Raw genomic sequence first — 60,423 nt, forward strand, 5'->3', positions numbered from 1 at the left:
ACTAGATTGCAGGTTCATTTGGACCAAGTCTCAAGCTGATTTGAACCAGATTGCTGGTTCATTTGGACCAAGTGTCAGTCTGAGTTGAACCAGATTGCTAGTTCATTTGGAGCAAGGGTCAGTCTGATTTTGAACCTGAATGCAGGTTCATTTGGACCAAGTGTCAGTCTGATTTAAACCTGACTGCAGGTTCTTTTGGACCAAGTGTCAGATTGATTTGAACCAGATTGCAGTATCATTAGGATCAAATGTCAGACTGATTTGAAACACAATGGTAGTTCATTTGGACCAAGTGTCAGTATGATTTGAACCTGATTGCAGGTTCATTTAGACCAAGTGTCAGGCTGACTTAAACCTGATTCCAGGTTCATTTGGACCAAGTGTCAGATTGATTTGAACCAGATTGCAGGTTCATTTGGATCAAGTGTCAGGCTGATTTGAACCAGATTGCAGGTTCATTTGGACGTAGAGTCAGTCTGATTTGAACCAGATTGTTAGTTCATTTGGACCAAGGGTCGGACTGATTTGAACCAGATTGCAGGTTCATTTGGACCAAATCTCAGGCTGATATGAACCTGATTGCAGGTTCATTTGGACCAAGTGTCAGACTGATTTTAACCAGATTGCATGTTCATTTGAAGCAAGGGTCAGTCTGATTTGAACCAGATTGCTGCTTCATTTGGACCAAGCGTCAGGCTGATTTGAACCAGAATGCTAGTTCATTTGGACCAAGTGTCAGGCTGATTTGAACTAGATTGGAGGTTCATTTGGACCAAGTCTCAGGCTGATTTGAACCAGATTGAAGGTTCATTTGGACCAAGTGTCAGTCTGAGTTGAACCAGATTGGTAATTCATTTGGACCAAGTGTCAGTCTGATTTAAACCTGATTGCAGATTAATTTGGACCAAGTGTTAGACTGATTTGAAACAGATTGCAGGTTCATTTGGACCAAATGTCAGGCTGATTTGGATCTAATTGTAGGTTCATTTGGACCAAGTGTCAGACTGATTTAAACCTGATTGCATTTTCATTTTGACCAAGTGTCAGACTGATTTGAACCAGATTGTAGGTTCATTTGGACCAAGTGTTAGTCTGATTTGAACCTGATTGTAGGTTCATTTGGACCAAGTGTCAGGCTGATCAGAACCAGATTATAGATTCATTTGGACCAAGTGTCACATCCTGATTTAAACCTGATTGCAGGTTCATTTGGACCAAGAATCAGTCTGATTTGAACCAGATTGGATTTTCATTTGGATCAAGTGTCAGTCTGATTTGAACCTGATTGCAGATTCATTTGGACCAAGTGTCATTCTGATTTGAACCTGATTGCACGTCCATTTGGACCAAGTGTCAGGCTGATTTGAACCAGATTGCAGGTTCATTTGGACCAAGTGTCAGTCTGATTTGAACCAGATTGCTAGTTCATTTGGACCACGTGTCAGTCTGTGTTAAACCTGATTGCAGGTTCATTTGGACCAAGTGTCAGACTGATTTGAACCAGATTGCAGGTCCATTTGGACCAAGTGTCAGTCTTATTTGAACCTGATTGCAGGTTCATTAGGACCAAGTGTCAGGCTAATTTGAACCAGAGTGCTAGTTCATTTGGACCAAGTGTCAGTCTGATTTGAACCAGATTGCAGGTTCATTAGACCAAATGTCTGACTGATTTGAACCAGATTGCAGAGTCATTTGGATCAAGTGTCAGGCTGATTAAAACCATTTTGCAGGTTTATTTGGACCAAGTGTCAGTCTGATTTAAGCCTGATTGCAGGTTCATTTGGACCAAGACTCAGACTGATTTGAACCAGATTGCAGGTTCATTTGGATCAAGTGTCAGACTGATTTGAACCTGTTTGCAGGTTCATTTGGACCAAGTGTCATTCGGATTTGAACCTGATTGCTGGTTGTTTTGGACCAAGTGTCTATCTGATTTAATCCTGATTGCAGGTTGATTTGGACCAAGTGCCAGTCTGATTTGAACCAGATTGCAGGTTCATTTGGACCAAGTGTCAGACTGATTTGAGTCTGATTGCAGGTTCATTTGGACCTAGTGTCATTCGGATTTGAACCTGATTGCAGGTTGATTTGGACCAAGTGTCTGTCTGATTTAAACCTGATTGCAGGTTGATTTGGACCAAGTTCCAGTATGATTTGAACCAGATTGCAGGTTCATTTGGACCAATTGTCAGGCTGTTTTGAACCAGATTGCAGGTTCATTTTTGCCAAGTGACAGTCTGATTTAAACCTGATTGCAGATTAATTTGGACCAAGTGTCAGGCTGATTTGAACAATGTGTATTTTAAGACACCAATGCATCTTGATTACCGTATGTTTTAATAGTCATCACTGCAGTCACAAACATACTAAGAACATGCAAAAGGTTGATATTAGGACTGAAATTTAGATGTTCGTGAGATTCTAACCAAAATGGGAACAACTTCATATATGCTATCAATGTTACGTTTCCTAATCCTCCCTCAAAGATATTTTCAATGTATATTTCAAAGTAAACATAGTGGCTAGTATTCTAAATGCCCTGGTCTCAGGTTAGAAATTATTAATCAGTGAATGATTTGACTAAGTTCTGTCCGTTTTTTATCACACAACAAAAATGTTTTTGTTATTCAGATTGAATGGGGGGAAGAAAGAAAAAATGGGGATTTATGCATAACCTTTGAGTGTTAGCAATTTGCATAAAATTAATGATTATGTTGACGGTTTATGTGCATAATAAATATATTTTTTGTCAGGGAAATATTATATATATGTACCATGGATTTGTTATAGAATAACAAGAGCACCAACTCTCCTCTGTTAGATTGAAGCATTTTTGAGTTATCTCTAGTTGACTTTTTCAAGATGGATCATCTTGACGATATATGTGTATAATTACCATATTTGTAGACTGGGAAATTCTATGTCTATGTACCATGGAGATGTGTTGAACACCACGCTATAAACTTATCGTAGATAGTATGTTTTATTGAGGGGGGTGGGGAAGTAAACAGTTTATATTTGTAAGCAGTGTCATGAGAAACGTCATTCATTATAAGAAGTAGCAAATCTTTGCAGATGGATGGACGGATGGTTGAAAGAAAGGCTAAATGTGGTATCTCACTTTGACTACATTCGGACTTTCGCCGTTTCTCTTTCACTGTACATGTATATACATATATTTTTATTTACTTGCATGCATATGTCATATTAATTCAGCCTAACAATGACACATAATGACAGTGTCATATGATTCTAACACTACATAGCCAGTTGTAGATAAAAGACATTAAGAAGATCAGTAATATGCTTACAACACTACATATCCAATTGTAGAGAAAGGATTAACATGATCCGTCGTATGCTTCTAACAATACATATCCAATTGTAGATAAAAGACATAACAGGAGCAGGTATATGCCTCTAACACTACATAGTCAGTTGTAGATAAAGAACATTAACATGATCCGTTGTATTCTTCTAACACTACATATCCAATTATAGACAAACGACATTAACATGATCTCTTATATGCTTCAAACAACACATAGCATGTTGTGGATAAGCGACATTAATTGTGTCACAGAATTAGAAAAGAAAAATAACTTGGTTTCGCCTGTTATAACTATTTTACTATTTTTCGTTGTACAAGCGTACAACGTTATCTAGTGTGAATAAGTTTTATTCAGGTAAGCGACTGTACTAACATGTACCTCGCCGGATATTACTTGCGATGAGGCACATTAAAAGCATGATATGCATGGGTATTTTACCCTGATTATTACTCGCTCTCCAATGGATTTAAGAAAGACCAATTTATAACCGACACACTGGTCGTTTTGGATCTCGTAAAGGAGTGTACGCTCTCCCTTGTTCTCCAGCCATAGGGGTAAGCATTACATTCATATTTCATTTCATATGAGAAGCTTATTCGGTTTGTAATGTCTCGTCGTGTGATAATGCATTTATTACAACACAGATTTGAACTTTGAATTACAAGTCACTATTAGAGGTTACTGTATTACCAGATATCTAGAGATTTTACAGAAACCATTATTATGACCAGTTTGGTTTTATTGTAGCTGACTGTGACTGTGAGAACAGCTGACTAGAGCTGTTTAGAGCTGTCTGGAGTTTCCAGAATATTTAAGGCTGCGTGCTGTCGATACGTATGTGTGTATCTACGTATGTCTGTACACATGCTGTAGCCACGGACGTAGACGTAACTAATTAGAGGGTGCTGTATGCTCTCTGTACGTGTGTATACGTATGACTGTACATGTGGTGGATCCGGGAAGGGGCGAGCAGTCAATTGAAGTTTGGGCCAACCCATGGACGCGGAGAAACTGTGCGGTTCATTAGAGTAGGAATCGTACGACTGTACAAGGGTCTAGAAGGATATGTTTGGTCCAATTGTTGTGTCAGTTGGGTGCATTGTTATGTTCATAAGATTATTCTGAATCTTAGTTGTGTTCATAAGATTATTTTGAATCTTAGTTGTGTTCCAAGAGATTATGTGAATCTCTCTTACAGTTTATAACATTATTTGAAACACATTTGAATACCTTAAGATTATGTGAATCTCTCTTATAGTTTATAACATTTTTGAAACACATATGAATATCATAAGATTATTTTGAATCTTAATCGGAGTCCTTACTTGAGATTATGTGAATTTCTCTTGTAGTGTATAATATTATTTGACACGTATCTGCAGTCCATGAGGTTTCTTGGATCTGTATTTCATATTGAATTCATACTTTTGGTTTATTTTCAATGTGTGAATGTTTGTGTAGAGTGATTGGGTCAACCGTATGTTGAGAGCGTAAGAGAATCATTGTATTTATACACCATATATTTTTCGTTATTAATTCATGTAATAAATTTCCATCTTTCACACATTGTGTTTGTCTTATTCATTTAGTCCAAAACCCACTCCGTTTCCATTCTGCGACAAATTTAATCAATTATATACATTGGTGTAGGATAAAAAATCCTGAATTGGTGTTCCACACTGGAAAACATGATCATAGAAATAGAGTTGGTTTTAATGTCATCTGTATGCATACTGCGGGGAGATGTATTATATAGATTGGGAAGGACTCATGACGAGCTTATTTACGCATGTATTAATGTATGCAATAATGTATGCATTATGTTGTAATATGCCATTATTATTTCTATTACATTTTCCCTTTCATTGATTGAATGTCATGCATGATCTGAATTCAACTGTGTTAAGTGTCTCTCTTTTGTCTTTTTGTTTTCGCATTAGGATATTGAAGAGAAGATTCAAATGTGTGTTAAGAGTGTCTCTCTTTTATTTTTTTATTGTTTTCGCATTATGATAATGAAGAGAAGATTGAACTGTGTGTTAAGAGTTTCTCTCTTTTATATCTTTTTGTTTTCGCATTAAGACATTGAAGAGAAGATTCAACTGTGTGTTAAGAGTATCTTTAGTTTATGTTGTTTTGTTTTCGTATAAGGATAGAGAAGGGAATATTCAACTGTGTGTTGAGAGTATATCTCTGTTATGTTTCTTGTTTTAGCATCATGATATAAAAGAGAAAATCCAACTGTGTGTTCAGACTGTCTCTTTTTATGTTTTTTTGTTTTCGTATTATGAAAGAGAAAAGAATATTCACTGTGATGTTTTCGCATCACGATAGACAAGAGACGCTTCAGCTGTGTTAAAGGTGTTACTTTTATGTTTTTGTTTTCGCATAAGGATAGAGAAGAGAAGATTCAATTGTCTTGTTTCGCATCATGATAGAGAAGATAAGATTCAACCGTGTTAAGAGTGTCTCTCTTTTGATTTTGTGTGTTAAGAATGTCTCTCTTTTATGTTTTATTTTGTTTTCGCATTATGATAGAGAAGAGAAGATTCAACTGTGTGGTACGTGTGTATCTCTTTTGTGTTTTTTTCTCGCATTAATATAGAAAATAAAATGTTCAACTGATTTAAGAGTGTCTCTCTTTCATGTTTCTTGTTTTCTCATTAATATAGAAAATAGAATGTTCAACTGATTTAAGAGTGTCTCTCTTTTATGTTTCTTGTTTTCGCATCATGATATAGAAGAGAAGATTCAACTGTGTGTTAAGAATGTCTCTCTTTTACGTTGTTTGTTTTCGCATCATGATATAGAAGAGAAGATTCAACTGTGTGTTAAGAGTGTCTCTCTTTTGTTTGTTTTCGCATCATAATAGAGAAAAGAAGATTCAACTGTGTGTTAAGCGTGTATCTCTTTTATGTTTTTTGTTTTCGCATTAGGATAGAGAATGGACGATTCAACTGTTTGTTAAGGGTCACTCTCTTTTATGTTTCGTTATTAGCATTATAATAGAGAAGAGAAGATTCAACTGTGTGTTAAGAGTGTCTCAATTTTATGTTTCTTATTTTCGCATTATGATAAAGAAGAGAAGATTCAACTTTGTGAAGAGTGTCTCTCTGTATTTTGTTTGTTGAGATTGTCCCTCCTTTGTTTCTTGTTTTCGCATCATGATAGAGAAGAGAAGATCCAACTGTGTTAAGAGTGTCTCTTTTATGATTTGTTTCGCATCATGATATAGCAAAGAAGATTCAACTGTGTGTTAAGCGTGTATCTCTTTTATGTTTTTTGTTTTCGCATTAGGATAGAGAATGGACGATTCAACTGTTTGTTAAGGGTCACTTTCTGTTATGTTTCTTGTTGTCGCATTAGGATAGAGAAGGGAAGGTTCAACTGTGTTAAGAGTATCTCTCTTTTTTGTTTTGTGTGTGTTACGAGTGTCTCTTTTATGTTTTTTGTTTTCCCATCATGATATAGTAGAGAAGATTCAACCGTGTGTTAAGATTATCTCTCTTTTACATTTTGCTTTTTTCATCATGATAGAGAAGAGAAGATTCATCTGTGTGTTAAGTGTATCTCTCTTGTATGTTTTTTGTTTTCTCACCATGATAGAAAAGAGAAGATACAACTGTGTGTTAAGTGTGCCTCTCTGTTTTGTTTTATTTTTCTCGCATCATGATACAGAAGAGAAGATTCAGCTGTGTGTTGTGTTAAGGGTGTCTCGATTTTATGTGTTTTGTTTTCGCATTAGGATAGAGAGGGAACGATTCAACTGTGTCTTAATCGTGTCTCTCTTTAATGTTGTGTGTGTGTGTTAAGAGTATCACTTTTTAGGTTTCTTGTTTTTGCATCATAATAGAGAAGAGAAGATTCAACTGTGTTAAGATTGTCTCCATTTTATTTTTGTGTGTGTTAAAAGTGTCTCTCATTTATTTTGTTTGCTTGTTAAGAGTGTCTCTCTTTTATATTTCGTGTTTTCTCAATAGGATAGAGAACGGAATATTCAACTGCATGTTAAGAGTGTCTATCTTTTATGTTTTTGCTTTCACATCATGATATAGAAGAGAAGATCAGCTGTGTTAAGAGTGTCTCTCTTTTGCTTTTTGTTTTCTTATTATTAAAGAGAAGAGAAGATTCATTATGTGTTGAGTGTGTCTCTTTTATGTTGTTTTCGCATCATGATAGACAAGAGAAGATTCAACTGTGTTAAGGGTGTCTCTTTTATGTTTGTTTTTTTTTTTTGTTTTCGCATCATGATACAAAAGAGACGATTCAACGGTGTGTTACGAGTGTCTCTCTTATGTTTTTTGTTTGTTTTCACATTAGGATAGTGAAGAGGAGATTCAACTGTGTCTTAAGTGTCTCTCTTTTATGTTTTCGAATCATTATAGAAAAGATATGACTCAGCTGTGTTAACGGTATCTCTTTTATGTTGTTTTTTTTGTTGTTGTTGTTTTCGCATCATGATAGAGAAGAGACGATTTAACTGTGTGTTAAGGGTGCCTCTCTTTAATGTTTTGTTTTGTTTACATATTATGATGCAGATGAGAAGATTCAACTGTGTGTTAAGAGTGTCTCTCCTTTATGTTGTTTTCACATCTTGATAAAGAAGAGAAGATTCAACTGTGTTCGAGGTGTCTCTTTTATGATTTTTTGTTTTCGCATCAATATACAGAAGGAAAGATTCAACTGTGTGGTAAGGGTGTCTCTCTTTTATGTTGTTTTTGTTTTCGCATCATGATACAGAAGAGAAGATTCAAATGTCTCTTAAGCGTGTCTCTCTTTTATGTTTTGTGTGTGTTAAGAGTGTCTCTATTTTATGTTTCTTGTTTTCGCATCATGATAGAGAAGAAAATTTTCAACTGTGTGTTAAGTGTCTCTCTTTTAGGTTTTTTCTTTTCGCATCATGATAGAGAAGAGAAGATTCAACTGTGTTAAGGGTGTCTCTTTTTTTTTTTTTTGTTTGCTTTTGCATCATGATACAGAAGAGAAGATTCAACTGTGTGTTAGAGTCTCTCTGTTATGTTTTGTTTTCGCAACATGATAGAGAAGAGAAGATTCATCTGTTTTAAGAATGTCTCTTTTTTACGTTCTTTGTGTGTTAATAGTGTCTCTCTTTTATGTTTCTTGTTTTCGCATCCTGATAGAGAAGTGAAGATTCAAATGTGTGTTACGAGTGTCTCTCTTTTATGTTTTGTTTTCGCATTCTGATAGAGAAGAGAAGATTCAAATGTGTGTTAATAGTGTCTTTCTTTTATGTTTCGTTTTGTTTTCGCATCATAATACAAGAGAGAAGATTCAACTGTGTGTTAAGGGTGTCTCTCTTTTATGTTTCTTGTTTTCGCATAAGGGTATCGAAGAGAAGATTCATCTGTGTGTTACGAGTGTCTCTCTTTTATCTTTATTTTCGCATTAGGATAGAAAAGAGAAGACCATATAGCATGGGAAGATATATAAAATTATTTTATGAGAGTGTGCATAACATTATTGTTGATAGCAATGTATATGCTATCAATACATGGCCATTGATACATAAACTTTATAATTCATGGGTATTAGAGAAAATGCATTTTTAATACATGGTCACTGGTAAATAATTTTCCTAATACATGACCATTGGTAAATACAATTTGTAATACATCGGAATTGGCAAATACATTTTGTTTGTATGGGCATTGTTAAATACAGCTTGTAAAACATATACATTGTTAAGTAAGTTTCTAATACAATGGCATTGGTAAATACAATTTGTAAAACAATGGCACTGTTCAATAACATTTGTTGTACATAAGCATTGGTAAAAATATTTTTAATAAACTGGCATTGCTAAATTAATGAGTAATACATAGGCATTGGTAAATACGGTTTCAGCTTCAAGGAAATTGGTAAATACATTTTTAATATATAATATATTTGCGTTGGTGAATAAAGTTTGTAATACATGGCAATTGGTAAATACAATGTTTTAATACATGGGAATTGGTAAATACAGTTTGTAATACATGGGAATTGGTAAATACAGTTTGTAATATATTGGAATTGGTAAGTATAATTTTTAATACATGGTAATTGGTAAGGAGAATTTTTAATACATGGGAATTGGTAAGGAGAAATTTTAATACAGAGGACGGTGGTAAGTAGAATTTTTAATACATGGGCATTGGTTAATTAAAATTAGAATACATGGCTATTGACAATTAAAGATTTCAAAATATTGAATTGATAAAGCAATTTGAAGAAAATATCTGAAGGATCACACAGATATCTAAGTATGTATTATGCATGTGTGTATGTATGATGTATTTATATGTAATTATGTATTATGCATGTGTGTATGTAATATGTACGTATATGTAAGTATGTATTATGCATGTGTGTATGTATGAGGTACTTATATGTAAGTATGTATTATGCATATGTGTATGTATGATATACTTATATGTAAGTAGGTATTTTGCATATGTGTATGTATGATGTACTTGCACATTTCATTTCACTTTCAGCATATATTAATCTTCAGTTTAGTCCATCTCACACTGTGTTGTGCTATTTCTATTTAACTGTCATTATGAACAGAAAATATGTGTTCATATATGTTTGCCAAGTCAGTACTAATACCAAGCACCAGACTCAGCAGTTCATTGTGCAATAGTGTATGTTAATGTGGTCATAAAATGAAATAGTACATGTTGTTCTAACATTTCTTACTAGTATAGTTTAAACTATGTCTATTCAGTCCTGATTAGTGAATGCTTTGCATCGTAACTGTTATAAAGACATGTCTAGAAAAAATTGTTTGATGCTATGTGCATTTACAGTGTTGGCTAGGTACTAAACTGGGTTGATAAAAAGGTGACGTCCGGTCTAATTGTCACATTATAAGGTAGTACGACATCGGGGTCTAATTGTCACATTATAAGGTAGTATGACGTCGGGTCTAATTGTCATATTATAGGGTAGTATGACGTCGGGCCCAGTGGTGACATTATAAGGTAGTATGACATCGGGTTTGATTGTCACATTATAAGGTAGTATGACGCTATGTCTAATTGTCACATTATAATGTAGTAAGACGTCGGGTCTAATTGTCACATCATAAGGTAGTATGACTTTGGGTCTAATTGTCACATTATAAGGTGGAATGAAGTGTTCATTTTGTCATTATAGCGGTTTGAAATGGATAACATCTTTAGTTTGACCTCTTCCAAATATGCACACGTACTTTAACATTAAGTATTGCCGTATATGTTTATCGGGGAGTGTACATAATGACCTTCCAACGGAATATCGATAATAAAGTTGTTATGTATATTTACTTTTTTCAGAACTAATTTCAGTTCTGTTTGACTTGAATGACATTCATTTTTGATTTCATTGATATAAATACCTAATAATAGAAATTTTATATATAGTTGGTGATCTTCACATAAGTGACAGTTTTAGTAAAAAAATATTTTTTACATGTCTCAAAGTAAGAATCAGTAAGTTAAGTCAAGGTCATACCTGGGCTACATGACGTGATGTACGTGTTAATTCGTAAATAAACTTCTATCTTTCTAGAAGGATGAACTTTTGACCCCCATCCCAGAATGTGTTTTGCGTTTTAGTTAGTCTTATAGCTGATGTTATGCTACGAATGCTATCGGTTGTTCCTTAACACATGAAACGTTAAGTTTGTTTTATATTGTGTCCAGTTTGGGGCTGAATTTTTATTTTTCTTCAGATTATTGAATTCAAGTGATTGTTTTCCCTGTCGGCTTAAATGAGACATTTTAGGCTTCTTCACCATGGACCATTTACTAGTAAGTACTTTACTGATGATTATATCGACACTTTTAAGCGATGCTGTCAGGTTACTTGGATACACATTTATGGGTAGACATTACAATTATGTCAGGCAGTACATTAGCTGTGAAGTGTCTGTTTTTATTCAGATTGGTGGTGTTGTTTAGCAAAGACTTTAGTCGATTAGTTTGAATGTATCCTAAACTTAAGTTGATTAGTTTGACTTTATCCTTGACTTGAGTGGATTAGTTTGAATTTCAAAAGCAATCAGAACTTAAAGTGATTATGTACTGCGTGACATAAGAATATATGGAATATAACAGGATCGTCGAATATATGTCCCATGTGACAGAATGCGTCCAGCCAATGGTTTATATTCTGCCTACCGATCCATCATAAGTTGTTGCCCACTGGTTAGTGAATAACTTGGGACAAGTTTGGGAAAGTCCTAGTAGGAACAAAATAAATTGCAATTTGACACCTCATGAAGAAAAGGTCATGCATAATTAAGCCTATCATAAATTAGGAAGTTGAATGGTATTGGATTAAATGCATACAGTCCTATAATTCAGTCTACAGTAGATACAAAAGTGAAGCAATAAGGTATATATTGGTTGCGTATGCATTACGTCCACATTGATCAAGTTACTTCAAAAGGAAGAGGTAAAACTTATTACAGCTATTCCCGGCATTTCGTACCGGCCTTAAATTTAGATAGTCGAGTTAACAGTGGTATCATACAGATTGGCAGAAGAAGTGAAGAGGGATGAAGGTACTTTCAGTAAAAACGAAGATGGACTAAGGAGATAATATGAAACAAACACAGACCATGTTATTGCTTTGTCATAGTTGACGGATATTCGAATCATGACCCAATACATGCACCGAATCTTCGAGATAGATTGGTATTCGTTTCATCTCAAAAGAAAACACTTTGCTTTTCCATATGTAATATTAAATGCACATAAACCTAAAACACAACAAAACATTGTACTACCAATGATAAAATGTACTGTCAGTTCATAATCAGACGTTCAGGATAATAGACTAAAGTGGCACAGTTTTTGAATCACCCATTTCCTGATAAAGCAACATGAATTGTGTACCGTTAACTGCCTCTACAATGGAATTTTTGAGCATAAATAAAAACAAGTTTATATACCGATAACACAACTTACCGCTGGTTCTCTACACTATTGCAAGCTTGGAAACTCAAAACTTAAGAACACACTTTTAAGCGATAACTTAAAAACAAATACGATGTATGAAAGTTTCCTATTATACTACAAAACAGTTATGTCCATATATAAATTCCGTATTCTATTTATATATATGTATATATGTATATATGTATGTATATGTGTATATATGTATATGTATATATATATATGTTTATGCATATATATTTATATGTATATGTATATATAGTGCAAATAGACGCCCATTAATTGACGTGTGAATGGGTTATTAATTTTATAATCAGTAAGTGGCATTTTTGCATTATATTTCTGTATCATATCCCTATCTATCTATCTATCTATCTATCTATCTATCTATCTATATATATATATATATATATATATATATATATATATATATATATATATATATATATACATGGTAAAAATAACCAGCCTTTCACACGTCAATGAATGGGCGTCTACTTGAACTGTGGAAGACATGTATATTAGCTGACAATATGTTAACACTTACTTGCATAATACACTAATTCAACATAAATATCTAAACTAACTTAACCATTAAACTTAAATATATGAACATATACAACATATTTAACGCACATGTGTGAACACATATAACATGTTTAACATAAATATATGAATATATATAACATATATATCACAATTATATGAATAGATATAACATATTTACCATAACTACGTGAATACGTTAAATATATTTATCGTACACATTTGGACTAATATAAAAATTGTAACATAAATAGTTTAACAAATATATCTATCTGACATAAACATGTGATCACATATAACACATTTAACATATATACGTGAACACATATCATTTTGAACGCTCCCGTGGCCTAGTGGTTAGAGCGTCCGCCTAGGATACAGGTGGTCGTGAGTTCGATCCCCGGACGAGTCATATCAAAGAGTTACAAAAATGATACTAACAGCTGCCTCGCTTTGTCCTCAGCATTACAAGTTTAGTGTTAGGACTGGTCGGCCTGGTGTCAGGATAATGTGACTGGGTGGGCATGTCTGCGGCATGATGCCCCAGTGCTAAACTTTACAATAAATTGCCACATTGCAGTCGTCGGAGCGATATGACTGAAAAATTGTAAAAGCTACGTTAACAATCCAAGTCACACACACACAAATAAATCATGTTGTACAAATATCTGAACACAAAACATATTAGCATAAATATTCAAACAAATATAATAATTAACCATACATATCCGAACACGTGTATTGACTAACCACACATATCCGAACACATATAATAACTAACCATACATATCCGAACACATATAAGGATTAACCATTCATATATGTGTACACATATAATGATTAACCATACATATATGTGTACACATATAATGATTTACCACACATATCCGAACACATATAATGATTAACCATACAGATATGTGTACACATACAATGATTTACCACACATATCCGAACACATATAATGATTAACCATACATATATATGTACACATATAATGATAAACCACACAAATCCGAACACAAATAATGACTAACAATACACATCCGAACACATATAAAGATTAACCATACATATATATGTACATATATAATGATTAACCACGCCTATCCAAACAAATATAATGATTAACCATACATATCCGAACACATATAATGACTAACCATGAATATCCGAACACATATAATGACTAATCATAAATATCCGAACACATATAATGATTGACCATACATATCTGAATACATATAATGATTGACCATACATATCTGTACACATTTAATGATTAACCATACATATATGTGCACATATGATGATTAACCATAATATGTGTACACATATAACAGTAAACAATACCTATCCGAATACATCTAATCATTGAATATAAATGTATTAACACTATAAGAAAGTTGACCTATATGTCTAAACAAAGATAGAACATTTGAAATAAATATCAGAAGACATACAATACATTTGACATACAAATCTGAATAAATATGAAATATGCAACATCATTATATGAACACATGATTGCCAGTAAACTACATTAATAAAACAATACATTTTATGACTGAGAAGATGCATGTATTGCAAATCAATGCCAGTCATTGTTAGTGATATACCATAACAGTTTTTAACTTCTACTTCTGATTGACATTTGTTTCTAGTCTGAAAATTAATTAAATGCAGGTATATAAATGTGAACCGTTTTATTAAATACAAATTATCCCTGTCTAGTGAAAGGACATATGAGATTCAGTTGAGAAGGGTAAGAATTTCCTGCCCATAAATCATAGGATCCAGTCTGCATCTTGGAGTGATCGTGTATAAATATAAAAGTCATCTGAATACTTCGGCTCCGACGAAAGTTCTTCCGACACTGATACAGTCTGCATCTTGGCGTGATGTCATACAAATGTAAAGCCATCTGAGTTCTTCCGACACTGATCCAGTCTGTATCATGGAGTGATATCATACGAATGTAAAAGCCATCTGAGTTTGTCCGACACTGATCCAGTCTGCAGCTTGGCGTGATGTCAAACAAATGTACAAGCCATCGGGGTTCTTCCGACACAGATCCAGAGTGCAGCTTGGAGTGATGGTGTGGAAATGTAAAATCCATCTGAGTACTTTGGATCCCGTGTCATCCACCAACAATAAATTCTCAAGAATTGATCTTCGCTTTTGTTGCAATAGTAGATATCACATTGGCAGGGACTGAAATATTACACATTTCTCTTACATAATATTTCTTTGTCTTTATCAAAATAGGCAAATCTGAAATGCTGAATTATTTTAAAACTACGAAAGGCTTTTACAACATTATACGTTCACTGACGTACAGATTGAAGCCCATTTGTTAAACTTCGCGTTTTGCTTCGTAGTCTAGTGGAATGTGTTTTCGGGTGGTGGTGTGTACTAAGTATACAGATTTGAAACAAACTCTGAATCTTATTCAAAGTTTAGATTCTTGATTTTATATCTAATGAAGAACAGTCTAGTATAACCAATGCAAGTACTCATTACAACATACACGTAGAGTTGATTATATCCAATACATGTGCACATTAGGACACACGTACAGTGCATTATAACAAGTCATGTAATCATTAGACCATACACGTATAGTGCATTATAACCAATGCGTGTACTCATTAGAACACACACGTACAGTGCATTATAACTGATGCATGTACTTATTAGAACATACGCGTACAGTGAGTTATACCATATAATGTACTCATTTGACCATACACGTACACTGAATTATAACCAATACATGTACTCATTAGAACATACACGCACAGTGCATTATAGTCAATGCATGTATTCATTAGAACGTACACGTACAGTGTATTATAGCCAATACATGCACTCATTAGAACAAACACGTACAGTGCATTATAACCAATGTACGTACTCATTAGAACATACACGTACAGTGCATTATAACCGATACATGTACTCATATGAACATACAGGTGTAGTGAATTATAGTCAATACCTGTATTCATTAGAACATACACGTACAGTGCATTATAGCCAATGCATGCACTCATTAGAACATACACGTACAGAAAGTTATAGTCTATGCATGTACTCATTTGAACATACACGTGCAGTGCATCATAACCGATACATTTACTCATTAGAATATACACCGACAGTAAATTACAACCAATGCTTGTAATCATTGAAGCATACACGAACAGTCATATATGATGTGTCCATATATTTTTTCATTATATGTCGAAAGTCAACTTAGTGCAAGGAGTAATCGGAAATGCACAATGGCTGATTCCTTGCCTTATTCCATATACTTTTAAAATAATTTAAATGAAAGGTAGTGAAAAAATATGCATACATACACATCATTTGACATTATTTTATGTCTATTCTGGGCATACAATTATTGGAGTTTTGGAGATGAACTTTAAACAGTGAAATCGAATAGTACTTATACATTATATAATATTTGGAGACATTTATCCTTAATACTTTTCCCATAAGATAATATAGACAGGTTACATACAACAACCCGCAATAAAAAAGATGGTTAAAATTGTATGATATGTCAAAAGGTAACCATTGGATTAAAAAATCAATATAACTGTTTGTGAAGTCCATGCTGCTATTGTATTTATTAGAAGATATATACAAAATTCCGATATTAAATTTTGTTTCTTTTTCTCCTTGGTACTTTGACAAACTGCCAAACAGATTCATGAAAATGGAATATTTAATTACTTACTCTTTTTGTCAGTATCCTGAAATTAAAATGAACACAAGACATATTACTAAAAGCTGATTACTATTAGATATACAAGAAATAAATAAATTAACATTTAATAAAAAATAAATCAAAATTAAAATCCAATAGGGAGGTTATGACGTTATTGAATTATGGTTAAATTCTGACAAAAGCGTCGGTGGTTGACAGTGTCTAATGATGGTTTCATTCAGACAAGATCTTCGGTGGAAGACAGGTGTATCCATGGTTATATTCCGACAAGAAAATCAGAGGATGACAATGTCTAATAATGGTTGTAGGTGGTTCAATGTGCCTAGTCAGTACTGTTTGACCTAATATGAGTTATCCAAATAATGCCCATAAACGAGATTGCGGATATCTGAAAAATTTCTAAGCACAGCACTGATTACAAAACTAATTATGAAATAGAGCGAAAGGTACCCATTTGGAGTGGTCGGCAAAAGATAATTGTCTTGTGTTGGGTAAATATTTTGACTTGAGAAATGCAATAATCAAGTGGTGACTTCTCTCACATACGGTGTTTTGCAACTCATTGACAAATATGAAATTACTTTGCTAAACAATAACAGAATAACCGCTACTTGAACACATATTCTCTGGCATAGTTTTCTTAATATGGTATAGTATTCGTGCCATGTACATGATTTCATGTGTTGTCCAAATCATAACCATATTAATCTACATTTAATTTGACGGTTTTTACTATTTTTCTAAATTTTATGAAGACACATAGATTGCTAGAAGACAAATAATATTGGAAAGTTGGATGCCGCAATGTGAATATAAACGAGACAGTTTCGTTTTAAGATTATTCTTTCTCCATACACATACCATATAGCAATCAGTAAAAGATTGAAATTACCTCCCAGAAACTCAGCAGTTCCTGTGAATCAATAGAATGGATACCTTTGTGCGAGTTGCACCGCATTTCATCGTGTTTGCGCAGAGAACTTAGCTTGTGTAGACCTTCGTTTGTCAGGAGCGACGATTCATTGCATTTGATGCAAGTTTCAAACACAGCGCTAGGACACAGTCGGTCTGCAATCTCAGATAATGAAGTTTGCAGGTAGTTCCGTACTGTAATACAAACAGACAGATCAGGGACCCGTCTCTTTTTGGTGTATCGTATCACAGCAGCATGGATAACACTGTCGTTCAAAGCCAACATGAGGCTGTGGCATTCATCCAGCTCAAAGACACAAAGACCACTAAAGAGGAGATATTTCTTTCCTTCCATTCCTGGAGGCCATTTAGATAAGCACAAGGCAATGAGACTGAAGAATACAGCTGCATGTATGAAATTAGTCATGGATTGGAAGCATAACGTGGGTGTCTTGGTTGTATCTCCACTCTCCCAGACACTTTTTATGTCATCAGGTACTTTCTCGTGGATCATACAGGGGACCCAGTAATAGTCCTGCATCAAAAGGATAATTTATAGAAAACATCGATTTCCCCGCTTAAAATGCGTAAAGTGATTGTTTAAAAACTCTAACAACGATTTACCAGAATTTAAGGTTACGTCTTGCATCCATAAAGTAAATCTATATGTCAAAATGTTCTCATCAATTGCCGACTGCGATGTATGTTTACGAAAAGTAAAACGTGAACTAAACCACTCGAGCAGACTGTTCATATAAACAAGTAAACTGATATTAGTAATTTGTTGAGTGAAGACTTTTCCTATTCAAGACCTAGAATACGTCGTTGAGAGAGGTTGCTTACTTCTTTGTTCTCCTCATCCCATAGAGGTCCTGCAATAATATTAATCCTTTCCATTACCTTCAATAGGTACTCTCGATGTTCATGAAGACCAGGTTGATGTGACCACAGCAAATCTGTAATAAGTATTACTTTCTGAGGATTTAGTCTTTCTTTGATACATAATATATGTATACGAATAGTCGCTATTTGATACATGCAATATGTATACGAATAGTCTTTAATTGGTATATTATTTGGGCAAACAAACATCATTTCTTTGGTATATTATATATGTATGTGAATACTCGTTATTTGGCACATTATATATGTAAACAGATATCCTTTCTTTGGTATATTGCATATGTATGTGAATAATCGTTATTTGGTACATTATATATGTATATGTATAGTCTTTGGTTGGTTGATACATTATATATGAATATGAAGAAGCTTTCATTGGAACTCTCCTGTTGGCATGGTAACAGATGGGCAATAAGCATTATATCATTAATTAAACACATTTTCCACAATAAAGATAATTATAGTGATCATTAGAACCATTTTTGCGTGAACTTGCAGTAGGTTTTCAATATAATATGTTACGACCAACTGTTATTGTTAAACGGCAAGATGTGCACGAAAACGCAGCATACAGAAGAAAATCTAGATATTTGGATAACTGAAGTGTTTCTGCAGTCTATTGAATGTACAATCCACTGTGTGAAACCTCTAACATCAAAACGTGTGTGCACGGTGTGCGACTCTCGTTGACAATATACCATATCAGTCGATTATTGAAGAAGTATTCATGCTTACCTGATCGTGTCCCGTCCTCACCTGCGGATGATTAGCCGAGTTCATAACTTAATAACTGCTAATTTGTATTTGAATTACTCCATGTAGTGTAAGCATGAAATATCTGAAATTTAATGTAAAGCCCCTAAGGTGAGTATGATATCTTGAATGCCTATCAAAATAAAAACAACTAGGACTCCTCCCGCTGACTGAAAGTTATGAAATGATCTGTGTTTATTACGACTTTCATTTGGCTGCTGTGGAACACGGGTTGTATATGATTTATTCCATAAACACGACTGGAATACAATGTACGTCTAACTATAAAATTGTGTTGTTGGCTGACTGTTTACAAATACTAAGTATGTCTCACTATACAACTGTCTTGTTGGCTGATAGTCCGCTAATAATAAGTTTGCTTAACTATACAACCGTGTTGTTCTGATTGTCTGCTGATACCAAGTGTGACTAACTATACAACTGTGTTGTTGGCTGATTGTCTACAAATACTAAGTGGGTCTAATTGTAAAACAGTGTTGCTGGTTGATCGTCTAATAATACTAAATATGTCTCACTATTAAACCGTGTTGTTGTCGGATTGTCTACAAATACTAAGTGTGTCTCACTATAAAAATGTGCTGTTCGCTCATGTCTACTAATGATACACATGCCTAAGTATAAAACTATTGTGTTGTCCAAATGTCTATTAATGCTAAACGTGACTCACTATACAACTGTATTGTTCGCTGATTTTCCACTACTAATAAATGCGTCTAACTATAAAACTGTTGTTGGCTGAATGTCTACTTATACTAATTGTGCCTAACTAAAAACCTGTGTTGCTGGCTTATTGTCTACTAAGTATGTCTCACTATAAAACTGTTTTATTTTATAAAACTGTTGTAAGCCCGTTGTCTAATAATACTAAGTGAGCCTAACTATAAAACTGTTTTTATTGGCTAGATGTATACTATGTGTGTTTCACCTTAAAACTGTGTTGCTGGCCGATTGTCTACTAAGTGTATCTCACCTTAAAACTATGTTGTTGGCTCATTTTCTACTAGGTGTGTCCCACGTTAAAAATGTGTTGTTGGCCGATTGTCTACTAATACTAAGTGTGCTTATCTATGAAAATGTTTTGTTGGCTCGTTGTCTACTGCGTCTCACCTTAAACTGTGTTGCTGGCCGATTATCTACTAAGTGTGTATCACCTTAAAACTGTGTTGTTGGCTCATTTTCTACTAAATGTGTCTCACCTTAACACTTTGGTGCTGGCCGATTATCTACTAAGTGTCTCATCTTAAAACTGTGTTGTCGGCCGATTGTCTACTAAGTATGTCTCAAGTTAAAACTGTGTTGTTAGCCGATTGTCTACTAATACTAAGTTGGGCCTAACTATAAACTATGTCGCTGACTCATTTACTACTAATGGTGTCTCACCTTAAAACTGTGTTGTTGGCCGATTGTCTGCTAAGTGTGCTTCACCTTAAAACTGTTTTGTTGGCCGATTGTCTACTAATACTAAGTGTGCTTAACTATAAAGCTGTTTTGTTGGCTCATTGTCTGCTAAGCGTGTCTCACCTTAGAACTGTGTTGTTTACCAATTGTCTACTAATACTAAATGAGCCTAACTATAAAACTGTTTTTATCGGCTAGATGTATACTATGTGTGTTTCACCTTAAAATGTTTTGTTGGCCGATTGTCTACTAATACTAAGTGTGCCTAGCTATAAAACTGTTTTTATTGGCTCTTTGTCTACTAAGTGTGATTCACCTTAAAAATGTTTTGATGGCCGATTGTCTACTAATACTAAGTGTGCCTGACTATAAAAATGTGATGTTGTCTCATTGTCTAGCAAGTGTGTCTCACCTTAAAACTGTGTTGTTGGCCAATTGTCTACTACGTGTGTCTCACCCTGAAACTATGTTGTTGGCCGATTGTCTACTAAGTGTGTCTCACCTTAAAACTGTTGCTGGCCGATTGCCTACCAACACTAAGTTGGGTATAACTATAAACTATATTGTTGGCTCATTTTCTAGTAAGTGTGTCTCACCTTAATAATAACAAGTGTGCCTAACTATTAAACAGTTTTGTTGGCTCCTTGTCTGCTGAGCGTGTCTTACCTTAGAACTGTGTTGTTGGATTATGGTCTACTAAGTGTGTCTCACCTTAAAATTGTGTTGTTGGCCTATTGTCTACTGTGTCTCACCTTAAAACTGTGTTGTTGGCCGATTGTTTTCAAATACTAAGAGCTTAACTATAAAACTGCTTTGTTGGCTAATTGTCTGCTAAGCGTGTCTCACCTTAGAACTGTGTTGTTAGCCAATTGTCTACTAATACTAAATGAGCCTAGCTATAAAACTGCTTTTATTGGCTAGATGTATACTACGTGTGTTTCACCTTAAAAATGTTTTGTTGGCCGATTGTCTACTAATACTAAGTGTGCCTGACTATAAAACTGTTTTTATTGGCTAGATGTATACTACGTGTGTTTCACCTTAAAAATGTTTTGTTGGCCGATTGTCTACTAATACTAAATGAGCCTAACTATAAAACTGTTTTTATTGGCTAGATGTATACTAAGTGTGTTTCACCTTAAAAATGTTTTGTTGGCCGATTGTCTACTAATACTAAGTGTGCGTGACTATAAAACTGTGTTGTTGTATCATAGTCTTGTAAGTGTGTCTCACCTTAAAACTGTCTTGTTGGCCAATTGTCTACTTAGTGTGTTTCACCCTAACACTGTTGTTTTGGCCGATTATCTATTAAGTGTGTTTCACCCTGAAGCTGTGTTTTTGGCCGATTGTCTACTAAGTGTGTCTCACCTTAAAACTGTTGTTGGCCGATTGTCTACCAACACTAAGTTGGGTATAACTATAAACTATGTTGTTGGCTCATTTTCTAGTAAGTGTGTCTCACCTTAAAGCTGTGTTGTTGGCCGATTGTCTACTAATACTAAATGTGCCTAACTATTAAACTGTTTTGTTGACTCATTGTCTGCTAAGCGTGTCTTACGTTAGAACTGTGTTGTTGGCCTATTGTCTACTGTGTCTCACTTAAAATTGTATTGTTGGCCGATTATCTACTGTGTCTCACCTTAAAACTGTGCTGTTGACCGATTGTTTACTAATATAAAGAGCCTAACTATAAAACTGCTTTGTTGGCTCATTGTCTGCTAAGCGTGTTTCACCTTACAACTGTGTTGTTGGCCGTTTATCTGCTAAATGTGTCTCACCTTAAAACTGTGTTGTTGGCCGATTGTCTACTAATACTAAGGGGGCCTAACTATAACTTATTTTGTTGGCTTATGTTTCTTGGTCGCTAATGAACAATAAGCTAGAAAAATACAATCACAAAATTACGTTTATAACAACTTGCCAGAACACCTTCTTTAATGTAACAGAAACATCCATGATTACTTAATGACTTACTCTAACATTATCATTTTAAGTGAGATGGTAAGATATAATAAACACCTACATTAGAATTCAAAACTTAATTGAATTACCAAAATAATCTAGCTGCAAGGAATGAGGGAAACAGGTTCCATTGGTGCTGACAGATCAAGGACATATGCTTTGTCTCCAAAATGGCTAAACTAGACCTTGTATTACTTTGTCATATATATTTTATATCAAAATTTTATTTACATGAACATTTACATTTTTGTTAGTTCCATGTAGTAAGGTCGCTAGATCTGTTTGAATAATCAGTTTTAACGCAAACTAGACATTCATAGCAAGACTGGTAGTGAACTAGTGTATTAATAACAATGGTAATATATTTGGAGTATGCGCATTTGGTTATAACGCACCGCTTTAAAGAATTCTTAGGATTTTTGATTAATTGCCTAATTATTGGAATTCCGTGCAATATTAATATTCCTCTGCCGGAAATAATTAGCCAATTACTAGGAGCAAACGTCATGGAGTAACGGGTTAATAAGTTTCCATGATGCCATAGTTCACTGGTAGTGAATTTAGGTCTAAACCGAATGAGTGACCCTCGAATAACAAAGTCCCTATTAATGTGCGAAATGCAGACCTGCCAACTCCTACGATTTTGCCGTAAGTCTTACGAAAATTACCCTTAAAATACGGATTATGGCATACTAGCAAGAACTACGGAAAAAATATATAAGCCGAAAAATCCGGAAAATAGGTTCTTCCGCGCTTTATTTGGATCCGGGTTTCATCTTAGACTTCGGGAAATTAGTCAGGGGATCAGACTAATTTAACAGCGGCACCTAGACGCTTTAAACTGCATATATTTGTTCATGCGAAGCGTCTGCATGATCAAACTGTTGATTGCAGAATTGTTTAAAATGGCGTTCAGAATTTTGTGCATGTTATGGGGACAATAAGCTTCTTGAAAAGTGTTAATAATCAACACGGAACTAATGGAAGAGTTATTCAGATTCTTGTGAATAAAAGCTGGATAGGACACACATACGTTTATTAGACATCACGTGCCAATTTAAGTATGTCTCGCGGCGGGAGAGATGATTGCTGTCATCATGTGAAATGGAAATGAATTTCCAAGAATTATGTCAAGTTGAGAGATAGCAACAAGCCGTTGAACTGCATAGGGTTTGGAACTAGAGTTTGTGCAACTGTACTAGTGGTAAATAAAGTCTACACGTACTTTACAAACTTTTCGGTTAAACATAATGTTTATCGTTGATGCGTCGAACTTTTAATTACGTTTTACAGCTTTACAATCTCACTTATTGATATTTTGATACATCTTACTGAAAACTCGTCAATAGTACGGGAACAAAATCAACTGCCTTACTGAGACGGTCTCGTCAGGGTTGGCAGGTCTTAAAATGTACCTGGGAACCATATTTTTACTGGCCTAAGGTGGCTTAGTTAAAATGGTACCATGTGTTAAGGGATAGTTGTATAGTTTCTACGGAGTACACTGCTGTCGGTACGGATAAATAATGAAGAGAAACCATGCAGATGTGCGGTTCATACATATTGGGCAGAGTGTGAAATCTGAAGTCTTGCATTGATTGGGGTAAACATATGACTTCTAGCTGGAATCGCGCCAGTGTTTGACGTTGGTTAACAACTAATATATTAATGCCTATGAATGTTCTTGTTAATCTTCTGGTATACAACTAATGTATTAATACCTATGAATCTTCTTGCAAGACGCCTGGTACATAAATCATGTATTAATACCTATGAATCTTCTTGCAAGTAGCCCATTTCTCTTAAACTCGGACCACTTGTCTGCCAACTCTTGACGTGTCTTAATGAACTTTTCAGATGTAATGAAAGTGGTCAGTCCACTAATCAAGAGTTCGGGATCAAGAACAACTTTGTGTCGGAGACGCTCCGTGCTGCACAAAATAAAACAAAAGCCAATAAAACAAAGAAAATGTAAATGAAACAGGTTAAACACAAAAAGGTGTTTTATAATTTTTAATATGACGTTTAATTGTGGTTTCATAAAAGTATTTTCCAAAGTTTAATCTTAAGTTTGGTATATGAACATGCATTTCATTGTAGGATTTGCGCTCCACATTGTTTTGATTTTAACAAAGACAATCATATATTACATCCACTATCATGCGTCTCGTAATCATTTTGTTTCTGAAATCAAACGAGAGCAAAGACAAGATACAATAGAAATGTCCAGGTGTGAGACATAATCTTCCTTACTTGAAGAATACGATATTCCCAATATCATGTTCGAATTTTAGAAATAGCTCGAGTTCCTCTGGACGCTCAATTCTGTTTTGGAGGGAATCGTTAAGCATCTCTACATCAGCGTATTCGATGACCTGCCCATCATAATAATCACATCAATAAAAATGACATCGTAGATATGTGCCAAACTAATACGGTTTGGATTTACTAAATATTACATGGCACGAATGTACTTACAATGGCATGTTATGTATGTGGTGCAAAATGTCATGTAATAAATGATATGGTACGCTACATGTAACGATGTGCTAAAGTAAAATGTTCTTGTTTGAATGCAATAGTCAGGAATAACTAGTAATACAATCTAAAATTTAGTCTGAAGTTTCCTAAGACACATCTTCAAAAATGCGATAAATTGATATCATCGCAAAAATAATAATAATGATAGACAAATTAATTACAAAGATTTGGCATTTTCAAGGAAAGCAAATGTATAAATGTTGCCTTATTTAAATATCTTTTCTAAAACTACGTCAAATAACATAACCTAGAGAAAAGTAAAATCACTTTCGTCGTTGGCATGACAAGTTCAGTTGTTTATTATCGTGATTTAGATAGCATTTCAATATGATAACTCTCTATACACGATTTACTTATATATAATGACATATATTATGCATACAGCACAAATCAGCTGAAGTTTCTTAAAGCGTATACACTACCTGTTTTTCTGTCTTTTTTAACAGCTTCAATTCTCTTTCAAGGCGTATCCAGCGAGTTGGAATTTCTTCTCCCCAGTACTCTTGTTTTTGGACCACTTCAAATATTTTGGATTTAAGCTTATTTATTGTGGAATCGGATGCTAGATTGTTGATGGCAAAGTCTTCGTCAACCAGATAACGACTAATTGCCTCGTCTTTTATCGTTTTTCTTATTTCTTGAAAATAAGATTCTTTCTGCTTGTTTATTGATTCCTACAAAATGTTAGAAAATCATTAAAGCCCATTTTAGTCAATAAGAAAACAAGAAATTATGTTGCGTGTTAGAAACATTTTGCAAAATACAAACTGGCATTCGATATATCAAATAGCGCACTAATTCCAGCTACATATTAAAAATATTTAAATTATTAACACACCGAATCTAAGGATGCCTACTTAACAGTGAACGGATTGGATAATATCGGATAACTTACAAATGAATAAACTGGAACCAGTCTGCTAACTAAACAGTAGATGGACTATATAACATCTGTGAACTTATTAGTGAATGGACGTGATTAACGCTACTAACATAGTTGATGATGGATTGGATTGAATCTTAAACATATTGTCGAGTATCACAATTGTTGTGCTCGATAACAACAAACTTGTATACCTGATGAATTTTGTCCACATGTGTTCCAACAAGAATAATGGGTGGACAAGACCTGGTATTGTCCTGGTCTCTTTCACTACCTTGCCTTTGTTTCTTCTCGTTGACTTCCATATGTGACTTGTAATCAGAAGACACGAAGAGGCGAGAAAAAATTGAATTGAACCAGTAAACTAGGCGTTCTGAAAGAACACAAACAAGATAGAATTAACTTTCTGTTTGACTAATATTACTAATACAACTGCGTCTACTGTTACTAATATAAGTACTACTGATATTATTACTACTAAAACAACTAATGAATACAATGACTACAAATATTAACATTATTAACAATAGTTAAAGAAAAACAGTGAAGAAAATGAATTAGAAACTATAAATCAATGCTCAGTTTCGATCAAAGATGTGAAAAGACAAAATTAAGAGTTTGCATTTGTTATTATTCTTTTCACGTCACGTGATGAAATTATGTGATCTCGTGATATGGATTCGTGTAATGTCACAACCCAGTGGTATAGCGAGCAAAATACTAAAATTATTAAAGTTCTTTAATAAAGATAGAAATAAAACCAGGAACCAGACTGTGTCCTGTACTCTGAATATATATAATGTATATATGTATGTATGTATGTATGTATGCATGTATGTATGTATGTATGTATGTATGTATGTATGTATGTATGTATGTATGTATGTGTGTGTGTATGTATGTATGTATGTATATATGTATGTATGTATGTATGTATGTATGTGTGTGTATGTATGTATGTATGTATGTATGTATGTATGTATGTATGTATGTCGCTGATACAGCGTATCTAATGTACATATATTTTATTTGTATCATACACTAATACACATATTAGTATTAAACCGGAGTTACGATAGACTAGAGGCAATTATTTTTGACATAGAGAATGAACTTTGCGCAGTACGTCCTATAAAAATATATGTTTTACCATTTGCGGCTATGGTAGTCCTCACTGCAATACTGATAAGTTGCTTCTTTTCTTTTCTGAACTTTTATTTTTCATTCCTTTTGATTAAATAAATATAAGACACACTTATGACTGCGAGATAATATATGGCTTAAATGAAGACAGTAGAGCATTAAAAACACAATATGGTTACATTCTTCAACTCTGAACTCGAAGCCATTCATTTCCTTCCTGGAGTCATAATGAAAAGAGTGGGAAATACAGACTAAGCTAAATGACGAACCAACAAGATGTAATTCAAACATTGAAATGTATTTACAGCTGATTTAAGTCATTAGGATGATTTAATTAACGTTGCTACTGACCATACAATTGTTTCTGTACTCCAATTCTACCTTGCACCTTTCCGTTGGTCCGTATGACTGTAAAATGTACCATCATCATAGTTCCAGAATTATCCTCAGTTGAGAGAGAGAGAGAGAGAGAGACAGAGACAGAGACAGAGAGAAGGAGGGAGGAAGGTAGGGAGGGACAGCAGTAAATATGATATGACGACACATCAAATAAGAGAGAGAACGAGAGGGAGATGTGGCGGTGGCTTGGTCGTGGAAGGCATACCATATAGGATTAGTGTCAAGTATCCATTCTGATGTGTCTTTGTAGGTCGATTAGTCTGCTGCCGTACAAAGCAACACAGTAAGATATAAAGGTGTTGGTGGGTTTCGGACATTTTATCATTAAATATATGTATAATATTATAATAATAATGACAGCCATATAGTACAGTAAGTTTGCGCCTCCTAACCAAGCAATTTGCAGTACAGGCTCGACCGGTTATTGCGACTTTACTTCGTTTGTATTATGAACAATGTATCTAAATCGAATGAAACGTGTGCACCTGACCGTTAGGACTATCTAAACAACGTAGGTTACCTGATTTAAGTTCAATTTCAATTGCTTCATTAGGTACAAATTCTTTTTTTTCTCTCAGTACACGGATTTCCACATATTTTACACGTGTGCATGATATAGAGAGAAAAAACATGTTTTAATTATTTTGAAAACGGTGGTTATTAATAGCTTGTCTGGTTTTTTTTCTGAAGTCGCTGATGATTTAACGGTGGAAAGTCTTCATCGATGTAGAGAGTAGAAGCGATAGCCTACACCTCAAACACTGGAAATGGGTGGTAATGCGCCATGTATCTCAACTTGATATACCAACAATATTATTATTATATCAGTTGCTTTGTAACTGGACCTTAAAAGCCATGTTTTTAATGTGTGGTAATATATATATATATATATATATATATATATATATATATATATATATATATATATATATATATATATATATATAATTACAAGACCTCAAAAACCATGTTTTTTAAATGTGTAGTAACATATATATATATATATATATATATATATATATATATATATATATATATATATATATAATTACAAGAACTTAAAAGCCATGCTTTTTAATGTGTTGTAATATGTATATATATAATTACAAGACCATACCTTTTATAGTGCAGATCTCATCTCTTTCAGCAGGTATCTTCAAAATGTCATCATTAACTGTATCAGATAAGGACAAGCTCAAGTTGGTCAAAATGATGTACATCATTCTTCTAGACATGAAGGCATGCTGGGTTATGTAAGACAAAACCTCACCAGCAGAATCCAGCAAAGTAATGTTACATGTTGTTTTCATGGAGGTGGGGAAAGCCTTTTTGATTTGAACATGCTTCGTAATTTCCCCTTGCATACTATTCACGTGCTGGCATTGTTTCTGATTTGTTAAATCTAAATAAGAGCATTGTTTATCACTATCTGCATTCTGGATGCCTTTGTCGATTTTATAATAACGACTTTTTTCCTTCGCACGGGATGAGCTCTGTACCTCAGCTACGTAAGGTTGTGATTGTTCCCCACGTAATGAAGGTAGGTGTGTTCTGCTCGGAGATATATTGGCATCAGTAGCCAATATGTCTCGTGCCTCGTTCGAGGAATACTTTTCTGAATTTAGTTTTCTGCTGGAGGACTTTTCCTCAAGGTTAGAAGATTGTGTATTTTGTTCATGTAATGAGATTTTTATTGTTTTGCTAGGTATTATACCGGCATCATTAGTCATTCTGTCTGGCTGCACTAGTGTCCCCATGCCAGTGTCCGATACTACCAATTGACTGATCTCATAAGAAGTCGTCATTTTATTAGCTTCCGGTCTCTTACTGATCTCTGTATCCAGACTAGTTGAATCATTTACGTGCTTCATAACGGCTTCAGCTGTTCGATGACCATTTGATGGACGTGTATCTGACAAATATGAAGTATGAATATATAATACGTTTTACACCATACACGATACAGTTTGCATATGCTACATTTACTTCCTACACAAAACACATTTTTGTACAAAATACATACTCAATTTAACACACTACACAGTAATCCATACATATGCACGATAATGTTTGCTAAATACACAATACATTCTAGACACTGCTCAATACCTTGTACACACTATGGAAAACGTTTTGAGAGGTAAGTGTCAAACATTATTGCAAAATAAATTTTGCACAGGACAGATTTCCTTTCCAGGGGTATGTATCAAACAAAAATACACAATACAGTTAACAAAATGCACAACACTCAGTAACAAACATGAAGATGCAATACATGTTACATTAGAAACAAAAGCTTTCTACAGAACAATACTACATTTTGAGAGATAAATATCGAATACGAATGCACCATACTTATTGATGGCATTAATGAAAATAACGTTTTTGAAAATAAATGAAAGTATGTGGTCAAATCTGTCGTGTACTATCTAAGGACATTATTAGGTTAACCATGGTTGAAATCGCGAACCTAACTATTACGTCTAGATTTCTCACAATCAACGTCAAGGAATAAAAAAGGAAGCATATTTGTATTGTTTATATTGCTATTTGTTCAACTAATGAAAGTTTATTTGAGAAATTATTTGATTTTTGGTTCTATAACGGTGATAATTGCGTCATGTGGTGAGAAAGTATGATCTTTTAAATGAATTCAATAAATCAATTTGGTCTAAATCAGTCTTGCAGTTAATAAAAGTAGTTCAAATGTGTCCACTGCATCTAACGGTAGACAGATTTTCTGTTACTTGCAAATATGTTGACGTATAGATGAAAATATGCCCTCATTCTGATAATATATATATATATATATATATATATATATATATATATATATATATATATATATATATATATATATATATATATATATATATATATATATATTGTTACTTGTTACTTTGCTTTGTATATATATATATATATATATATATATATATATATATATATATATATATATATACACAAAGCAAAGTAACAAGTCAGATAGTAAATTTAAATCAGCTATCTGTCATAAATTAAATGACAAGAGCAGCACAATTAGCTAAGGTAATGAAGATATATTTACAACACATTTAATTTAAGACAACAAACGTACCTGTCTTTTTTCTCCATTCTCTTGTGCCAGGATCTATTTGACAACACATATCTTGAATCTCGATGTCTTCTGTTGATTCATTTCCTTTTTCTTTGACTCCCTCTCCGAGCAGTTGTCGGGCGAGGGATTTCTTTCCAACACATTTAAGTCCCATTATCATAAGTTGTATGTTATAGACCCTCTCTGATCCTGCTGTTAGTGCCTCTGTATACAACCTTTGAGCATTTTCATCCATCCACATGATCTCTGGGGGTGTCACTAAAGAATGAGGATAGTCATTTTAGAAACAGCAGATATCTGTAATATTTTCATTGTTTGAATATGTAGCAATATATCAGTACTTAGCATTTCGCCATGGTGGTCGTGTAGATAATAGTACCTTGCACGTTACATCATGTGTCCGCCAAGTATTTAATCAATCTTTATGTAGATCTCATCAGGGCATGGTAGATTTTGGATATTATTTAGTAACAGGTCTAAATGACCAGGATATTTAGTCAAAGTCTGCAGTCTTGAACTTCACTTATAGTTTAGAAACCTGTATTTTCTTACTAGACTTAGCAAGATCCTTACAACTGACTTTCAAAGCTACTTCCACAATCTTAAGTACATTACCGCCAAACGTTATGAAAAAGGTTATTGTTTTAACCTAACCCCATTACTTTCACAAACAAACACCACCAAAAGAAAACTAACACGAATTTTTCCCAAAGACCCCATAACGAAAACTGGCAAAGATGGACATGTCATGGCAGGATCGCAGAAAGTCTGAAAGTACATAAACTTAGTCTCGACAACTAACATGTTATGGGGAAATGTGTTATAACAAGATACCAGCAACATTCAATAAATCCTCTTAGAAATATTGAGAAAGCATATGTTCTAAATGAATTACGTTTCTTCAAATATATGTACCCGATCACATTAGCAATAGAGATACAATGTACTACCATCCAAAAAGACGAAGAACTCCTATCAAACAGATAAAGGGCAATAACCACTGCCAATACTCCCCTTTGCCTCCGAAAGATGTCTTTAGATTTAACCTGAGCTATGGATAAACGGGTAAGCTGGAACGATGGGGGAAGTATTAAGGGTGTTAAAGTATTTTCAGAGAAACATAATTTATTAAGAAAATTTGTTTTCTCCTTTATATTTATTTCTGATGATATAAACGTTAAGATAAAATGTGATAAGAGATGGGGCTACCGCGCATCCAACCTATATCCTCGACAATCTTGGATTGAAGAAGGCTGGTTTATTGCATTTACCATTCAATAGCTTATAGTACGTATGGTATTGCAACATTTCATGGGAAGAATCTGCATCTCGGCTTAGATATACAACAATGCATTGTACCAGCTGTAACAGGGTAAAACAGAAAATAAACCAAGAAAAACATGCCTATCGCACTAGATTTTCGGAAAGTGCATTCCTTATTTGGAAAATATGAAATATTGTTAATATTGTTCTACTTGCATAAAATGTTTGAGTAATTTAATAATATTTCTATCGAGAGCTATGCCAGCCTATTCTTGTCATTTTTAAATTCGTATATTGCCAAGTACCGATACACATTTTTAAATTTCCATAGGTACACAGACTGACTAAGTATGTTAAATGTTCTTAAAGCACTGAAGTGACATCCGTTTTGTTAAAGTTTCATAAGCCTAATGGTGTACAGTATCAATAATACACAACTCAACAACATCAAATAGGTCATCCTATGTGGATGTTTATTACGCAAAAATGAAAGTGACAACATGATTGATATTGAATAAACATTTCCCAAGATCGCAAATTAACCCTTGTGTCCTAAAATGCATGTATTCGTCTGATATGAACTGTGTTACTATATCATATACTTGTACTTCACTTTGTCATTAACCCCATATTTGCTGTGTGCTTTGGCAACTAAGAGTTTGGCGCTGCCAATTTGTTCAACTATACACTGAGAGAAAATAAAACTGTACTTTTAAATCAGAGCCACTTATTAGAAACCAGTGTAAAATTGTAACGTGTATAAAGTACAAAAATATGTCACTTAATAGAAGGTGTAAATGTTTACATTTATTATATTCATTAGCAGGTAACCTAATATAAACAGTGTAAACATTCAACGTTTGTGCTTTACACCAATTGCTCACGTTATAGAAACAAGTTTAATAATATGACGTTTATCTTGTTCATTGATTGGCCATTCAATAGGAAAATGTCTTTAATACTTATATTGTACATCAGTAGGTCACTTTAGACATTAAAATATCAGTGGTGAGTTTAAGATTGATTTCTTCTCAAATCAAAATTTGAGTATAAATATACCGATGCTATAGTGGATAATGTTTATAACAAATTGTGGCAAATATTTCATAAAATGTAATGCATTTCAATTTGCACAAAATATGCAATTGGCTGGGAAGATGTGATTTTATATTCGGCGACCACGTTATTTTGTAACTAACTAGTGTTAACTTGTGTGTTGACTTTGTATTCCACGGTGTCCTCGGAAACATCTACAGATGGAAGCGTGTCTATTCCAGAACTGGCAATGTTATCTAGTTTTCTGACTTCAAGATTACCAGGGTCCTTGGACATCTCTACTAATGGAAGCCGCTCTGTTTCAGAATTAGGTTGTGTCTTGTCTACCTAGATGATATAAATACAGAATTTCCTGATCCCAAACAAACATCCGCATGCACATTTATTTGTTCAATCGTTTTTATTATAGGGTTAATAATCATTACAAGGTAATTCAAAAGTAGTTACCATGAATTTTATTTATGAATAGTATGTATTGAGAATAAAAGGAAGGGCACGGCAGACAGCTGTCCAAGCAATGGACAGGGCCGCAGAGAGAGAGAGAGAGAGACAGAGAGAGAGAGAGACAGAGACAGAGAGAGACAGAGAGAGAGAGAGAGAGAGAGAGCGTCTAGTTGGCTCTGTCTCAGATGTAAAGACAACATATGACGGCCATCACAGATGAGCAGTACCTGATTAATACTGACGTCCCGCCATCTGGAGTTTGTTCCTAGATACTGAGCGGAACATACGTGTAACGATAAGCACTCTGCTGGTGACGTATGTCGAAAGCAGTTAAACCAACTATATATCTATACTCAAGCGGCAAGTGTTAGCTCGAGTTCACTTACATGCGTTACATATGATCTTTCGATATACATTATAAACAGAAATCTAGGAAGTATTTTGAATGGAAGAAAACAAATTAAATCATATTTTCCAACTTTAACTATTCATCTAACCTACGCTATGTAACTAGGAAAATGGAAGTCTGATGAAGCAATGGTTGCAATAATAATAATACCGATATTTAGATAAATTTTAAGGTCTACATTCAAAAAGCTTGTATTAAATCAAATTGACAGTCATTTTAGTTTTGAAAGATCCTATAATGATATAAAATGATCATAAGAAACTGTCTTGCATATAGTCAAGGTACTCTCCAGTCATCTTTCAAGTTCGAAAGAGTCTCTTATAAATGATGTAGGATATGATGACTTGCATAGTGCATGCTAAAGCATGCAATTTGAGTAAATCGCCGAGCCTATGTACACACCAACATCAACTATCCAGACTTATCTGATTGTAAGGTTTGAACCTGTATATCTGATTGTAAGGTTTGAACCTGTACATCTGATTGTAAGGTTTGAACCTGTACATCTGATTGTAAGGTTTGAATCCGTACATTCAGTTACTGGTAAAGCTCGCTCACCACTTAGCTACTGCCTCCATTAGTCAACTCTTGCGTCACGCTTTGGGAGCATACAGTATCCACGAGTTCTTAGGGAGTGCAGAAGGGTACAGTGACTGTAGTATACATCCCTGAATCTGAATCCATTACAGGAAGGTACGTTAAGTGTCTTCTAAAAGTTCTTCTGAAAGTTCAGTAGGTACCATTGGTGTATTCTACATGATTGAGTCCACATGGAGTACAGGGAAAGTACATTGGATATATTCTACATCCTTGAGTCCGCAGGGAGTGAGCATACAATGAATGACCAACGTGTTTCGTCAAATAAAGCCAATCGACAATATCAGCAACAATAACAATGACATAACTACCCAAAATGTTCCCCTGCGCATTGAATGAAACAATAATATTCTCACTTTTTAATTCCGAATCATCATTCGCACTATTCGTCATTCCTTCCGATCTGAGGTAATTTCCCATCAGTTTTATTTTGCTAACGCATACAAGTAGTGAAAGGGGTCACCCTAGCGACAATGGGAATTAGCATTACAGAGACCCCTGGGTCACTCTAGCGACAATGGAAATTTAACATGGAGAAAAATCGTGGGTCAATCTAGCGACAAGGGGAATTAACATGGGAAAAAACCCTGGGTCACTCTAGCGACAAGGGAAATTTAACATGGGATTTTTTTTTTTTAAATTTTTTTTTTAAAAAAATTTTTTTAAAAAAGGGGTAGGCAATTCAAAGACTATCTCTTTTCGAGAAATATGGCTGGCCCTGAAAAGGGCCTTTGGGTTTTCTTCTTCTAATTTCTTCTTTTCCTCCACCAACTTCTTATTTTATCTCCAACACTCTTTCTCTTCTTTTTTTTCTCCTTCTCTTCTTTCTTCTCTTCCTCCTCTTCTTCTTTCTTCCTCTTCTCATTTTCCTCTTCTTTTTCAATTTTTTCGTTCCATGTTCTTATTCTTATCTTTTCCTCTTCATCCTCCTTCTCCTCCTTGATCTCTTTCATGACACCACTAATCTTGTCCTTTGCTTTCCTTAAATTGTTAATTTCCATCTTTACACGATGGGGACTATAGGAATAATGGTCTTCAACCAGTCTTAATAGCATCTGTTCCATTATTCCTAAGTTGTCTAAAACGTCTTGCAAGGTTTGTAATTTGTCCATTTGGTTTGACGCCATCTTCTTTGTATTCTTTGCAGAATGGTTTGAACGACGAATACTGTGGAATCTTATACGAAAAGCGCGAACGTGAAGGAAAACATCCCCTAAAACATAAAATGGATCTTACCTAGATGATGACCTAACATCGCGCGGACGTGAAGGAAAACATCCCACTTTTCTCATTTCATATAATATAACCCTAACTATACTCTCCACATTTGCTTAGAAACCCATAATCTACTATTCACACCAACATACCTGAGCTCTTACAAACACACAAACACATACACTTCCACTATTAATAAAGAGTTAGTGTTTATATTCACACTACTCTACCTACACACATTGGCAAATTAATAGTTATTTCTTTTCTAGAGTATTGGGTAGCCCTGAAAAGGGCTGTTTTGTTTGGAACTTCATGGACACCTGGTTAATGGTGGCACCTTCCAGGCCTGGCGCCACATACACATCTTATCCCCCAGTTACTTTTTACCTTTTGGGGGGAGAGAGCAGAGGCAGGATATGTCGCTTCAGAATCCCAATTTTCACTCTCTGGGATTCTGAAATTTTTTCTTCTCTCCTTTTCCTCCTCCTCTTCTTTATATCTTCTCTCCTCCTCTTCTTTTTTTCTTCTTTCCTCCTCTCTTATCCTTCCCTCCTCGACAATGGCTTCAGCGGCCAGTTCATTTAATATGCGCCTGGCATATTCCAGATGCACATGAAGCTCCAACAGTTTCTCGAGTCTCGTGTTCATTTTTGGTGTTGATCAATCAACAAGGGTAGCTGGACTGCCGAACGAGTTTCAATTTATACTGAAAGCGCGGACGTGAAGGAAAACATCCCCTAAAAACATAAAATTCATCTTACCTAGATCATGACCAAAAAAACAACCACAACGCGCGGACCTAAAAGAAACACTCACTCACTTTTTTATGCTACCCATCACTTCAATAGACTATCCACATACGCAAAGCAATCCAATCTAACCCCAAATATACACCTCAAACAGCCCAAAAAACTAACATCATTTTAATCTACTATTCACACCAACCTACTTTATCACTTACCAACACAAACACACAAACACATACCCTCATATTTTAAAGAAAGAGTTAGTGTTTATTTTCACACTACTCTACCTACACACATTGGCAAATTAATAGTTATTTCTTTTCTAGAGTATTGGGTAGCCCTGAAAAGGGCTGTTTTTTGTTTTTTTGCTTTGGCATTCTTTTTTAGTTTCTAAGAATGCGATGTCCTCTGAGGATAGACTTTCTGGCAATAGGTCTGCTTCTTCGGAAAGAGAAGAAGAATTCTTTGGTGTCGATACGACAATCGACAAAGCCTCTGTCAGCTTCAGGTTGCTGCTGCTGCTGTTGCTGTTGTTGCTGCTGTTGCTGCTGTCTCTGAAGTCTGTACTTCTCTGTCCATTCTTCTTTCTCCCTGTTCATTTCTTCTCTGAAGAGCTCTTCTATCAGGTCTTCAGTGATTTTTAACATTCTCACATTCTCTATTTCTTCTGGTTTCGGTATCAGACTGTGTCTGACCCTATGCAAATTCACGTAGGCTTCGTTGAGCTTAGCTAGTTTGGAGCACATCTTCTTAGGAGGATGAGTCGACAATGGATGGTTAGACTGGGAACAACCCGGTTCTTAAAGTGAAAGCGCGGACGTGAAGGAAAACATCCCCCACACGGTTTTCGAGCCGCAACGTTCATGAGAGGGATAGTAAGAAATGAAAGAGCATCAATCCAACATTCTTATAGCTAAACAAAAGACAAAGGCATTTTTTCTAAACACAACATTTTTTATTCAAAAAATCACTTAACACTAAACAACAACATTTTTAACAATAATCCAACACTATAACATCAAACAATTTTTTTCTTTAAATTCAATCTACTTTAAACAAGGCTGACAACGTTGTGAATGAAATTGTGATTTCCACTGTTGGAAATCATTAGGCCATTGATGGACACTACGTTTCCTAGCTTGAGACAAAAGATAAGCATAATGGTCACAAAACCATCTATCTACTTTCACATCGTTTCTAGCAGAAGAACGAGGATCAAAATGAGTCACTAAATGTTCTAAGGAATAGCCCAGGCTGCGATGATGCAGAAAATACACACAATATTGTCCACACACCAAGGAATCTGTGCCTTGTAATTTCACGTTATTGAATCGGGTGGTCTGAGCATTTCTTCTCATAAAGTCTATGATATCGTCTTCCAAAGGGGGCAATCCGTACGGATCGAAATATTCCACACAGCCTTCTTGAGGAAAGTAGACGGCTACCCAGTGGGTTCCTGGGAGATGACTGTCGTCCGTGTTGATCACGTAAGCTTGATGGTCTTTAGGTTTGCGATGAGGGAGTTCATCTTTAGCACAGACGACGGGATTCCAAGAAGACGTATACGAACTGTGGTTCAAAAGGTAATAAAGTTCCCAGGTATCCATTTTTTTGTGTTTGTTTTCTTCTTCACAGGTAATAATACGTCGTCAATTCGATCCTGACTTTTTGCTTGAAAATGTCTGACGAATAAACGGTTATTCGTTCTGTTTCCTCACTCTGATTCAGGAGAGCTTCGATACGATGGATCTCTTGAGTGGTTAATGGTGGACAAGAATGTTCACGCAAGTCTTTATACCACTGGTGCAACACGTCTTCGTTCGAGATGAGACTCCAAGCTTCGTCCAGATACTCGTCCAATTTTTCTTCTTGACTCAACATCAGGCATTTATCGTGTTGAATTTGATTGGGATGATCGTTTTGACATCCATAGCAATTTTTCTTGATCAATTCCGTCATTTTGTCCACCAAGTGTTTGGCAAAACAGCAGACTAAATGGGCTTCTTGTTCTGGCCATCTCGACTTCATCAAAACTTCTTCGTCTTTGTCTTGAGATTCTTCTCCTTCCACGGTCTCCTTACATTCCATCTCCAAAGTTTCTCCACTAGGTAAAGAGGGATAACAGTCTTCCATGGCTTTCTAATAATCTAGAATGACTTCTCTCAAACTGTTGATTTCTATGGTATTATCGAATTCTGCATACAGGATGACGTTCACTGTTGCTGTTAGTTCTTTTGCAAACTGAAGTTCCACACGAATCTGGCCAGATTTTATAGGGTGGAAATGTCCCACGTCGCTGCCTTGGTCTGGAGTGAAATCGAAAGCCCACAAAGCATAGCCTTCTGCATATTCTTTGTAATCAATGCCGTGACTGGTGTTGGTTCCTAACTGACCGGTGGCTTCGTACAGGGACAAGTACGATCTCAAGTAATTCAGTTTTTTGGGATCAAAGTCAGGTTCGAAAGGTCGGGTACACAAGGTCTTGCCATCGCGACTGACTTCGACTTTCTTCACGTTGAAGTGTTGAAAGTTGAAAGGATTTTGATTGAAGGTTCCGTTGAAGGCTGAATTCGAGACCATACCAAGGATTAAACGTTTGGGTAACTGTCCTTGGAACAGATGATCTTCGGTTATGGATTGCAGTCCAGCTGAAATGGTGAACGTTTTCACTTCCACACGTCGGATGGGATACTTGGCAGTCGTTCTGCTCAACGTTTGACTGATTTCGTTTGCCACTTTAGGTAACACTTCTACGCGTCGTACGTAGAGTTTGGCCTCCTGGATTATGCTTTTAGGAGGCTTAGTAGGATCACCAGCTATCAAATGGAAAGCGGCACTGCTGCGATTCAGTCTCAAGCGGACATTCACCCCGTTCAGCAAATATTTCTCTTGCAACCACATGTCCAAATGCAAACGATCCATCAGTTCTAAACTTTTCTTGTTTATGATTTTGTCTGCTCTTGCCTCAAAGCTGGAATTGGATGTATCTGTTTTGTCTAACTTGCCCGCTTCGTCAGCTACCCACAGCACACAGGCATTGAGATGACTATCCTTGGCATCTATTCCGTACGTCAAGAGATTTTCCAAGTAGGCACGGTAAGGGTAAGTATCCATGCTGCTGCTGACTAGTTTGTTATTCAAGTACAAATCCACTGAACTGAACAAGGAATGCATGAAATTGTTGACGGGACCTATTTCGTCATCGTCTTTTACTTCATTACCATCCTTATCTAGAACTTGGATTTTCAAGTACAAGTAACTGCTATTCAGATCGATGTAATCTTCGGGCTGTCCTTTGATTTCAAACTCGATGGGAGCGGAATCGGTCAGTGAGGAGACGGGATTAAATTCCACCCATTGGGATTCTTGCATGGTCATCATGGTGGGGGGCATGGCAAACAGATCCAGTTCCGTCTTGGAACAAGCGCAAGACTCTCGGTGCATCATTTTGTTCTGTGTTTCAATAATCGAAAACGTCTAAGTCTCGAACGGTTCTTCTTTTCTTGGCCTTTCTCGCTTGAAGTCTGGTGAAAGGGTGTTTTCTTCTTCGTCGTCTCTTTCTGCCTTGTCCTTGCTGAATGCTTGACTCGGTAGCGTGCAGGGCATTTATAGGTGTTTCTCGTCGGCCCAAAATGTCTTTGCCCGTTTGCAGCAAGACATTTTTGCCAGCCCTCATGAAGGCTTCTTTAGGGTTTTGTTTGTCGATGATGACATTTTGGAGAAATTCTTTGCCCTTGTGTCAGTGCCGCATCTTTCAAGGCGTGCAATCCGCGTGTCACCATCGGTTTCAACACTGGGGCCACCGAACGAAAGGCCGATTTTAACATGTCTCCTAAACCGTGTCCTCGCTGTCGAGCCACCCCTTGGTACACTGGATACATGACTTACGAGTCGTGAGAGAACCGTTTTCGAAAATGGAGTTTCACCGTGACTTTTCCTTTGGTGAATGGAATATTTTGTCCCAAATCTCCTTTTATAGTAATGTTGACCGTGTCCAAATACGACTTGCTGACCGGCAAATAGTGAGGATGGACAAATTCGCGGTGGACGTGGTAAGTGTTTCCACCTTCCTCGTCAGCGTTCGTGGCAGAATCCACTTTGAAAGGAATGACACGCAGTAACGGCACGGAGGTGTGTCCCACCACGTTGTATTCCACCACATCGGAGTACACAAAGATCAAATTCAGTCCTTGGTTCAGTTCTACCGGGGTACGAAAATACTGGCCAAAAGTCACGTTGTCGTAAATGACTGGTAATTCGGGTGGTGTTTTTTGTTCTAATTTCTTCCTCAGTTCCATGTCCCCGCCCAACATGTCAAACAATTCAGGACAAAATTCAATGGACACGATTTTACTTCGCTCAAATTTCATCAAGAAGCGACGAGCTACTTTGTGGTACTCCATGGTCACACTTTTGTTCTTGACATTGTCCTTCTTAAAAGCTTCCCCAAACACACCATTAAACTTGGAGGCTATGGCGCTGACCAAATGATGACCACTGAAATAATAGCCTGGGAGAATGGACAAGTTGTAGGTCCACGTTTTAGTTTTCTCATCATAGGTTTTATTGGTATATGTGCTACTAGTCTTATCCAACTCATCTTGCAATGGTTTGTCATGAACTTCCACCTTAAAAGTATTTTGATTGTTAAGGACATTGAGGACTTGGGTCGGGTGAATCATTTCTACTAAAGCCACTTCCCAATGGGCTTCGTGATCTAAGGGGATGGCTTGAGGTAATTTGGCCGTGTAACAGCACAACGTGTTGTTGGGAAACACCTCCATGGAACTGTCACTGGGTAAGGTTAAGTAAAATTGGTTTTGGTGACTCATAATTCCAGAGTTCTGTGGCTGTCCGAGGGGTTAGTGGATGTCAGAGGCGTGTCTCCGCCCAAAATGGGGTTCTGGTTGTGGTTGTTGGAGTGGTGACTGGCACTGACACTGGCACTGGACACAACGTTCCCGTTCGAGGAGAATTTCAGGGAGGGATTGGGAAGTAGGTAACCGATGCAACTGCTCAATAAAATGGTCCACAATTGTTTGTCTCCTTGTTGCAAACTCAAATTGGCGATGGCTGCCCCGATGACACAATACACCACGAAGATTTGGCAGAAAAAGACGATTTGCGTTTTAGGCACACGTTCTCCGCACCACACCCACAAGGGTTGTTTTTGTAAATCTTGCACAGAAGAACTAGGGGAAGAAGGACTGGTCGACGTAGCTTCGTCTGCTGCTGTGTGAAAGGGCATGATGGTCACTTCTTCTTTTTATAGTCGATGACTTGCGAAGCGTCGATCCAAGAATCGAAACTGGGTGGATATCCTTTCCAACGTACTTTGACTTCTTTGACACGTCGTTTGCCCACTTTACGGGTTCTGCGTTCGAGAATGCTTTCGATGTCGTACACGTCGTCTTCTTTTTTGGTGACACGTTGTAACTCGGGCAAATAAAACGTTCCTTTGAGCACTTCTCCGTTCATGTCTTCCAATTTATAGACGGCAGGATGACGGCCATGCACTCGTCCAGTGACGCGAAACAATTCGGTCGTCCAGTTAGGTAAGTAACCTTTGTCGAAAGTGCGTTTGGTTTTGCCAATGCGCACCCAATCTCCTACGGCCAACTCTCCACTTTTCTTGGGGACAGCCCTCGTCGGGGACGTACCGAACAGGCGCTCAAACACCAACACTTCGTTGTCGGGAGTCACGTCTTGCGGGGCACGTCCGATGCTTCGATGGTAAGATTGGTTGTACGCTTGCACCAGGTGAGGTAAGATGTCGATGTACTTCAGAGTGTGGTGATGCGTAAAATATGTCCACATGCGTTCTTTCAAAGTACGTTGAAAACGTTCCACGATGCTGGCTTTGGTTTCGGGATTCTCGGTGGTAAAAAAATGAATGTCACGTTTCTTTAATTCTTTTTGGAAAGCTTGGTTCAGAAATTCGGTGCCTTTGTCCGTTTGCCATCGAAGAGGGCGACGACCGCTTTGTTTCAACACCCGTTGCAGGGCTCGCACTAACTCGCTGCTCGATTTGGAAGTCAAGGGCACGACCCAGGCAAATTTGGAAAAGACGTCGATGACACAAAACAAATATTTGTAGCCGCGATTGTAGCTGGCCAAATGAGAGACATCGGCTAAATCGGCTTGCCATTGATGATCGATGCCTTCCACTCGGGTGCGACTTCTGGCAAACTTGCGTCGAATGGGTTTGTGTAAAGTGTAGGTAGCTTGTTCTTGTAACCATCGTTGCACTTGAGGTAAACGGAGACTTTTCAGTCGCGTTTTGGCAGCACGATACAATTTTTGAACTCCTGCGTAACCTGCAGGATGGGAGGGATCGTAGTAAATGCTGGCTAAGACTTTTTCCATTTTTTTTTGTGTGGATTGGTGTGTTAATAAGGCACCCACTCTTGGAAGAGGCTACTCTTTTTCTCTTGGGGTATTTTCTTGGATTGCAATGCTTTGCGTGTGCGGCCAGCAATAGGTGTCGAAGATGAGGAGGAGGATGTCTGAGCGGGGGATATCGGTTCTTGTTTCACTTCTGTCTTCACTTCTGTCTTCACTTTCTTTTTCTCTTGTGAGGAAGAAGGGGTGGCCATCATCTTTTTAATCCATCCAATTCTGGAGGTAGGTGGTGTTGTTAACTTGCGTACTTTTTCTGGTGGAGTTTGAAACCCTTCTTCTTCTTCTACTTTTCCTTTTTCTGTCTTGGTCGCGGGTACTGGTGGTACTGGTGATGGTGCTGGACTTTTCATCAAGGTCTTAAAATCGTTCAAAGTGGGTAAAGCTGTTTCGTCTAAAGCTTTCTGGTGAAAGAGTTGTACTCGTTGCAAGAGTTGACCGTACTTTTGCGATTTTTCTGTTTCGGACAAATCTTGGCGATCCAGCAAGGATTGCAATTCGTGTTGTAACTGGGACATCTCGCTCAAATTGGGATTGGGAGGTAAATGCGGGGTGCGTTGTTCTTGCCACCGATGGTATTCCATCCATCGTTTGTAAGGCACTAAAGCTAGTTTTCGTCCTTCCATGGGGTTGTCAGGGGTGAATTCTGAGATCTTGGGACTTCCGAAGGCCTTTTTATCTTGCTCCCATCAGTCCTCCCAACATGGTTCCCAAGACTCCTTTCAGTATGGGGCCTAACAAGAGAGGTAAAATGCCTCCACGTTGGACCAACATCTTCTTTTTCTGACGAATGGGAATTTTCTTTTGAACCATTTTCCGAAGAACGTGACGATGTTTGCCTAAGCATTGTTTCTGGTGTTTGGACAAAGGGATCGTGCCTTTCAAAACGTTCAAACAACATTCGCACACGGTATCGATGACCTCTTTGGAGGCCGTTTGAATGAGTTTTTTTCGTAGGGGTGGAGAAGCTTTGGACAGGACAGATAACAGGTCCCCATGTTTGGCTAAACGTGGTGGTAGTCCTTTTCTTTTCTTTCCTTGGGGTTTTCTGGAGGGTGACATCTTTGAGTCTTTAGGAGCACCTAAAAACACTGATACCCTACTCGGTCACAGGCCTTTTTTATACTGGAACGCGTCGCCACTGATTGTCTTTACGTTTTATCAGTTTGAGGACAGGCATGACACGTCGTGCAGGGGTACGTAACGGACTAAATCGAGCCAGTTCTTGCTTGGACAAATCCAGTAAACTTTGTAACATGCCCGATCTTTGTTGGACTTTGATTTTGGGAGAAGGTACTTTGTGAGCAGCAGCCACTGCCGCTAAATGGGAAGGTCCTGCCACTGGGGAAGTTCTTTTGGGGTCATCAACGGAGAAGTTCTTGGTGTGATCAACGTCTCCAAGTACTCTTCAGTTCCTGGTGACATCAACGGAGAAGTGGACAAACGTGAGGCTACCGGAGACGCTGTGGCAGGTCGTGGCTTGCGAGTGTAAGGTTGCGTCCTGGCCGAAGTGCCTCTCTTGCGACTAGTTTTCTTCTTCTGTGGACTTTTCTTTTTCTGGGGACTTTTTCTCTGTTTCTTTTTCTGGGGGCTTCTTTTCTTTTTCCGGGGTGGTGTCTGGTAAGAGGAGGGTCCTGCCACTGGAGAAGTTATTCTTCTTGGGGACTTGGTCTTTTTCTTTTTCTTCTTGGGGCTTCGTTGAACTTTTGTCTTGGGGATAACTTTGGGGGCATTAGGATCCCATCTTAAGAGTGAGCGAATGATGACCCCTCCTAGAGTACCGCTCCCTCCAGGTTTCAAAATGATTTGTTTTTTGGTTTGAGTGTCGATGCGGGGATCGGCCAGTTGGACCAAAGCGACTTTGTTTCGATCGAAAAAGCGTTGGGTTTGATGAGGAATCTGAATGATTCCTTGGAGTAATTGACGTGCCGTCACCGTGAACCATCGTAAGACTTCTTTGAGACTAGCTTCTAAGACACGGGCTCGTGTTTGTGGATCTTTTTCTCGGCTGATGCCATACAAGGCACGAATCAATTTGACGGGAAGATGCGACTGAAGGGACGTCATGTTCACACTGTGTGAGACAGACGAAAAAGGGTCTGAGGTTTTTATAGATTTTTTTTCATGGGGAGTGAAATGAAGTCGAGGACGGAGACGTGTACAGGACAGGCCCTCCGTCTTGGCACCAGTGGTGAAACAAGTGGGTACGAAATCGCAAATCCTCGGGGGTCGTAGGTTTCAAATCGACGAGCAAATAGGCGTGTGGAGTTTGAGTGGCATCTTCGTACGCCTGAGTCAGCCAAGGCGTTCCTAACTGTTTGGCTAAGACTTGCACTTGCGATTTATCTCGAGGGCTTTTAAACAAAACCACGTAATGCGCATTGAGACTGATGGTGCGATGGGCTTTACTTTGTTGAAACAAATTTTGGGTGATGTAAACGACACTGGCATTACGGTGATGCCCTTTGCGCGTGAACCACAGTTTAATTTCTTCTTCGTCTTCTCCTAACATGTCGTCGAAAATGACCAAATGGGTTAGACGGGAGTCAGAGACGATGCCATCGTCTTCTTTAGGAATGCCTTCCACAAACACGATGGAATCGCCTTGACTTTCTCGCAAGAGGCTGTACGCCGATTGCCACTCTTTGTAACACCACACGATCCGTTGAGGGGGCCGATCGATCAAATGATGTTTATGTTCGATCAAACGTTTGACGAATTCGGTTTTGCCCGAACCGCTAGGTCCAGCAATGAGCATGTTAAAGGGATGGCGAAGATACAAAGCCTCCCAACTGGCACGATCTAAGTGTTCGTCGATGACTTTGACAGTAGAGGAAGAGGGAGCAGAGACAGCAGAGGTAGCCATGGTATGAGAAATGTCACTTGTGACACGAAAAACAAACAAGACAAGAGTTTATATACTTTTTCAGAACACGTTTATTGAATGTTTTTTTCAAATATGAACACGAAAGACAAAAATACATACAACCCAAATAGTGATGTACAGGAATATAAAACACAGCAAAGCGATCAAAGTGAAATATAAACAAGTGTCTGTACAACATGTTTTGGGTAACCAAGATGTCCTAGGGACAGTGTGTAATGTTCTTACAGTCTCTACATGAGGTATGTCACACAAGTGTCCTCCCGGAATGACCTTTCAGGAATGTCCATGACAGTCCTGTCCTGAAGCGAGTGGTTGTTCTCGGTGACGGGTTCTTCTGGCACCGTCACTAACACGGGTTGAAAAGTAACTTTTTTCCTTGAACAACTCTTGTGCATACTGGGCCACTTCTTGGGTCCAAGCCTCAAAACCCCCCTTTTTCCAATCACGAACATCTGTCCAATGAGGGTGTAAGTCACAAGCTACACACACATCGTCATACACGTCTTGGGTCGCTAAAAGTTGACGAATCTTTTTTTCCTGTTGAGGTCGAGAAGTATCCAGATGAAAACGCAAGGCTTTGAACAAAAGGAGTTTTTCGTGACCATTTAAGGCCATGGAGGTGGTAAGTACTGATCGTAAAGAGTCCACAAAGAATCGGCTGGTAAACGAAATCCCAGAAAACAAGTCACTAAGACACACACCACTTGTCGTCCAAAATTGAATGGATACAGTTCTTGTAATAATTGATGGTAATGATCCACGGTTTGAATATGGTCATTGAGTTCCTTCCACGGAATCTGTTGGATGACATGTGACATAAACCGTGGCATGGCAGCCTGTTTTTATATTCTCTTTTTTTCGGATGCAATAGACGTACTTTCTAGCCAGAGATCTTCGTTCTCCAGTAGGGAATCTAAATCTTGCATACTGTAACCGAAACGTCAGAGTTCGTTTAGGTGTTTCCTCTTCCTCTAAGTAGATTCCACGTAAAATATGTTGGTAATCCTTTAACTTGTCTTCCTCAATGTATTGCTGTAGGTGAATCTCGAAGTAACCATAATCATGAACATGTCGATCATTAGCGACCTCAAAGTTTTGAACAAGGTCTGACCATTGAAAGAATTTCTGACGAATCAGTTCTCTTATACCATTCAGGTACCAGTGGTTAAAGATCTGGTGACGTATCGGATGCAATTGTTCTTTACGTTTCACTTGTATTTTCACCAGCTCTCGGTAAATGCGTTCTCTCAACTCCACAGGCAAAGCACGAATGTTCTCTTGTAAAGTATCCATGAATAGGTCATACTAAATCCTCTTTGGTCTGACACAAGAAATGTACTCTTTGCACAAACATGGTTTCACTTCAGTGTCGAATTTAAATCGTTGAGTCACTAATCTACACATTACAATTCGTTCAGAAGTTTCCTCATTCACCAAGTTGACATTGTGTTTAAGATGTTGGTAATTCGTTAACTCTTCCTCTGGAATTCGATGCAGTACGTTTACAATGATATAACTACAATCGTCCATACCAAACCAATCCTTTTTAAAACTAGAGGATCGTTGATCAATGTCTGTCCAATGGAACACTTTCAATTGAATCAGTCCTTGTATAGCCTTCAGGTACCAGTGGTTCAAACACCGGTGACGTAACGGATGCAATTGTTCTTTACGTTTCACTTGTATTTTGACCAGCTCTCGGTAAATGCGTTCTCTCAACTCCACAGGCAAAGCACGAATGTTCTCTTGTAAAGTATCCATGAACAAATTATTATGGTAAGAAGTTACTTCAATGTCTCGGTCCCACTAAGGGTAAGTAATGACAATTCGGTGACCATCGAGCATGTTCAACGTAGGCCGAATCTTGCGGTTCCCAGTGGTGAAGTGACACACCGCAACTGAAGCACTTGACTTTATCTCCTTCGCCCAAGTAGAAAAATCCGGCTCTGGCTAATTCTTCGGGGGTCGGTCCTCCCAGATACTTAGGCCATTTTCCTTTGAACGATTGAAGCCGATTTTCAAAGTCGCAGTATTCCGACAAACGCACAGGGAACGAATATTCGTCTTTCACAGGTTCGTTTCGATGAGGGTTGGGTGACAGGAACAGGAGTTTGCTCAGGGCTGGATGACATCCGTAGGGGGGTAGACGTGAAGGTGGACATTCCCCTTTAAAACGAAACCCAGTAAAATGTCCAAGAGGACGAGCAGCATCACTTTCGCATCCCACAGGTCTGACACGCACAGCATCACTTTCCATGATAGGGGTAGGGGTACTAAAGTTCCCATGATGCTTTACGGCATCGCTCAGGTCACAAGGTACAGCATCGGTCCCATCGCAAGGCTCACAATCGCACTCGTCTGCAAACTCCGTTACGCAATTACAATGGTAACCACATGGACAATCGCAGTTTCCTTCCGGACATTTTCCGTCGCAATGCATGGGTCTTATCCATCCAGTATTAGTCACACTAGAGGAAGATACAACTTTTTTACAATCCCCAAACTGAAACGATGTCTTTTTCAAAGTATTCATCTTGTTCGCTCGGTCTTGGTAGTCACAATGAACTATCGGTCTTGCCTAGGGTTCCTTTTTTATATACAGACCAATACCGGTGTGACCGTACGGTAAGGTGAAATGATTGGGAAGTCGAACTCGCTTCTGGTACACGATTTGATAGACTTTTTCCAAGGGTCGACTGACGATGTGGTGAGTGGGTAAACGTACAATTTTGTTCGGTTGATAGGTGGTCACTTTAAAGTTTCCATCCTCTCCCGATTGCAAGGCTTCTTTCAATACCCCAAAGTTGACCACTCGACTGGTACGATAATTCAGAGTCAGTCCTTTCACTTTGCACGTCGTGTGCACTTCTCCTTGTTTGTCCCGGTATTCGTAGCCGTAATTTTTGGGACCGCCACTGACGAAACTTAGAATCTTGTCGTCGGGATGCTCGTCTGTCCAGGCTCCTAAACGGTCTCCTTCGATGTTAGGGTGATGATGAATCGGGTGATGGATGTAAATGCAACTGTCCGTGTCAAAGTACAGGACGCGTTCTTCTAACAGTTCTAAAGCTTCGTACAATTTTAAGCGAGCATGGGCTGTCACGTAAGCCGCAATGATGACATTTCCAAAAGGGTCGTCTTGTACAAAGTCCAGATCTTCTTCGTAATTGACCAAGATCAAATTCTCTCGAACGACGTCCACGTGTTTCATGTATTTGGTTTTGTCGTGAATCATCTGGAAGTAGCGGGAAGGTTCTGTCAAATATTCCGTCTTGGGTAAACACGGTCGTTGTGCCATTTTACCCCACAAGCAATTTAACATCACTTTGGCAAACGATCTCCTCCCTTCGTTTTTCTCGATGTGGTCTAAAGAGATACCTTCTTGTTCGTAGTATTTCTCTTTGAATTGTATTTGGTCTTCGGGAGTGTGACACCAGGAAGGATAGCCGCTGGCTTCTTGCTTCAGTTTCAAAAAGGCATCCACGTAGTCGGCGAAAATGCCTTTCTGAGTAGGGTCACCCTTGCGGTATTGTTGTGTCTTGGGAAAGTGGCAAATTTCGTACACTTCTAACAGTTGGTATCCCATGTCCATAGCTTTGAACAATTCTACGCTGACCCAGGTTCCCGTCAAGGCACGTTCTTCCTGGCTGTGCTGACAAGGTTGGTCTTGGTTGCACGTTTCGGCACAAGTACGGCACAAGGGAAACATCAGTTTGCCTTGACAATGGTGAGGTAAGACGGGATGGTATAGGTTCGTGGGAGGCAAAACTTTGCACTTGATCAAGCCTTCGTATTGTCGAATGTTGACCAGGTCGATGTGTTCCGTCAGCAATTGCGGGTGCCCTACAGGAAAGCGACAATATTTGCACACGTAAGGATACAGCGAACACACGTCCAAGTATTTGATTTCTTCTCCTTTCTCTTCGTTGGCTTGGTACAGCAAACAGGTGGCATTGGTCCTTCCTCCGTACAAACTATCCCTCGGGTTCAGCGGGTCCATGAACTGGTAACTTTCCACGAGGCGTTTAAACTCGGGATCGGTTTTCATACGGTGATCGTACTCGTGTTCCCACATTTCCACCACTTGGTATCCTTGCTGTTCTAACTTTAGGCGTCGCTGACAAGTGTCCTGGTACAGGTCTTCCATGGTCCGTTGTAAAAACTGATTTTTAGTGCCACGGTCAGGGTAGCAAACGGGACATCCGTGAAATAAGCAACCGTTAAACTCGTACACGATCTTGGGGTTTTCTAAGTCCCAGCCATCGACCGAATACGTTCCGATGGTCTTTTCGCCCCCTCCGTTGCGAGCATGCTGAATCCACTTGTCTTCCTTGTCGCACAAGTAATGTAACCAACGTAGGGCTTTGACCGAGTATTGACGCTTGACAAAGTGGGTCGTTTGAGGACTGATGACAGCCACGGTGTTTTTAGGCATGAATCGTTGTCGATACACTAAGGAACACGCTTTGGCAATGGTGCAAGCTTCTTTCAAAGGATCGACCCCTCCGTGTTCCATGAACAGTTCTCGAAATTTTCCACAACAACGTCGTAAAATGTCCACGTCGGAACGACAATACTTTAGCATTTCTTCCTGAAAGTCGAAAGGGTCCGAGGCGTGAATCTGGTACCAAGCGTAGAAAGCTTCTCGTTGTTCGGTACGCATGTTGTCGGGGTCGTAATAGTGAGCCTCTGGTAAATGGGGTAGAACGGCGTGTTGGTTGGCTTCCGTATTGAAAAAGTGTGGAAAGTACCCTTTAGCCATTTCTGTCATTCCAAACGTTTTAGGCATTCGACTCAAAGGCATGGCCAAATAGCTCATCGAATCTTTAAACTGTACTTGTCCCACTTGCATGAAAATGATTTTGGCTCCGTTCAAAGTCACTTTAGGACGCTCGGTGCCTTGTTCCGTATAGTATCTGAGAAGAAACTGTCCATCGTATCCGGAGAAATTGTGAGCCATCACCGTGGCATGACGATGACAATCTCCGTAACGTTCGATGTCCTCTTGGCTCCACGTCTTGTCGATGGGGTCTAAGACCCATTGGGCAAAATCGGCTAACGTGTTTGGTCCCCGAAAGATTTTTTCACGCCCTCCGGGAATCTTGCTGCAGTAAGGGCAATGACTGAAGATAGGTTCTTGAATGCACTTCTCGCACGCTCGATGAGCCACGCAGAAATTAGGAATGTGAATGCCGGTTTCTTGCATGCATTCGAAATCGAAAAAGATGAAATTGCCTTTCTTCTTGTGACCATCCTCTTTCTCTGGTTGGTATTTCTGCACGTAACATTGGTGTTCCAAGTCCACGATGTGGTGACAAATGTGACATTTTTTCTTTCCTGAACATACGTGTGCCTTGGTATTATTGGTACGTATGCCTTGTCCACACGTAGGGCACAATCTCAGCAGTTGACAAGCGCATTTCTTCTGTGAACCTTGCGTCTTCAAATGTTGTTGGTAACAGGTAGGGCTGACAAACGTGCGCAGACAAGTTGAACAAGGCACTGGTTCTTCGCTCAGACAGGGTGGAGAGGCCAAACATCCTGAGCATTTCCATCCACAATGTTTGTGTTGCTCTCGATTATTATAACCATAGTCACATTTCTCACAATAATAAACATATCCCAGGAATCCAGTGATACTGGTAATGGTATCGAAATGTTCATCGTGATAATAGACATGAATGTATTTTCCGTCCTTAAAGTCTTGGCCTCGAAACAACAGAGGTCCGCGCACTTCTTGAGGGTGCACTTTCAAGGTGTATCGTGGAGCTAGGGCATCTTGCAATTTTTGCATCTCGGGAATGCCGCAGGGTGTGTCTTTGGACAGTCCGGCTTGTTGTAACAGGAGTTCTGCTTCGTTTCGTTGTTTGGCTCGGTCGGATCGTTGAATAGTTTTCCAGGTTCTTTTCCATTCTGCCGTGTCGTTCTTGTTGGCATAGGTTCGTCCCACCACGATGGCACGGGCTAAACACATCTGGTCTTGAGGGTTGTGAATTCGGACGAGACTCGTTTTGGTGTTGCGAAGGTCGTCCACCAATAACATCTTTTTGCGTCCTGTCCCTTGAGGAGGAGAGACGTGGGTCATGTCCAGTGTGGCTTTACCATCGGTGATGTCAAACTGATCATTAGATTGTTGTACGTGTTGAATCTTGTCCATGACTTTGGAAGCAGTCAATTCTGCAGGGGTGCTAAACTCGATCCAAACAGGGGATTTCAAACCGTCGTGTTGTATGGAAAGTCTCAAGCGATCGTCTTCTTTGGGTTGACATTGTCGCTTGAGTGCAGTGAGCAAAGAATCCCACACCTCAGTGATGAACACTTCTGCTTTCTCTAACGGCACTTCAGCCTTGAAATCTTTAAACTTCACCGTGTATTTGTAAGCCGTAGTTCTAAATTTTCTAGAGGAGCGCTTTTCCGTCTCTCGAATGGAATAATACTTTTCAGGGTTGACTAAGGGTGATGAACTTGGTTTAGAGGGTTCGGATTCTGGTTCACTCATGTCCTCTTCAAAATCACTGGCATGAATTTGTGCCAAGATTTCAGCCCTGGTACGAGGCGATAGATCACGTTTCTGCCTCTTACTTTCTTCTTCTTTCTTCTCGAATGAATGGGATCGTTTCATCTTGAAAGCAAAAAGTCAAATGACTCAAGTTCAAACACCATAAACTACTTTATAGTCATAGCAGACCAGCGTATATAAAAAGGGTGTGTGTCTTGTCCTTTCACTATTCATTTCACTCTCAAGCCGAGCACAACGATGGAAGAGACTAACCAGATGGAACGTTTCGTCAGAGCTTTGCGAGGGGTCATTAGAAAATTCTCTTCAGACCAGCCTACGGACTACTCTCCTTCCTTTAGAGATAAAAGTCAAGATACTTGCTATATCTGTCAGAAGAAAGGGCATTGGTCTTCAGAGTGTCCAGACCGTCAAAAAAGAAAAAAAAAACAGGGGATAAAAGTCAAGATACCTGTTATTATTGTAAAGAAAAAGGACATTGGTCTCCAGATTGCCCCAAAAAGAAACAAGAGGAGTCAGAAGAAAAGAGGAATTCTTCAGAAGAAGAGAGGGATTCTTCAGAGGAAGAAGAGGAAGAAAAAAGACAATTCTATTTAAATGAGGCAAAGAAACACGAGAAGAAAAGAAGAAGGGAAGAAAGCGAGGAGAAAGAAGAAGAGGAAAAGAGTGTAACGGTGAAGAAATTCAAAAAACAGAGAGGCTAAACAAGGAGAAATCAATGAACTTTTGATTAAAGTGTTGTGTTGTGAATTGTGAATTGGATTGTAAAAAATGGAAAAAAGAATAAATGAATGATATAAGGTAAGAGTTTTTGAGTTGTGATTTTAAAATAAGAAGCTACACTCACGCACTCATACACAGACACGTACTATAAGGGTAACATGGGTGAGGTTTATTTTTTTGAGTTATTGGCAAATTGAAATTGTATTTCTTTTCGAGAAATGTGGGTGGCCCTGAAAAGGGCCTTTTTCTTCATGGTGTAGGGGTGAGTTTAAGCAATCAGCTTTAACTGCCTTATGCCTTTGCCACGGCCAAGGCCTACTTCTGGACTGCGTAATGTTGATGATGATGATGATAATGATTGGGTTGAAATCACTAAGGGTGGTACGGTAGGCTTAGTCACAGGGTTAACGTGTTTGGCTCGGGAAGGTCGTATTCTCTTCGGTCGTGATAAAGAAGTCTGATACATTTGTTTCAGACTTCTTAACTCCGCTAAAATGTCCAACAGTACCGTGACCGTTTGATTTTCACCCTCTTGTTTCTTTGCTGCTACTTCTTCTTGCTGTTGCTGCTGTTGTTTTTTTCTTACCTCTTCTTCTTGTTGCTGTTGCTGTAGGAGAAAAGCTTGTTCCGCTTCCTTTTGTCGTTGTATAAATTTCTCCAATTCTTCTTTCTGTCTCTGTCTAAAATTTTCCACTTGCGGTAATGAAGAAGGTAACGCAGGTTCCGGAACAAATTCTTGCGAAGAGAGAAAATCCACAAAATCCTAATTCACCTCTTCTGAAAGTAAGTCCGAGTTCCCTTGGGCAGTCTCCCCTGCTGGTGCACCCCAATGGATCGTTTTCTGAGTTTCCGTCATGTTGAATGACTGTCGCATAGATTGACTGCACACAAGCGCTAGCAGATCTATATTGACTACGTGACGTCACAGACTGCTCTCTTCGGATTGGATGCGGCTGGCTGAATTTTGTAACGCGTGTTTGGATTGGTGAATGAACTCAATCCGTTTCAATCCTACCTGTACCTATAAATAAGCGCCGTTGACTGCATTGATTCACCTGTTCTCGTCGCTTCAAGATGTGGACCACAGTTGAGTCATCCACCCTTGTGTCTTCCATGATGTTTCGGACAGACTTGCTCATGTATGTCCGATCGAAGTGGACCGTTGTCCACAGGACAAACACCAGCCTGTGGATACGTAGGATCTACGTCGAAAGACAAGGATGCCTAAAAAGAGTGCTGATGTACGGACCAACAGTGAGACGTAGCCTAAGAACAAGAAGAAGACCAATGCGGTGCCATTTATGTTAATGAATAGATTAACATAAAACCCAAAGGCCCTTTTCAGGGCCAGCCATATTTCTCGAAAAGAGATAGTCTTTGAATTGCCTACCCCTTTTTTAAAAAAAATTTTTTTAAAAAAAAATTTAAAAAAAAAAAATCCCATGTTAAATTTCCCTTGTCGCTAGAGTGACCCAGGGTTTTTTCCCATGTTAATTCCCCTTGTCGCTAGATTGACCCACGATTTTTCTCCATGTTAAATTTCCATTGTCGCTAGAGTGACCCAGGGGTCTCTGTAATGCTAATTCCCATTGTCGCTAGGGTGACCCCTTTCACTACTCATACACTTTAATTTGTGTTAGAGTGATTGACTATTTATAGAAGGATGGTAATCAGCTATACGGAGAGTACAACATACAAGCTCTTTCTTTGTTTTGACCAAGGTCTTGCTTTCTTCAGCTGAATGGTTCATGTCTTCTGTTGGTATCGTCTCAGACACTTTGTCCTCACAAACTGAAGAAGAAAGGTTTGGGAGGTGCATTTAATTGTATGGGAGGTGCATTTAATTGTGTGGAAGGTGCATTTAATTCAATGGGTTTTAAATAAAATTCCCAATATGTTGTATTATTTAAAATATTAAACATTGATCAAAATGTGCGTCATATTACCTTGCATATATTATCATGGCTTGTTATAACTGCAATGGGTGCAAGGTTGCGTGACGAACCCAGCGAATATAACTACTGAAGACCCAGATCATAATGTTTAGGTTCGAAATTTACGTAAGGAATGTTCAGTTTCCAGATCCTACAACTTTGATTCATTGGTTTGCTGATGTTGAAATTGGGTCTGTCTTTTCAGGATTGTCTAAGCTGCATTTTCTGTCGTTTTTAGGTGACTGTAACTGTATCTCAATATCTTTATGTTCCTATGATTAAGTACAAATTAAAATATACAGGCCTAAAAGATCTTGATGCAGGAATGCTACAGAGTTTATTTTCAAGTTCTACTGATTAGTACATACATAATTCAGAAACAAATGTTTAATATACAGACATGACATGTCTTGATGCTCTGATGCTGATTATGAACTTCGATTCGGTTATCATTAATGATTTCTGAGGAGGTACTTTCAGTTTTATTTGAAAGTCTAATATTTGAAATTCATCGTCTTGCCATGCAGCCTATATGCATGATTATATTTGCCATGCAATTTCATTTTATGCAATAAACCTTTCCATAGTTTGCTCCATATCAATTTAAATATGATGGAAAGTGTTTTAAACATTTGAAAGAATTTGATGATATTTGTGAAATTACTTCGGATCCTTTTTGTCTAAGAGCATTGCAAAGCATATAATTGTATCAAGCCAACTGATCAACAGTCAATAAAGATATTATTTTCTCTTACTTCAATTCGAACCAGTAGTGATTACCTTGGGTTTCCAGCTCCATTAATAACTTTGGCCACCAAATGTCTCTCTTGTTGGGATCCCGAGCATCAATATAGTTTAGGACACTCAGGTGACCTGGAACTTCACAGTCCTTCAATAATAATGGAACAACACATTTTTTCCCTTCGTCGAAACCCTGAATTAAAGCCATTTGAATTTCGTGCAAAACAAAACCGCTTTTAAACGCCTCCGTGCTCATTACTACAACAGTTCTACACGCGTATTTGATGCTATTCTCAGCAAATGGCAACAACGGTGTTCCTGGAGCATTATCTCGATCATACTCACAACAAACAAATCCGTAGTCTTTTTCCAGACTTTCGACAGTTTCTTTTACCCAATGTATGTCTGAACTAGAATAACTGAAAAAGACATGATACTTCTTTCCAGGTGGCAAAGATCTTCTCCATAAAGATGCTTGGCATTTTTCAGTTGTGATCAGGTCTGTTTGTCCAGAATATGTCCGGTCTTGCTGAGCTGGTTCCATCGCTTGCTACAAAGAAAGCAAACATAATACTCCTTCAATAATAATGCTGTATTCTGACCAAATAACGTTTCAAGGAATCAAAGGTAAAATCCTTTTCATCTTCCTAATTCTTGAGTTTTGAATCTATCCTCAATGCACTTCAGATGTAACAATGTTGTCAATATTTCCGCTAAATCAAATATGCAATCGGCACAATTTCAATTAAGACCAAATGCATAAGAATTATTCTGGTGAACTGAAACGTCCGTATGATACCTAGTTAGCAGAAATAACAATAATAATGTTTGAAACTGATCTTCCTAGTGACCGTATTGGATATCAGATATCACTATTTTCATTCAGTGAGAACAAGACACAATAATAATACTTAGGTGAATGCCTCCATTTCATGTGAATTATGTTAGGTGGTGTAGCAAAGACATATGCACAATAATAAGCATTCAGGTGAAAGTCTCCATGTGATGTGGCTTCTGTTGAGGTGGTGTAGCCATAGCAGCCATAATGGACGCCATATTAACACCATGTTCCTAAGACAAACAGTCGTCTGGTGAAATAAAGTCGATATGGCTTTCCGTTCAGGAGAAGTTCCTTGAACAAACATGTGAACGAGACCGCCGTGGCAGAGATCTGAGAGGCATCATTTTGATTTAGGACACAAATAGGCAATAGGATACAGTTAGTGCGATCAATTCAACGTAATCCACTAAATAAACTTACGAAGAATAGTGATAACAAAGGTATGCTTTCGGATAACGTGCAATGGATTACAGTAATCACATAAACTATTCTGTATTAAAGCCCAAATGTATTTTATTGTGAATATGTACCAGTAAACCATGGGTTTTGGCCATATAACGTCCAATGAGCAGAGTAAAAACTATACATTATAATAAATCCAACAGACGAGATTATGTAGCATACAGTATTGTAATTACATAAAGTTTCAAATTGTTGATCAGGCGATGAGGCAATTTGTTAACTTGTAGCTTATAAAACGTTTTCAGAGAATTACAAAGTAAAGACATTTCAGTATTATCATCACACAAGCCCTAATATGTATCATGAAATCACGGATATAGGTATCTTCATTCCATTCAAACCACATGATATTATGGATAGGCAACCTAAAATGTATAGCAACTTGTTTTTTCTTACGGGGTGAGGGTAGTTAAATGTAAATAAAACGTATGTCATCCGGACTTTGTAAATGGTATGTAATTTTTTGAAAACTAAATTAGAAATTGCATCGTACAATGGCAGTTGTTTAATTACACCTAAATGTTATATATAATTGTTTTTTCATTTATATTTTGTTTTAAAAATATTGTGTCCTTTTTGATAACATTTGATAGATTATTTATACCGAATTGTAAAAATAGTAAGAATGGCACATAAACCTTAAATCAAAAAGACTGGTGAACACAAGGTTTTCTTTTTGTCTATCGTTTTAGTTTGGAGGGCAGACGAGAGCTTTTATCAGCGCCTAGAGAATCTTAATGACCCCTTTATGACGAGACGACCGTTCTTTTAGAGGTTGTAATGGTATGAAGATTTTTGAGATGGTCATAAATCAAGCAATTTAGAGGTTGTACAGAAACAACCATTTCCTGCATGAAAGAAGTAGTTTCAAAACTTAGATCTGGATATCCATTCCGGACAGACAGCGTTTGCTACATACGTTACATTTTGTAATTTGTGATTTGGATTTTTAACGTAGCTTTAACAATTTTTCAGTCATATCGCTACGATGTCTGCAATGTGGCAGTTTATAGTGATGTCTAGCACTGGGGCATCATGCCGCAGACATGTAGCATGATGTCCCACCCAGTCACATCATCCTGACACCAGGCCGACCAGTCCTAACACTAACCTCTTAATGCTGAGCGCCAAGCGAGGCAGCTGTTGTACCATTTTTGTAAGTCTTTGGTATGACCCGGCCGGGGATCGAACCCACGACCTCCCGCATCCGAGGCGGACGCTCTAACCACTAGGCCACCGGAGCGGTCTACATTTTGTGAGGTCACATTATAATTCTTTACATTTTGGGAGGTTATTTTAGCATAATTCTCATTTAGATGTATCATATACCAACAATATCGTATATTTAACATTCATGATTGACAAAACAATTAGAATATGATTAATAATAACATTTGGAACTAGTAGCTGCAGTGTCAGCAGTGGCAGTGAAAATAACATTACAAGAACATTAAAAACGTGTGTAGAAAGTGCTCCAGAAGTAACAGTAGTGCTGGAAACTCAATTAGAATAATACTGATAATTTTCACAAGTATTAGCCCAAGTAGTAACAGTAGTAGTGGAAACTAAATTAGAATAATATTGATAACTTTAGCTAGTATAAGCTCAAGCGGTAAGAGTATAGTGGAAACATTACATTAAGAATTAAATGTATACATTGTGGAGGTAATGGTTCTAGCGGTAACAACAATAGTGGAAACATTACATTAATAAATTATGTGTATAGTAGCAGTAGTAGTGGAAGCATTGTTATAATTATATTAATAACAGTTGAAGGTAGTATATCTAATGTATGTAGCAGTAGTGGAAACATCGTCAGAATAATATTAATAACTTGTAGAGATAGCAGTGCCAATAGTGTAAGTAGTAGTGGAAACATCATTAGACTAATATTAATAACGTGTAGAGATAGCAGTGCTAATGCTATAAGTAGTAGTGGAATCATCATTATACTAATATTAAAAACTTGTAGAGATAGCAGTGCTAGTGGTATCATTAGCAGAGGAAACATCACTAGACTAATATCAAGAACTTGTAGAGATCGCAGTGCTAGTGGTATCAGTAGTAGTGGCAACAACATTAGACTACTATTAGTAACGTGTAGATATAGCAGTGCTAGTGGTATCAGTAGTAGTGGCAACATTAGATTAATATTAATAACTTGTGGAGATGTCAGTGCTAGTGGTATCATTAGCAGTGGCAACATCATTAGATTAATATTAATAACTTGTGGAGATGTCAGTGTTAGTGGTATCATTAGTAGTGGCAACATCATTAGATTAATATTAATAACTTGTAGAGATAGCAGTGATAGTGGTATCAGTAGCAGAGGCAACATCATTAGACTAATATTAGTACCGTGGAGAGATTACTGTTCTAGTGCTATCTGTATTAGTGGAAACATCACTCAACAAATATTAATAACGTATGTTAATAGCACTACTAGTGGATCAATAGTGATGGAAACATCATTAAGTTAACATTAATAACTTGTAGAAATAGTGGTATCAGTAGTAGTGAAAACATCATTAGACTACTATTAAAAACTTGTAGAGATAGCATTGCTGGTGCTATATGTAGTAGTGGAAACATCATTAGACTAATAACAACGTTCAGAGACAGCATGCGCTAGTGCTATGTGTGGTAGTGGAAACATCATTAGACTAATATTAGTAATTAGTAGGGATATTAGTGCTTTGCGCTATATGTAGTAGTGGAAACATCATTAGACTAATAATAACTTGTTGAGATAGCAGTGCTAGTGGTATCAGTAGTAGGGGAAACATTATTATAATAATAGTAATAACTTGCAGAGATAGCAGTGCTAGTGCTATCAGTAGTAATTGAACCAATTATAATGCTAGTAATAAGTGTTAGTGATTGAATTGGTAGCAGCAAGAGTGAAATCATTATTAGAATAATATTGACAAGATATGGAGGTATAACTCTACTGGCAGCAGTAATAGTGAAATCATTATTATAATAATATTGACAACTATGGATGTGGTAACTCTAGTAGTAGTTATATTAATATTAGTGGTAGTAGTGGTAGCAGTAGTAGTGAAAACATTAGTAGAAAAAATATTAATAACTTATTGAGGTTGTAGATCTAATTGTAGCAGCAGTATTAGTAGTGCAGATTACTTCTGAAAAGATTAAACTAATTGTTAAATTACGGATGCTTTTTCTTCGAATCTTCGAATTAATTAAAAAGTATTACAATTGCATAGTAAAGCTATTGGTGTAATTCCTGAGAGGAGATTAGAAGTTAAACTCCAAGTACAAAATAGATGAAACGAATTAAGTATAAACCTAATGAAGGAATTATTATAGGAAAGGTAAAACACTTGTTTTTGGACATGCTATTGAATATAGTTTGCATAGTTTACTTTTGTAAAATGTTGCACCATCCTTATTGAAATAAACTGAGTATCAAATGTATGTTCGTTCACTTAACTGGTCGTTCTGTTAATCTCAAACGAGACACTCTGGCAGATTGTCAGGAATCATTTGCATATTGCCCTAGTAGAATATAACTTTAGGAAATAAGTAACGTAAAAAAAACTGAAGCTAACGTTCAAAAAATATTTCACTATTTAAGTGCAAAATTCGAAC

General features: G+C 37.4%; 1 protein-coding gene and 1 non-coding gene across 2 annotated transcripts; both read right to left on the minus strand.

The window, feature by feature from the left end:
* Positions 1-12,777: 12,777 nt before the first annotated feature.
* Positions 12,778-55,929, minus strand: LOC149789654 (uncharacterized). Its single transcript, XM_089971674.1, has 13 exons — positions 55,545-55,929; positions 54,527-54,621; positions 33,037-33,220; positions 30,575-30,832; positions 28,595-29,389; positions 26,130-26,308; positions 25,475-25,726; positions 24,765-24,886; positions 24,282-24,442; positions 18,318-18,430; positions 17,455-18,009; positions 16,572-16,587; positions 12,778-15,037 (listed from the first exon to the last, which is right to left on the minus strand). Exons 1-13 carry the CDS (start codon positions 55,759-55,761, stop codon positions 14,985-14,987), a joined length of 3,000 nt encoding a protein of 999 aa, XP_089827800.1. The 5' UTR covers positions 55,762-55,929; the 3' UTR covers positions 12,778-14,984.
* A 2,049-nt stretch (positions 55,930-57,978) lies between these two features.
* On the minus strand, positions 57,979-58,055 carry Trnap-cgg (transfer RNA proline (anticodon CGG)). The gene has a single exon. It is a non-coding gene; the product is annotated as a tRNA-Pro (tRNA).
* Positions 58,056-60,423: the final 2,368 nt, after the last annotated feature.

This window comes from Sinohyriopsis cumingii, chromosome 10, assembly GCF_028554795.1.
Source record: "Sinohyriopsis cumingii isolate HCF-2022 chromosome 10, ASM2855479v2, whole genome shotgun sequence".
NCBI classification, from domain to species: Eukaryota; Metazoa; Mollusca; class Bivalvia; order Unionida; family Unionidae; genus Sinohyriopsis; species Sinohyriopsis cumingii.

Bases quoted from the DNA above. Each gene is read 5' to 3' on its own strand.
- LOC149789654 (XM_089971674.1), bottom strand. From the start codon at position 55,761: ATGAGCACGGAGGCGTTTAAAAGCGGTTTTGTTTTGCACGAAATTCAA. The intron at 30,833-33,036 runs GTTAGTTACAAA...CTCATTCTTTAG, and splicing joins CAACACACAAGTTAACACTA to TGACACCCCCAGAGATCATG. The intron at 24,443-24,764 runs GTAAGGAAGATT...TATTTTGTGCAG, and splicing joins GGGAATATCGTATTCTTCAA to CACGGAGCGTCTCCGACACA.